Source organism: Helianthus annuus, chromosome 15 (assembly GCF_002127325.2).
Source record: "Helianthus annuus cultivar XRQ/B chromosome 15, HanXRQr2.0-SUNRISE, whole genome shotgun sequence".
Classification (NCBI taxonomy): Eukaryota; Viridiplantae; Streptophyta; class Magnoliopsida; order Asterales; family Asteraceae; genus Helianthus; species Helianthus annuus.
In genome coordinates, this window is record NC_035447.2 from 148,422,019 (window position 1) to 148,494,107 (window position 72,089).

The following is a 72,089-nucleotide window of genomic DNA, read 5'->3' on the forward strand; positions in this document are numbered from 1 at the left end:
TTTTCGTAGAATGTCGAGTGAAAACAGCGAAACATCATCCGTGCATTCATCAAACAGCCGAAGAGGAAGGAGACCCTCCGTTGAAGCTACGCTTGTGCATTATGTGATAGCATTAAGGGAGGCTCTCGACGAAATGACCTCAGTAGAGGAGGTCCTAATCGACCGTATTAATGATCTTACGGTGGGACTCGAAAGCAGCTTCCAAGAAATCAACCTCTTGCACCAGAGGTTAAATATTCTTGTGGCACCCCCGATGGAACCAGTCCTTCCACAACAGGATTGGAACTTGGCACTCGGTATTAACAACCCTACCGGGTGGGAAGATTTTCCGGCGGAACCTCCCGTGGACACCAACAAGAGATCCCGGTGGAAATCGAAACTCCTCAAACTAATGCCAATGAGCCCTCTTTTCTCCTTCCAAGGGAGGTGGAGGAGTGGCTCGCCGACATGTGAGGAAAGCCACACCCGGAAGAAGGAGTTTTAAAAGCCTTGTCTAACCAAGATTAGTAGCTTCTTGGAAATTTTGCTAATTAAAATAAAGTAAAAGGCTAGAACTCCATGGTTTAATATTTATGTGTTTTCATATTTAGTTTAATGTAAGAACTCTCTATGGTTGCAATAAAATGATGGTTTTTAAAGTTTGATGGTTCATAATAAAACACACTCATGGTGGTAAAGGATGACAAAGGGAACGAGAAAAATGGCCCCATGCACAAGAACAAGGCAACCCGACACAAATTTCTCCACTACAGAAGGCTCAACACGGGCCGTGTCCAACCAACACGGCCCCGTGCTGAACCCCCTGCAGAAAAATGCCCAGTTCAGGTAACTGGACACGGGCCGTGTTCACCAGACACGCCCCCGTGTCCAGGCTTCTGTCTCATTTCTTTAATTTTTGTTACTGGCACCTGAACACGGGGCCGTGTTCGGTCCCCACGGGGCCGTGTCCGGTCCCCACGGGGCCGTGTCCAGACTGCCAGTAACATAAATCTTTGCTTTTTAACACCACATTACACATCCAATCAATCAAAAAATTTATTTTTGGACACATTGAGGACAATGTGTAATTTAAGTGTGTGTGTGTGGGGGGGGGGGAAGCTAAAACCTTGAAATTTTGCAAGTCCTAACAACAAGCCTTACACAAAACTCTATTGGAACAGCTAAACACCCCAGATTTTTTTTGTCAAAAATTTTCATTTTTTTACTTGTCTAAAGTTTAAGTTAGGAATCCTAAGATTAATAAGGTTATATTTTTACAATTTTACAACCGAGAGCGTCGTGATAACAAGAACCAACATAAGAAAATTATGAAACGGCATGACAAGCTTAGTTAAAATTTGATTATATATGCTCGATCACATAAAAACCCATTCCCACAAAAGTGAGTTTTGAGCCTTTATTGAGCATACAAATTTACATCTTTAGACTAAATGCTCATTTTTCGTTTCTTGTGTGAATAGCCGCTTGGTTCTTACAAATCTAGAACTTGCCACGACGATTCATTCCCGGTCCTTACCAACTTAAACCCAAGTAAGTAAATGATGGAGGCATTAGGACTAACCATTTTTCTTTCTAAACCATTATTTTTCAATTTTTTCCACTTACCCAAAATCCCCCCTAGTTAACCCCTTTGAGCCTAAACCTTTCATTTCTTTACCCTAAAACCCTTTTTACCCACCAAAAACCCTTTTTATTTTCACCCTTTATTTTAGTAACAAGCTCGGTTTTTCGTGTGACTAAAAAAAATATGATGAAGTTAGAAATAAACAAAAAAAGCTATTAAAAACAAAAGCTTGTTTGGAGAAATACTACAAAATAAAAAGTCACTAAAAACAAAATGTTTTACGAAAACCGACGCTTTTTACGCTTTTCGCCCTTTTACTAACCACTAACCCAACCACCCACCTTTAGCCCAAGCCTAACCCATCACCCAAAAAGTCCTCTTGATATTTACAAAGGTATATAGTTAAAAAGGAGGAGGATTGATTGCTTGGCAAGCTTATGGTAGGAATAAGTTCTATACCGCTCTCGAGTGACTCACTAAAAATACACCTTCGGCCGAGTGTTGAGTGATTTCTCCCGTGAGGTATGTGAACTTGTATATATATGAAATTTTAAAAAGGCATGCTATGCCCAAATAAGTAATTTCTCTTATGAAACGTTCTAGATAAATCATAACGAATAGGAATGTAAATAGATAAAAATAAAACCCAAAAAAGATCTTGGATTCCCGACACTCTATGACAAGCCAAAAAACCTTCTCTTCTACCCATTCCATCTGGGAGTGTAAGCCACATATTTAAAGAGTTTTGCTTGAGGACAAGCAAAAGTTCAAGTGTGGGGGTATTTGATGTGTGTAAAATGCAACATATAAATTACATCAAATGAAGCATAAAACTAACCCTTTTTAAGTACTAATGTTGGAAAAAGAGTGTTTTTGTCTTCCTTTTGTATTTTCAGGATGAAATGAGCTCAAATTCACAAAAGAAGCAAAAATACAGCTAATTCTAACAAAAATACAAGAAAAGGAACAAAAGTGGATTGCCCGAACACTCAACGGCATCCTCCCAAGCAGAGAAGAGAAGTCAGAAGACTGAACACGCCCCGTGCTCAGCCAGCACGGGGCCGTGCCCAAGAAGCAGCATAAAAGACAAACCTATAGAAGCTTCTATTGCCCACCACGGGGCCGTGTCCAGTGAGCACGGGGGCGTGGCGAAAGTACAGCAGTCGCATTAATTGTAATTGCGAATTACAATTAATGAAGAGAGAGAGTGTCAGACGGGCACAGGGGCGTGTCCAGCGGACACGGGGCCGTGCCCAGCCTTCTGTTCAGCCTATAAATAGGAGTGCTTGGTTTCATTTCAACTCATCCCTTGGCACACCACCTCTCTCACACTTCATCCACCATCCACCACCATCACAACACCATCATCCACCACCATCATCCATTTTCCATCATAGAGTGTGTGAGTCGTCTCGGGATCCAAGATTGATCGTAAGAGTTCTTGACAATCAAGGCCATGTTTGCCTAAGTCTCTTACATCACTTGGTGAAGACAAGTGTTTAGTATAATACTTTTTATTTTTAATCTTTTGTACTTTTTATTTGGTTTTGTATTAATGACTTTAATAACTAGTTGCTTATGTTGAAGGTGATCTTTCCTTATCATTTGTCCGTAGTGTCTTGGCATTATTTTACTTTCTATATAAAATAAAAGATTTTCACCATTCATATCTCCACGGTCTATATGGAGGTATGTTGGCTACCTGGTCGGGGGTTAAGGGAATGGTTTGGTAAGGGTCTTGCCCTTGTTCAGCGTTTAGAGGTCCTGCAAGGGACCTGGGTCAAATTTAGTAGGATCTCCTTCAATGCCCATAGGTATTGGATGGCGGGGATCCAAACTCTTTGACCCCCTCATAAGTTAACTACTATTAATACTATAACCCGACTATTTAGGACTGTATCCCTGCTGACTCAGACTACTTAGCCGAGGGTAACGTCACCGCCAAAAGCGGGGCCTACCACAGTTTGTATTAATAACTTAATTCATTATCTTCCAATAATCCAACCCTTTAGGACTGTATCCTTGCTGACTCAAACTACTGGGTTGAGGGTAACGTCACCTTCAAAAGAGGGGCCTACTACAATAACTAAGATAATCTCTTAAACAAGTGTAAAAGTGCGAAAATAATCAAAGGTTATAGTAATACACGAGTCGGATCCAAGTGATTCATCTTGTCTATCTGTTTTTATTTTATTTTTATTTTTCAGCATTTAGTTAGTTTTTATTTTCTTAGTTTAAAAACCTTTTCTACCTTTTGATTTGATTAGACGTTGAGGATAAACCGGTACTAAAAGCTCTTGTGTCCTTGGACGACCTCGGTATCTTACCAACACTATACTACGTCCACGATGGGTGCACTTGCCCATATGTGTGTTTAGTGTTAGTAAATATCGTGTTTTATAAATTTAAAACTTGGCTAAAAGTGTAAAAAGGGCTTAAAATATACATCAAAAATATACTACACTTCACACGCATCACCATTCTAAATGATAAACAAATGACTCCTTCAAACTATAGAATTTGGAAGGCTAAAAAACTTTTAGAGAGTAAATATATACAAATATAACGGGACACAAGGTATTTATAGGGTGCGTTTCGATCGTTAAGTATTATGTAACATAACTAGCGGAATTTCTCGCGCTTCACTTCAATAACTCATTTGGTATCAATTCGGCTCGTTATACCCATCAACACATAAATACGTCTTTTAAATCGATTGAAAACAATAAAAAACGAATATCGGTAACAGTTCCAGTAATACCCTAATTAAATAAATGTAACCTTTAATTAAATCAAATGTTTATATAGTATTAATGATATACACGTGATTTTGTAAAAAGAATATAAATTGTCTTTAAGTAATAATATTGGCTATTGCTTTTGTTTAATTCCGAAGTTATAATCAAATATTTGAATTCCATGTGAAAAATAAAAAATCCATAATTTTTGGTTGAAAAGCTAAATGATTTAAAGTTTAAAGAAAATGGATTGGGTTGTTAATTCCGAAGTTATAATCAAATATTTGAATTCCATGTGAAAAATAAAAAATCCGTAATTTTTGGTTGAAAAGCTAAATGATTTAAAGTTTAAAGAAAACTAGTTTTTTTATATCGCGCGTTGCGACGAAACCGAGTAAATGATAATGTAAAACAAATGTGATTTGAAAATAAAGCATGTTGTTTAGAAAGTCAAACCATTAAAATGATTTAGTTTATCATCGTACCGTTTTATGATACTAAATAAATACTTTATTTTGAGTATAACCTCATTTTAACAAAACTTATAACATAATGTCAGGGAAAGAAATCAAGTACAATTACGTACTTAAGTCTTTTAAAAAAAGTTATAAATGTAACTTATTAAAAAAGTATCAAATTAATATATTAAAAAAAGGAAAAAACAATTATTAAAAAAGGTAAATGAAATATATGTTTAAAAAAAGAAAAATATGTTATGAAAAGTAAATATAATAATAACTATTATAATATATTAAATAATAAAATAATAAAAAACTATATATTATTATAAAAATAAACTTACTATTCATCATCACTCGAAATCAATATATATATAATGGGTTGGGTTCTTTGCAGAACTTGATTTTTATATAGAACTCTTAAGAACCATCTATAGCCATTGATCTATTAATCAATGGTTGAAATAAGTGATGGTATGTTTGTAATTAAAAGGACAATAAAAGAGTTATATTTAAATGGAGTAAGGGTATAAATGTAAACATACACTAATTTAAAATGAAAATAACCAGAATTTGTTCCACTTTTTTCTCCAACATCGATTATTTTTCATATATTACTCCATACCACCTTTTATTTAGGCTTTTTATTGCTTTGATTAAGAAAATATATTTACATATATGTATATGTATACATGGAGGTATATCGGTTATATATGTAAATATTGATATCCTTTACCAATTTCTTCAAAGTGAATATTAATTTACATGTATGTATATGTATAAGGGGCTGTTTGATAGCATCTTAATGATCATTCAGATGCTACATCTTAATGGTTTAAAACCTCTGAATGAATAAGAGGTAACCTCAAGTCTGAATGGTTAAAAGGTACCCTTTAAATGGTAAATCATCACATGTCACATTCTTCTACCTTCTCATTGGTAAAATTCTTAATGGTTCCATTAAAAGGTAGCCTCTTAATGACCATTCAGAGGCTACCAAACAGCCCCTAAGTATAATATTCACACATATATAAATATCTATGTTGATCATCAATTTATGTAAATGTTTAACATACATGTATGTAAGTATAATCGTTACATATATGTAAATACTCATATTCATAACCAATTTCTTCAAGGTGAATGTCAATTACACTTATATAAATGTTTCACATACACATACTGACATACGTATACTTCAAGGTGAATGTCAAATTGCATTTATGTAAATGTTTCAATACATATACGTATAAGTATAACATTTACACATATATTCAAACCAGTTATCAATTTCTTCAAGTCAACCCTTTAGTTACATTTATGTAAATCTTCAAAATCAAAATTTAAACTATTTATCCATTTGAAAGTAAATGAATAAAAACATATCAACTCTAAAAGAAATATTATGAGCATGAATTTTATAGTCTGGAAGTGTCGAAATAGCAACTATGATGATAAAGTACAAAGGAATTTTTAAAGATTGTGAATATGTTGATTTAAAAGAAGAAACGAAGTCTGATAATGAGCATGTGTAAAAGTTGGATAATTCATGTGATTATTATACATATTTCATTTTTTTAGATTTGAATGTGAGAAAATAGTGGCATTCATTCAAAAGAAATCTTTAGAAATTGAGATAAATCAGGATAAATTAAAAATGTGATAATTTTCTAGGTGTAAATTTAATGAAAAAGTAACATGAAATAAAATGAGGGGTGGAGATACAATAGGAAGTTTATTTGGTTAAGAAGGCTAGGAAGTGATCTTGACTATCCATTTAGTTAATCAAGGGCTAAGATTAAATGATGGAAATTGAAGGGAAGAAAAGAGGCGCGTGAGTTTGTTTAGGGACATTCTAGTCAATCCAAGGCAATAGTTTCTCTCTCCTCCAATTCCCCCCCATTTTTTAAACGTTAATAACTCTTTCATACGTCATTATTTTTTTATAAAAATTGCACCAAAAAACAAGCGTTTTTTATCTTTAAAACGAGTATACTATTGCTATATTTTTGAAATTTTTTTTGAAAACCCAGTTGCGTAAAACGCAATGGAAAAAACCCATTTGCGTAAAACGCAATGAAAAAAAAACCTAAAAATGACATTTTTCTAAAACGCAATGCACCAAAAACACAAGGAAATGTCTTATTTGTAAAACGCAATGGCCAGAAAACACAAAGAAATGTGTTATTTCTAAAACGCAATAGCCTAAAAACTCAAAAGAAAGTGTAGTTTCTAAAACGCAATGGACTGAAAACACATAAAAATGTGTTTTACCTAAAACGCAATGCACCAAAAACACAAACAAATGTCTTATTTTTAAAACGCAATGGCCAGAAAACACTTAAAATGTCTGTTTTTCTAAAACGCAATGGACTGAAAACAAATAAAAATGTGTTTTACCTAAAACGCAATGCACCAAAAAACACAAAGAAATGTCTTATTTATAAAACGCAATGACTAGAAAACAATTAAAAATGTCTCATTTCTAAAACGCAATGGCCTAAAAAACAAAAGAAAGTGTTCTCTCTAAAACGCAATGGACTGAAAACACCTAAAAAATGTGTTTTACCCAAAATGCAATGACTAAAAACACTTCAAAAATGTGTTTTACCTAAAACGTTTAGAATTCGATGGCACAGAGAAATTCGTTTGTTTCAATTGTTTTCTATATGATCAAATACAACCAAAAAAGAATAAATAAGCCTACCAAACAGCAAAACAAGGAAACAAAATATATGGTAGGACGATAGAATAGGAAAAGATAAACTAAAATAATATAAAATCCTATACTCCCCCTCAAGATGGAGCATGTAAATCTCTAATGCCCATCTTGCTGAGTAAGGAATGGAGCTGCTGAGTTCCAAGACCTTTAGTGAGCAAATCCGCAATCTGTAGTTTACTATCAATAGGCATGGGCACGATCTCTTTAGATTCCACACGTTCACGGACGAAAAAACAATCCATTTCAACATGCTTTGTCCGTTCATGAAAAACTGGGTTATTTGCAATATGACGAGCTGCTTGATTATCACAAAATAATGATGTAGGAGTCGTTATGTTAACTTGTAGATCCTTGAGTAACCATCTCACCCAAAGAATTTCACTAACTGTGGAAGCCATAGCTCTATATTCAGCTTCTGCTAAAGAACGAGACACAACAGACTGTTTTTTTGTTTTCCAAGAAATGGGACCACCACCCAAAAGAAGAAGATATCCGGATCTTGATCGTCTCGTGTACGGACACCCAAGTTAGTCAGAGTCGCAATAGGCGGTCAAAATTGAGGGTCCTTCCCGTGGAAGAAGAATGCCTTGTCCTGATGTCCCCTTTAAATATCTCAAAACCCGATTCGCAGCCTCTAGATGATTACGACGAGGATCCGCAACAAACTGGCTCGACACATTGACGGAGTACGTAATATCAGGCCTGGTGGCTTGTAGATACAGTAATCGGCCCACTAAGCGGCGATACTGAGTGGCATCTATTTTGGCCTCCTCTTCTCCTTTGTCGAGCTTTATTCTTTGCTCAAATGGAAAAGCACTAGGTCGACACCCCAACATTCCACTATCCCTTAGAATATCCAAAGTGTACTTCCGTTGACTTAGAACCAATCCATCTGAAGTTTTGGCAACTTCAATGCCAAGAAAATATTTTAAGGGTCCAAGATCCTTAATACTGAATTCTTCATCAAGCTGCTTCTTTGTTTGTTGAATTTGTTCCGAATTATTTCCGACGATAATAACATCGTCTACATAAATGAGAACAACAACATAAATATCCCCCTTTTGAAATGTGAATAACGAATGATCGGCCTTGGATTGACAAAAATTTAAATTGAGAAGAAATTTGGTGAACTTGTGGTACCAGTTTCTAGACGCTTGTTTAAGGCCAAAAGAGATTTTCGAAGTCGACATACTCTTGTGTCATTTTCCTTTGAGAAACCTTGTGGGATCTTCATGTAAACTTCCTCATCTAAATCACCATGTAAGAAAGCATTATTCACATCTAGTTGATGAATAATCCAATCTTTCTTTGTGGCAACGGCTAACAATGTTCGGACGGTCACAAGCTTAGCCACAGGAGCAAATGTCTCATGATAATCCACTCCTTCCATCTGAGTGAAGCCTTTAGCGACTAGCCCGACCTTGAATCTTTCAATCTCTCCGTTTGATTTATATTTTGTTTTATAAACCCATTTCGAGTCTATAGCTCTTTTTCCTTCTGGCAACTTTTCCAAGGTCCAGGTTCCGTTTTTTTCGAGGGCTTTAATTTCTTGCTGCATGGCTTCTCTCCATCGTTTATCCTGTGAAGCTTGTTTAAAACATCTCGGCTCATCATTGGAATTAATAATTGTTAAAAAAGCCTTGTGAGAATTAGAAAACTTATCATATGAGACAAAATGAGAAATTGGGTGTACCGTCGAAGCCGCTTAATCAGACGCGAGTTGTGAGTTGTCGACCGAAGGGGGAAGCTTCACTATGTAGTCGTTTAAACGCGCAGGTTGTGACCAATTTCTTTTGACTCGAGGCTCAGATGTATCTGAAGATCTTGATGGATCAACAATGTTAGGTTCATTTGTGGGACTAGTGGCAATAACCTGTGGGTCCGAATCTGATGGAGTAGTGGGCTCGAAGTTGTCTTCTTGGGCTTGTGAACTTTCTGTGACATTGTGCTCCTTTCCTTGATTGTCCTCAACAATTTGGGACTGAGTTGGCATATTATAATTTAGCCCACTTAGAAGCCTTATGGGCTCATCATTATCATTACTAGCTTCATTGCCATTTGTAATTTTGAAAGGAAAATAATTTTCACAGAATAACACATCTCTACTGATAACGATTTTCTTGCTCTCCATGTCGTAAACCTTGTACCCATTGGTTCCTCCAAGATAGCCCAAAAATACCCCAGGTCTCCCCCTCGCTTCGAATTTGTCTCCCTTGGTGTTATTATTTTTGTAGTAGGCCAAACAACCAAAAACTTTTAAATGATTATATTTGGGCCTTTGGTTCCACACCAACTCATAAGGGGTCTTGTTTTTAATAACCTTAGAAGGAAGACGGTTTATAATGTACATAGCGGTTAAAACACATTCCCCCCAAAACCTCTTTGGAACATTTGCCTCAAACCTTAATGTTCGCGCTGTTTCAAGGAGATGTCCATGTTTCCTTTCCACAACCCCATTTTGTTGGGGGGTATGTGGGCAGGTAGTCTCCAATAAAATCCCATTTTTGTTATAAAAATCTATCATGGAGTTAGATGTAAACTCTCCACCATTGTCACACCTAACTCTTTTAATTTGTTTTCCAAATTGGATCTCCACCATTTTATGGAAATTCATTAAACATTCACTGGCGTCACTTTTGTGTTTTATGAGAAAAACCCACACGGATCTACTGAAATCATCAACTATAGTAAGAAAAAAATTCGCCCGTGTGTACGATGGTGTCCAATAACCACCCCAAATATCACAATGAATAAGTTCAAAACAACCACTTCTTTTAATAAAACTGGTAGGAAACGGTGTTCGGGCGTGTTTTGCCTTAGCACAGGAATCACAAAAATCATTACTAAGTTAAACGGAGTTACTTTTGAGAAAATCGACATTTGAAAGCTTTCCTTCTGAAGCATGACCTAATCTTTTATGCCATGAATCCACTGTAGTCATCAAGGCTCTTCTATTTCCTTTGGCCATCTTCATGCGATACAACCCCCTCGGCATTCACCCGCTCCAATCAAGCTCCTCGTACGTAACCCCTGTATGACAAAAAAATCAGGAAAAAAGGTTACAGCACATTGTAGTTCTTTGCTTAATCGGCTAACTGAGAGAAGATTGCATTTAAAATTCGGAACATAAAGAACTCCTTTTATTTTAACTCCCCTCGCAAGTGTAGACTCGCCCTTTCCTTCAACAGGAATGGCGTCACCGTTCGGTATAACAACCAGAGCTTCGCATGAGGTTCTTTTAGTGTTTTCAATAAGTTCAGGTTCATGAGCTATGTACTCGGTGCATCCCGAATCCATAACCCATGTATCGTCCCCTTTACCTGCCATGTTTGCCTCTGGTTTTGTCTCCGCGCCGCTATTTGATCCTGAAAAGAACTTTACGAATGATTGATATTGTTCGTCACTTAAGCCGGGTATAGGACTATTTCCTGTTTCAACACATGCAGCTTTTGGTTTCGCTTTGTCTCCTTTCTTTCCGGGCCACCAATCCGGATATCCGACCAACTTAAAGCATCCTTCACGTTTGTGACCATCTTTTCCACAAAAAGTGCAATGGTCATTTTCTTTTCCTTCCCTTCCTTGCTTGGTTGTATATTTCTCCTTCGTCTGACTAATGTTGCCCTCTCGTTTTTGGAAAGCCTTAAATGCGGCTGATTCGGGGGCCACCCGGTTTTCATTCGAGATAGCTCTTTGTCTTTCGTCTTCAGCCACCATGTGATAAGCGACTCCTAAGGTAAGAGTGGGTTTTGTTGCCAAGATTTGAGTTTTAATCACAGTAAAATCACTATCTAGCACCATAAGAAATTCATAGAGTCGCTCCTTTTCAAGATGTTGAATAACTTTCTTACTCAGTTCACATGTACACTTGTTACAGGAACAACGAGGAAAAGATTGGGTGGCTTCATCCCATAGGGATCGAAGTCGGGTATAATATGTCGAAACCGTAGCGCCATCTTGTCTGGTGGCTGCTATTTTCTGCCTTAATTCGTAACCTCTTGGAGCGCTTTCCTTCCCGAACCTCTCATGTAAACCCGACCATATCTCCGATGATATGGTTGCATATTTTACGCTGTCGCGTATATTCTTTTCCATGGCTGTAGTAAGCCATCCTTTTATCATTGCATCGCACCGCATCCATGGCTTATATTCAGGGGACGTTTTTTCTGGCTTTAGGATTGTTCCATCGACAAAATCTATTTTGTTCTTGGCAAAGAGAAAATTTGTCATCTCTTGTGACCAATCGACATAGTTGCTATCCGTAAGGACATCGTTTACGTGAAGTTGTTTTGGGAAATCTGAAGGATGAAGATAGTATGGTGAATTGTGATTGATCACAACACCAGAGCTTCCTTCGGTATCCTTTGGGTCTTTATCTCCGGCCATCCTCTAAGAACGGCTTGAAAGAAAATTGTGTCGAGGGTTTCAGAACCGCTCTGATACCATTTAGAATTCGATGGCACAGAGAAATTCGTTTGTTTCAATTGATTTCTATATGATCAAATACCACCAAAAAAGAATAGATAAGACTACCAAACAGCAAAACAAGGAAACAAAATATATGGTAGGACGATAGAATAGGAAAAGATAAACTAAAATAATATAAAATCCTATAAAACGCAATGACTAAAAACACTTAAAAATGTGTTTTTTTCTAAAACGCAATAGCTAGAAAACACATAAAACTCTCTTATTTCTAAAACGCAATGGACACATAAAACTGTCTGTGAAATGTCTGTGAATTGTCTGTGAACTGTCTGAATTGTCTACGAATTACTGTCTTTGAAATGAGCCAATTTCTGGAAAATTAATTTTTCTGATGCATTTTTATTACAAAGAAAATTAATTCTTCTATATTACAAAGTAATCCAGACTATTTATAATATAAACCTTTTCATGAAACATTAAAATAATCCAGACTATTTTTTATCCTAAACCTTTTCATGAAGAATTAATTATGAGATATTGATTAAGATCATTTCAGAACCAAAAAAATTTATAGAACCTACAGAACTTTTTACAGCCACTCATTTTATGGGAAAAGATCAAATATGAAGTTTATTTTGAGTAGGAAGTGTAGGAAGTAATAGGATTAGGACATGTGGCAACATTTAAATTAAAGAAAAAGGGTATTTTAGTCGATCCAACCCTTTTTTCTTCCTTTTCAAAACCCAGTAACTTCAAAACCCACCATTTTCAAAAACCCCGCTACCAGGGGCGCTGCCCCCGGACCCCCGCCAAGATCGTAAAACGTAATGACTAAATAAAAAACCCAGATCGTAAAAATGAAATTAAAGAATTTCTTACATGGTTCGAAGTGATTTCTTCAACAATTGACGAATTTTGAATGATTGAAACACTTATTAGCGCTCGAATCGAACGGATCGAGTGATTATCTCCAAAATCACCCGAAAAAAACGAGATTTTTTATGAAATTATACTGGGTTTTCTTCAAAAAAAAAAAAACTGAAGAACACGTGGATCGGGTGTTTGAATCATTGATTGGTGATGAAAATTGCACTATAATGTTGTGATTATTGAGATAGAAAGTGAAGAAATGGTTGAAGATGGTGGATTTTGAAAATGGTGGGTTTTGAAGTTACTGGGTTTTGAAAATGAAGAAGAAAGGGTTGGATTGACTAAAATACCATTTTTCTTTATTTTAAATAATGCCACATGTCCTAATCCTATTGCTTCCTACACTTTCTAGCCAAAAGAAACTTCCTATTTGATCTTTTCCTATAAAATGAGTGGCTGTAAAAAGTTCTGTAAGTTCTGTAGATTTTTTTGGTTCTGAAATGATCTTAATCAATATCTCATAATTAATTCTTCATGAAAAGGTTTAGGATAAAAATAGTCTGGATTATTTTAATATTTTATAAAAAGGTTTATATTAAAAATAGTCTGGATTACTTTGCAATATAGAAGAGTCTTGTTAATCTAATGAAAAAGTGAACGGGTCTAGAAACTGTGACTAAGCATGATCTAATGAAAAAGTGAACAGGTTTTGAAATTGTGACTAAGCATGATTTTATGATTTAATTTGAACGAAAACGTATTTACTTGTTAAAAAACAAAACAGCAAAAGAAACAAAAACACAAAAAAGAATTAATAGATGTCCAAAATAAGAGATAAGCTATTAAATTTTGAGACCAGGTGATTAAATTTTGAGATAAGCTATTAATAAATAGAGTAAATTACGTTCTTGGCCCCTATGATCATGGTTGCAAAAGTCGCTAGGCGCTCCCTAGTCGGATTCGGGAGTACTCGGGAAGTACTCGGCTTAGTCGAAGATTACTCGGGGAGTAATTGGCCTGGGAGAAGAGTACTCGTGCCTCGGCAGCCTACCTTGTAGCGAGTACTCGGGAAATACTCGGAGCCTAGGCGGGACTTTTACAACCATGCCTATGATTATATCACTTTTACTATATTAGCCCAAAATAAGATTTTTTAACATATGTGCCCCCATGGTCTCCATAACTAACTATTTTGACGCTTGAGTCTAACCAAACTCCAAACTCTGGTTAATTATTAGTCACATGACTAGCACATGATAGGTATTATGGTTATTTCTCCTCTCTTTAAATCTGTTCTCTCTTCTTCTACATTAGAAAACCCTAAACCAAAAACACAGCAAAACTTTATCAACTCCTCACTTCCTTCACATCTCAAACACACCTACATATGAAACACTCTCCTGCTCACCCCCTTCCTTCTCGATGAAGGCCAGCAGCCGACCGACGAGACCACCGGCGGCAAGCCGGCGACGGATATCGGCGACCACACTCCTCCGACAACACCCACACCTCCCTCGTACTGTAACAACCCGACTTTTTGGATCGTTACCTAACGCTGTCTTTTCATTCATTACCGCTTGTACTCTCGAGATTTGATTAAAGCATGGGTTTAACCTATATTTTTAAACGCATATTACAACGCTTAATTAATCGCAGTTATCGCATTTTAAGCGTTACTTATAACGCTTACTACTTAAGCGCATTTTATCGCATTTTGCATCGCTTATCTAGACTAAACGCTAACGCGACGCAAACTTAACGCAAACTCGAAACGTGGATTTAATTACATCCTGTGTGTTATTTGTGTGCTTATTAGCTAAATGTTATGTGGTTATCAACGCAACGCTTAACAAACGAGCCAAAGTTGGAAAACTAACAAACGCAACCCGCCCGTCCGAATGGACATCCGCTCGGATGACCATCCGACCGGATGGCCATTCGACCGGACAAGCCATCCGAACACTGCCATCTCGCAACCTACTTAACCCTTCGCCCTCACCCTATAAATGTAGGAACTGTTCACGTAATTAAGTAAAATAAAACAAATTTTATTAATACGATTACAATACAGAAATTAGAAAGCTAAAAATACTAGTACAAATACAACTGAAATGAAACAAAATACAAGAAAAGGGTAGAAGAAGAATGGCTGAGTCACGTGTTCAACACGCTTCCCTTAAAACAAATTCCGAGTCTCCCAAGAGTACTCGTTTTGTTTCCCAGGGAACAACAGCCAAAGCAGCGTACTGCCGGAGTTCGCCTACAACCCGAAGGTTACCTTGAAACTGCAAGAGAAAGATGAGAAAATCTGTAGAGAGAAAGTGAGTTTGCTGTTGAGTTGCTGGTGTTCGTGGTGTGTTCTCCAGCAAAGTATGGAGCTGTATTTATACAGCTCCCGAGATGAAACAGCCAAAACCGAATTAAATGAGAGGTTTAAATTGCATTAAACGTCTTCAATGCAATTTAATACGTCATTTAATTCTCAGTCACAACCGTTTGACTTGGCAGTTTCGTTGCTGAAGTGTAACTGCATTTCTATTGAATGCTGGAAGCTTCTGCGCGCGCGCGCGCAATAGACACAGGTGCGTGCGCAGGACTGCACACTCATGCGCGGTGCATCCAACTGGCTCACTGCCATGCGCGCATGCGTCACCCTGACATAGGACCATGCGCGCGTGCGCCACGTCACCTGTGAGCCTCTACGAGCACGCCACACAGTCGCGCCGTATTGGCTCACTCTGGTGCGCCGCGCACGCACAACAGGACCCATGCACCATGCGCAACCGCGCGCCTTCGTGCCACCTTTACTCGCGCGCGGACTGCCATGTCACGTGCGTCGAACCCGCACGCTACTTGGTCCTTGCAGCCCCTGTGATCAACCACGCGCACGTGGTAAAAAATACAAAGGCAGCTCTCAAGCGGCTCGCGGCGATGCGAGCATGCAAAGTGCGCCATCAAAGCGCCACATTGCGCCTCATCGCCCACGCCACGCGCGCTAGCGTGTGCGAGTGCGAGTTAGGGTGCTCCGCACCCTTCGCGAGGACACTAGTGTGTGCTTCCATGAAACAATAAGGATGGAGAGTTCCACCTTAAATACCCATTTAAGTTCCATCTCTCCTCCGATGTGGGACAGGTGCTACTTTCCCTTTTGTTTCAGCATTCAATGTTTCAAACACCCAACTTTGAGCATCGATATCTCATTCATCTTAGCTCCGTTTTGGACGTGGTTTAGTTCGTTGCGAAGCTCTCGCAACATAGAACACAAACCCACAAATAAATATATAAAACCCGCTCATTTTATTATATTTATTTCTAGTCCAAAATAGGAAAAAATCATTTTCCTATATTTGTGAAAAATGCTATTTTCACCTATTTTTCCAACAATAAATACCACCGTACACCTTCATTCTCTAACTTTGACACTCTCATCCGCTCCCCAAGACTCTGCCTCGATTCAAGGCTATTTTGTAAGTTTTTTCCCTCAAATCTTATCTAATCTCAATCTCTAATCACTTCTACACCATCTTCTTCGTCAAAATCACGCACACACACTTAAACTTTTTCTCGAAAATCATCTGATTTGGATCTCTTGAAGGTGGTTTTCACTCGTTGCTTGTGCAAACTGTTGTGGAGCTCCATTTAATCAAGATTGGTTCCAGATCTAAAGGATTTTCACACTTTTCAACTTAATCATGAAAGATTTCAACATTTTTTTCACCTGTTTTCAACTCTTCTTCGAGTTTTACACATTTTCGATGGAATCTGGACCCAATTAGACTCCCGGCTTGTTCCTTAGTTGAGGGCCGGCTTGAAAACGGATTTCCACCAAATAGATGGACCGATTAACGGGTCAAACATGAACCTTCATCAAGAACAGCGCATCTGTCCGAATGGGCGCTTCACAATACCTCTAGAAATTGGAATTTCATTCCGGGGAGACTTTCTCAACCGGGTTCGTGGAAGCAAGTGGTAAGTGTTTCATTGGATTTGGGGATGGCTGCGTTATTCAGTTTTGGATCGATAGTTGGGTTCTAGATTGTCTTCTTGCGGTTCAGTTCCCTGCTTTATTTGAGTTGGAACAAACAAAATCTGCAACAGTTTCTAGTCGTATATCATGGGGTGGGAGCGGATGCACTGTGAACTTTTTGTGGAATAGGCAACCTCGTGGAGCAGTGGAAGCAATGGAGCTGGACTCTCTGCTCGCGGTTATCAGTTCAGCGTGTGGGCGACAAGGTAGAGACCGTTGGGTTTGGACCGTTGACCCAACCGGCTCATTCTTTGTTAATAGCCTGAAAAAGCTGATGCAGTCAAAGGCTTATCAGGCGCAGCCAGAAGTTTTTTTGTAGAATCCGTGGGTCCCTATTAAAGTTAATTTTTTGGCATGGCGGGTGTGGCGTGGCCGTCTCCCAACTTTGACAGCTTTAGCAAGTAGAAATGTGCCAGTGACGTCTACTTTATGTCTGCTCTGTCAGGAGGCGGAGGAGTCTGTCGGCCACTTGTTTGGGTCGTGTGGCTTTCTCTTGCCATATGGGAGGCGATATTAGGCTGGTGTAGGCTGCACTCTTTCTTTTTTTTTTTTGACAGCAAAGATGTGCTCAGATGCCATCAGTTTGAGAGAGGCTCTTGTGGTTGGAAAAAGGTCTTATACTTGGTTATGTTCGTGACGATTTGGTGTGTTAGGATCAGGTTGCACTCACGAACACAGAACTCACACACACACAATTTTCTGTTGAAGAACACAAAGATTTATAGTGGTTCGGTCGATTCTGACCTACATCCACTGTGGTAACTAGGAGTATTTGTTATTAAGCTTGGTACAAGAATTTACAGATACAATACAATCATATATATAAGATTGAATGATAGAGGAAAGAGAAAGACAAGATCCGTAAAATCTGGATCACATGAAGATTGGATAACCCTGTGGATATCATCCTCTTATCCTGCTTTCTGACCTCAGCTTGATCAAGTTGTCAAGTAGCTTAGCACTCAACAATGTCAAATTGTCAAGTTGGCTTCATACTCAACAATCTCCCACTTGAAGCCATGGAATAATCTTCACCTGTGCTTCAACTGTGCATCAGTATCTCTGTAAAAACTTTGATCTTCATCATTCCTAGTTACCCGACCTTCTCTTCAATTAACCTGAAGGCCAGTTGAAGCTATCCAAAGCTTCAACTTCTCTAAGGTGACAACCTTAGTCAACATATCAGATGGATTTTCACTTCCTTTGATCTTCTTCAACTTCAGAGTGCCTTCACTAACTTGCTCTCTGATGAAGTGATATCTCAGCTGTATGTGCTTTGTCTCCGAATGGAAGACAAGATTCTTTACAAGATGAATTGCACTTTGATTGTCACAAAACAGTGCACAATCAACTTGTTCCTTGCCGAGCTCTTTGAAAAAATTCTTCAACCATATAAGCTCTTTGCTTGCTTCAGCAACTGCCATATACTCAGCTTCTGTGGTTGAAAGGGTAACACTTTTCTACAGTCTGGACATCCAGCTTACTGCAGTGCCTCCCACTGTAAAGACATATCCAGTGGTGCTTTTGTACGATTCTTTACAACCACCAAGGTCAGCATCAGCAAAACCCTTCAGAATAACCTCTTTCCCCTTAAACTGTAATGCCACTTTTGAAGTCCCCTTCAAATATCTTAGCAGCCATTTAACTGCCTCCCAATGTTCTCTCCCTGGATTGGACATAAACCGACTAACAACTCCCACTGCATGAGCTATATCTGGTCTCGTGCATACCATTGCATACATAAGGCTACCAACTACCGATGCATACGGAACTTTAGCCATATCTGCTTTGTCTTCATCTGATCTAGGTGACTGATCTTTAGAAAGCTTAAAGTGACTTCCCAAAGGTGTGCTTCGAATCTTGGCATCTTTAAGGCTGAATCTTTCTAACACTTTCTCAATGTACTTTTTCTTGATAGAGTGTCAAAGAACCATTTTCTTTGTTTCTGAAAATACTCATCCCGAGTATTTGGTTTGCAGCTCCCAAGTCTTTCATCTCAGACTCTTCAGACATTTGCTTCTTCAGCTTCTTGATCTATGTCATGTCTGAACCTGCAATCAACATATCATCCACATATAATAGTAGAATGATATAAGAACCCTTAAACCTCTTGATGTAACAACAATGGTCATTGTCACATCTCTTGTATCCGACTCTTCCCATGAAGTTATCAAACTTCAAATACCATTGTATGGGTGCTTGTTTCAGACCATACAAACTCTTCTTCAACTTACACACCAAGTTTTCTTTGCCTTTAACCTGAAAACCTTCTGGTTGTGTCATGTAGATATCTTCTTCTAGGTCACCATGTAGAAAAGCTGTCTTGACATCTAGCTGCTCTAGATGCAAGCCTTCTGCTGCTACAATACTGAGAACAAGTGTGATAGTAGTCATCTTCACCACTGGAGAAAATATTTCATTGAAATCAATTCCCTCTTTCTGCTGAAATCCCTTGACCACCGATCTTGCTTTGTACCGTTTGGTACCATCATGTTCATCTTTGACCCTGAAAACCCACTTGTTATGAAGAGCCTTCTTCCCAGCTGGAAGCTTTGTTAAGAGCCAGGTCTTGTTCTTCTCAAGCGACTTCATTTCTTCTTTCATTGCTAACTCCCACTGCAATGAATCTTTCAACCCCATGGCTTCTGAGTAACACTAGGGTTCACCATTTTCTGTCAAAAGTATGTAATTGACGGATGGTGAATATCTGTCTGGTGGTCTAACGACTCTGGAGGATCTTCTTGGTTGAAACTGAGGAGTTTCTGGGGATTCTGGAATTTGAGGAGTGACCTCTTCTTCTTCTGCAGAATTATTACTAGAATCATCCCCTGAGCTCCCACTGTCGATTGACTCATTCCCATTTTCTGGAATGTCGACTGAAGCTTCTTTTCTTGTTTCACCACTTTCAAATTCAACATAGTCTTTCTGAACTTCTGGTCTTTTGGTGTTTCTGTCTTTGTACAATTCGTTTTCATTGAAGACGACATTCTTGCTTCTGATTACTTTTCTGCCTTCATTATCCCAAAGCCTGTAACCCATTCGTTCTGACCCATAACCAATGAATGTGCACTTCTTGGATTTTGAGTCTAACTTATCCCTGTCACCAGCTTCTAACAAATCGTAAGCACTACAACCAAAGACTCGTAAGTGTTCGAGACTTACCTCCTTTCCTTGCCACATTTCTTCAGGCAACTTGAAATCTAAGAGACCGGTTGGTGAACGGTTGATCAAGTAGGCTGCAGTGCTAACTGCATCGGCCCAGAATGTCTTGGGCATCCCGGCATTTAGCCTCATGCTTCTAGCCCTCTCATTTAGAGTTATATTCATTCTCTCAGCTACACCATTCTGCTGAGGAGTTCCGGGAACTGTCTTGATCATCTTTATCCCTTTCTTGGCACAATAGTCAGTGAACTGCTGACTAATGTATTCTCCACCATTATCAGACTTTAGGCACTTTACCTTCAAATTAGTTTCATTTTCAACATCAGATTTCCATATCTTAAAAGCATCAAATACAACAGATTTATGCTCAAGAAAATATACCCATACCTTTCGTGTTGAATCATCGATGAATGAAACATAATATCTTGAGCCTCCTAGAGATAAAACTGAGGTTGGTCCATATACATCCGAGTGAACAAGCTCTAACTTCTGAGCTTTCGGTGTCCTCCCTGTCTTTACAAAAGTAACCCTCTTTTGTTTTCCAAGAACACAAGGTTCACAGAATTCAGTTTCCACTTTCTTCAAGTCTGGAAACTTACCTTTCTGAGCCAACATCTTTAATCCCTTCTCGCTCATGTGCCCGAGTCGGTTGTGCCATAAATTTGATGGACTCGGACCGATGGTCATTGCATGAACACCTTCAGCAGAAACTTCTGCCATGTACAGAGTACCTTGCTTCTTTCCTTTGGCAATCACTAAATTGCCTTTGATCACTTTCCATTGTCCACCCCCAAAGTGAACATTAAACCCTTCATCATCTAGTTTACCAACTGAAATCAACTTTCTCCTCAAATTAGGAATAACCCTGACATTTTTCAATGTCCATATAGTTCCTAATGAGGTCTTCAAGTCTACATCTCCAATACCTGTGATATCAAGCATTTGATCATCTGCCAAACGAACTTTACCAAAGTTACCTGTTCGTAGATTCTTGACCATATCTGGGCATGAGATAGCATGGAAAGAAGCACCTGAATCCATAATCCAAGATTCAACTGAATCTTCAACAGAACATATGAGAACATCACCTTGTTCTTCCGAGGATACACTGTTTACTTCTTTCTTTGAAGCGGTTTTTGTACATTGGATACTATAGTGACCTTTTTCTTTGCAATTCCAACATTCAACGTCATTTCTGTTCTTTGACTGTCCCCTTCTTCTGGACTTGGACCTGCCTCGATTATGTCCTCTTTCGTTTCTTCTTCCTCTACTTTCTGTATGCAATAAAGAACTAGAATTAGAAGTCTCACCACTGCTTCTCCGTCTGATATCTTCGTTTACTATCAAGTCAAGAATACTATCGAAAGTGAGTTTGGTAGTGCCGGATGCACTACTAACAGCTGTGACTGTGCCTGACCAACTGTCGGGTAACGATGATAAAAGGAGTAGTGCTTGAACTTCATCTTCAAACTTTATTTCAACTGAGGCTAAACGAGAGATAATCGAGTTAAACTCATTTATGTGAGTGGTAACCGACATGCCTTCCTTCATCTTACTGTTAACCAATTATCGTGTGACAACCCGTGTTTTCAATACTTCTCTAGTTCCTTCGATGCTTGACGTGCGAGCACAAAATGAACTTGCTTAAATAATTACCTGACTTTAATTGTGTGTGGTATATATTAATAATCGGATGCATGGTCATATTTATTGGTTATGAAAGTTAGGAACCGTAATTGTTGGATGTGTTGTATTTATGTGTAAATGAACCGCACCTCAAACTCGAGCCACCTACTTGGGCCCCTTCTCACATACCCTCTCACATTAATTCGACCCAAGAATTTTAAGCCCAACCAGTCCAAGCCTTCTCCCAATTACTTGCTTACGTGAATAATGTATAAGAACACATGTAGCTTTGCAAACCCTAAACAACCATCACTCCATCCATACATTACGACGGCAGACCCCCTTTTTATCGAAGCCTTCTCCTTCTCTTGTATCCAGGTAACCATGATTGCACTTGTATAGTTAACTGTTCGATGACCATATGTTTCTTGTGTACGTAACTTGGTATAATGTTATGAACGAATTAGTTATGTTGATTAATTGGACAGGTTGCCTGAATAATGAGCACCATGATGTTTTAATGCTTAGATTATTACAAGCCAGTGAATGCTAAGTGTTATCGAGTGACATGTTAGGGTTGATATTGATGGTTGATTACTTAAATACTGTTGACGAATAAGTCGATGTGCTGAAACAGTTAGACGATTAGGCTTGCAGACTGCTCCTCGACGAAAACGGTGGGATTTCTCCGTGATGCTCCTCGACGAAAACAGTGGGGTTTTCGTTGGAGGGCTTTTCGCCGAAGGATAGTCGGTTCGGAAGTACGAGGATGAACCAATCTGTGTTGCGTGTATAGTGTCTGTCCACAGTAAATACTTGCAGTCAAACACATGAGTTGAACTTTTATAAAAAGTTGAGCCCATGTGCATTCAATTTTATAAAAAGTTGAACCCAGTTGCATGTGAATGTTGGTTGACCGCAAAGAATCAAGTCCACTAATTCATAGGTCCAATAGAAATGTAATGCTCTAGCAGGTTGTCGGCCAATGTTGTTGTTTTGTTACTAATATGAAGGATCCATGGCTGGCATGTTAATATGGTGTGCACGTTAATTAGCTGGGCTGCACAAACAATTAGAGAAAATAATAAGTTGATTATTTTGGGCTTTGCTTTGGGCTCTCGGGACTAATAGATGACCGAGTGGACTGGACCGTGATTGAATTAACTTGAACTTCGATTACACACATATGCTACTGATGCATTATGAATGGACTTATCATGTTGAGAATATATTCTAACTTTGGCATGTCATGAATGCTTGAATTGGGCCGCATATGATCTAGGTTGTCTTTGAAGTCGTAATACTAATAACTTAGTTTTGTTTGGTTTGGTTTGGGATCTAGTGTTGTGGGGCCGGGTATAAGGTGTGGATAACTGGGCTATGGTGGAACATAGTTTTACTCAACCATACGATGTTGTTTTGTGTTGGGTTTAATTGAAATTGGGCATCTGGTATGGGCTGCCAAGGGATGGCAAGCCTTAAACAGTGTTAATACAAAATTTGAGGTAACTAAATAAATGTTGGGTGATTTAAACTATTGTTGCTATGTGCTATGATCGCATCTATGCGTGAACTTCCTGAATGTCAACTGATGGTGTGTACGTGCAAACTATAGGCCTTGATTGATTATTTGTGGGCACGTAATCTAGCTACCGAGCAAACCGAGGTGAGTTCACACTCTTTACCAAGGCATGGGATTCCCGGGGATTGGGAATGGGTTGAATGATGGAATTGAACAATTTCTCGTACTTACACGGTTACTAGACTATCTACCATGGTCCTCGGGTTATGCAGGACAATTACGTAAAACCTACGTAAACAAGAACATGCTACTGTCTTCCAGAGTCAGGAAGGACACTTACGTAAAACCTACGTAAACTCACACATGCTACTGTCTTCCGGAGTCAGGAAGGACACTTACGTAAAACCTACGTAAACCCCACGCGTACCACTGTCCTCGGGTAAAGAAGGACACTTACGTAAAACCTACGTAAAGCTTGTACGTACTACTGTTCTCGGGTTAAGAAGAACACTTATGGTTACGAATAGTCTAGTGTATATGCAAACATGGGAAGCCACCACTAACAGAACATACAAACATGGGAAGCCCCCACTAAATATCTTAAAAAGGTTTGGGAAACAGGGTAAACGGATTAATCATGTTTTTAACTATGGGAAACCCCCACCATCTACGGATACGTTTTGGGAAATAAGATAAACTGGTTAAACATATTTTTCTACATGGGAAACCCCCACGGCAAGTGAGCCAGTGTCACACCCCGATTTCCACGTGTCTCACCGGTGGGCCCGGTGGGGGATTACCGTGACGATGTTGGCAACAATATAGTCAAACCACACAATTATATAATGCACAGCGGAAGCATAAGATAAACATATAAACTTCAACCTCTGATTGTAATATCAAAATGTATTACAGGGGTTGGATATATCCACAGTGGATCGTAAATAAATATAAAGTATTGTTCCATCAGATACTGCAATCAAGCTTGCGAGACTTATCCCGATGCTAGGGAGCTAATACCAGCCAATTTACGTTTAGGTACCTTCACTTAATCTTTTTGGGGAAAATACGTCAGTTTACACTGGTAAATACATTCAACTGACACATTTGAAAATGTTTTTTAAAAATTGATTTGAATGCACAAGGCACAAACTCTTTTTATAACTTGGGAAAATTCATAATGATCTTGTGAACGTTTTACATGTTCTTTTATGCGTTCAGTAGCCCGGGTCGTGCCGGGTTAAAGATTTATAGACACACCACGTTTGCGTAAAACCGTAGTATAAAAACCAACGGCTACGTCTTTTAATTTTAATGTCGACACTTTATACCGGGTGTACGCCTACACCGGGATGTCGATGGTCGTGGCCATTTCGTAAAATGATGCCGAGGATATCCGGGACAACGGTCATTAAACCCCCCAAAGGCTTATAAGCAACAAAACTGTTTAAATGAGCCGATCATATTTAAATCAATTAACCACCTAAGCGATGGAATTATACAATGCTCAATCAAGCGGTATTAATATACCGTAACCCAAGCCCATATAGGGGAAATAAGTTAAAGTATTTACCTTTGCAAGTATAAATCCTTAATTTAGATCAAGTCACCGATAGCTTTTACTGGGGCTCCTAATCTGGAACGAAGGTTTTAATTAACCTCTTAGAATCCTAACGGGTCGTTATATTGGCCGTAGCCTAGACCGGTTGGTTCCGATTTATATAGATATGGTTAATTCGCACGAAAAGGCGAAAACCGAGAATGGAGTATGATTTGGACCCGACAAGTTCAGTGACTTGTTTTATATGGGTTTATAGTCCATACTCTGGATTTTGGGGTTCAAATAATATAATTTGACCCATATCGGCTATTGCACGAAAACTAGTTCCATGAGCCGTACCGTGTGCGCAAATAGGCGAAACGGTTAACCATAAGTGTCCTACGCTTATTTCCTAAGTCAATATGCCTTAAAAGTATTTTGGTATCAGTAGGATACCTTCCGTAATGCCCGTAACGAGTTTAAGTTAATATTATGCCCCGTAGGGGCTTTTCGGTCATTTTAAAGACTTTAAAAGGGCTTTTCGAGTTCTACAGGAAATCTGAGTTTCCCGAACAGCTTATAAAGCTTAAAATACTTTATTTATTATTTAAAACCAGTGGCAATTGGAATCGGGTCAAAAGACCTTGTAGAACTCCCGTTTTGGCCAAAAAGGGCATATTCGGTATTTACCGAACCATAGCCATAACCGCAGGTTATGAGCAAGGTAAAAATTATTAAAAATCTCTAAAATTCCCAAAATATTATTTTACCACAGTGGGTAAAAGTTTTGGTGACGAAAACTTGGGTTAGATGGGCGTTATGCTAATTGCGCCGTTAATTACAAGTGCGCATTTTAGCATAACTCTCATTCTAGACCTCGGATTGACGTGAAACTTAAGGGCATGCTTATAATTTAATAAGCAAGGTTTTGGTCCGTTCACGTGTCCGAAATACTCGTTTTAATTTTAAAAGGCCGTTACGGTCAACTTTTAGGCGAATGACGGAAATACGTAAAAGACTCGGATAACTCATGAACCGACCACAGAGGCGTATACCAACATGTGACCTGGTCCTAAGAGAGTCCTAAGGTATATTTATACCTCACTAAAACGGGTCAGAACTGAAGTCAAAGCAAAAGTCAAACTTTTGCGACTTTCGGCTCCGAACCGGTTCTATATAGTAAATGATCGATTCAAACGAGCGCAAACATGTTTATATACTTATCATCATGTTTTATGATTATCAAAACAGGTTCCATAACATATATATTACAGATTATGCATAAATCGCTAAAATAGCTTTCTGTTGACTTTTTAACCGCACGTTTGACTCGATATTTGACATAGTTAGAGTGGTGATCAGGGGGAACCATTTTAGAGGTTTAATACCCACATAAATACCAACTCATAACCATTTTTGATTCGTCATAAGACTGAACCATTACTGATTTATTGTAAAGTCAAACCGTAGTTACGACGGTTTGGTTTTTTTAGCTAAAAACTAAGCATAAGCTGAACAATGGATGATCAAGGTAACTTACAGAAGTTAGAACTTGAATATGGAGCAGAGAAGAATGCTTGGAGCTTCTTAGAATGATCAGTAGTTGTGTTTTGAGTTGTGTGAATGTTGTAACTACAACATTGCTATTTATAGTGCATTTTAGGCTCCAAGATCATTCCACATTGCCCTACAACTGGTCATGGATGATGGGCAGGTGTCCCTAAGGGTTATGGGTCGTGTAGGGGGCGCCCATGCTCCATTAATTGGTGTTTGATCGTTCAAAAGCTCCAAAAGGCAAGAAACTACAAAGTTTCTGCATCTGGGCACTTTACGCGGCCCGCATGGGAGTTCCCAGGCATTTTAATGCGGGTCGCCTAAAGATCAAATATCAGTTGCGTATTTGAGGTGGCTCGCGGCCCGCCTCAACTTAACTATAACCTTCATGCGGGTCGCGAGAGGTTAAGAATTCAGAATTTTAAATCTTTTTGCAATGATTGCAGAATCCGGCCATTAATAACGAAATCTTTCGTAATGATTTACCTGACCTTTCGGTTTTGAAGGGGTGACTTTGCGGTTTGGCCCTCGGTTATTTACCGATAGGGCCTCGTGTTATTTACCACGCTATTAAGTCCCCGGTTTATTTATTAATTATATTGGAAAGCCTTAACTTTCACTGTTGACGCTTTTAACCCTTCTTCTACGAATTCGATCGTAACTTTCTCGTTTCATATCGAAACTTCGCGAAATTCATATATATATTATTCTAGTGAGGGTATAATACCGTTACAAAGTCTTTGGAACGTTAAAGGGTCACTCAGAGGTATTATTAAACATGTTGACACAGTTAACCCCTGTAGTTTGTAATCTCTCACTTTCTTCCGCGTTTTGTTTTTGTACGATCTATAATTTATTCGTTTGAAGGTTTAAGCATTAATTAGGGATACTATACAGTATATTTACCCTTGTTGACATTTATAACCCTCGAATTTATATACTCTCAAGGTTTGTCAAAATTAGTCCTTTATTTATTATGGATGCCACGTGTAATCAAATGGCACGTGTTAACACATCATTGGACACAAAATTTCGAGGTGTTACATCCTCACCCCCTTAAAATAAATCTCGACCCGAGATTTACTCAAATAAATAGGGGTATTTTTCTTTCATTGTAGCTTCGACTTCCCACGTATATTCAGGACCTCTACGAGCATCCCATTTGACTTTTACAATCGGTACGTGCTTTCTGCGAAGCTTCTTCACCTGTCGATCTTCAATCGACAAGGGTTTTTCTATAAACTTTAAGCTCTCATCTATATGCACATCTGTGTGTGGAATCACCAACGACTCATCGGCGAAGCACTTTTTGAGATTGCAGATGTGGAACACATTGTGAATTTCATTGAGTTCTTCAGGCAAGTTTAGTTTATAGGCAACTGATCCGACTCGCTCAATGACCTCAAAAGGTCCTATGTATCTCGGACTCAGCTTGCCCTTCTTGCCGAAACGCATCACCCCCTTCCAGGGTGACACCTTAAGTAATACTTTTTCACCCACTTCGAAGTGGAAATCCTTACGCTTTGGATCAGCGTAGCTCTTCTGCCTATCGCGGGCAGCCTTGAGACGTTTTACGGATCTGGACGATCTTGTCCGTCGTCTGGAAAACAATCTCTGGTCCCGATAATTGGACCTCTCCTACTTCCGCCCAACAAACAGGCGATCTACATTTCCTACCATATAATGCCTCAAAAGGCGCAGCCTTTATGCTGGTGTGGTAGCTATTATTGTAGGAGAATTCGATCAGGGGTAGGTTTTTATCCCAGTTACCACCTAAATCGATCGCACATGCACGAAGCATGTCTTCTAGCGTTTGGATAGTACGCTCACTTTGACCGTCCGTCTGTGGATGGCAAGCCGTACTAAAATTTAAACGCGTGCCCAAAGATTGCTGGAAACTTTTCCAGAAGTGAGATGTGTATCTAGTATCCCTGTCGGAGATAATAGACACAGGTATGCCGTGTAAGGCTACAATCTTATCAACATAAAGTTGGGCTAACATATCGGAGCTATATGTCTCCTTAATGGGTAGAAAATGAGCTGATTTAGTCAGCCTATCAACTATGACCCATATTGTATCGTTTCCTTTCCTGGTTTTGGGTAACTTGGTTATGAAGTCCATAGTTACGCATTCCCACTTCCACTCGGGAAGTTCAGGCTGTTGTAGCAAGCCAGACGGCTTTTGGTGCTCGGCTTTGACTTGAGCACAAGTCAAGCACTTTGCTACATGGGCGGCTATAGACTTTTTCAAGCCTATCCACCAATAATTTGCCTTTAAGTCTTGGTACATTTTATCAGCACCAGGATGGACTGAGTATTTGGAACTATGGGCTTCCTGGAGAACAACATCTCGTAGTCCTCCATATATCGGAACCCATATACGTCCGTTCAGTCTAAGAATTCCATCCTTGCTAAGAGTCAACTGCTCCTCAGTTACTCCCAGCTTTTCATTAGGGTAATTAGCTTCCAACACAGCCTCACGCTGCGCAGCTAATATCCTTTCTATCAAATTATTCTTAACCTCAATGCTCTTGGCATTGATTCGAATGGGTTTTACCCTTTCTTTCCTGCTCAAGGCATCGGCGACTACATTCGCCTTGCCGGGATGGTACCTGATTTCACAGTCATAATCATTCAGGGTTTCCATCCAACGGCGCTGTCTCATGTTCAATTCCTTCTGGTTGAACAGGTGCTGGAGGCTTTTGTGATCTGAATAAATCACAAATTTAATACCATAAAGGTAGTGCCTCCACAACTTTAGTGCAAATACAACGGCACCCAACTCCAAGTCGTGGGTGGTGTAATTCTTTTCATGCACCTTTAATTGCCTTGAAGCATAGGCAATCACCTTGCCCTTCTGCATAAGCACACACCCCATGCCCGTGTGTGATGCATCGCAGTAAACTACGAATTCATCTGTACCCCCAGGTAAGGTCAACACAGGTGCGTTGCTTAGCTTCTGCTTCAGTATTTCAAAGGACTCTTGCTGCTTCGGGCCCCAAATGTACTTTTCTTTCTTCTTGGTCAAGGAAGTCAAGGGCGCAGCAATCCTTGAAAAATTTTCAATAAATCTCCGGTAGTATCCTGCTAATCCCAGGAAACTACGAATCTCGGTAGGCGTCTTTGGCTCTTGCCAGTTCATGACTGCCTCTACCTTAGCGGGATCCACTTGGATACCACGCTCACTCACAACGTGTCCTAAAAACTGGACCTCTCGTAGCCAGAATTCACATTTCGAGAATTTGGCGTAGAGTTTCTCACGCTGTAGTAATTCGAGAATGCAACGGAGGTGCTTCTCGTGGTCAGCTTGATTCTTGGAATAGATAAGGATATCGTCGATGAAGACTATGACGAATTTGTCCAAGTATGGCTTGCAAACGCGATTCATGAGATCCATGAACGCAGCCGGTGCATTTGTGAGCCCGAAAGGCATCACTAGGAACTCGTAATGACCATAGCGAGTCCTAAATGCAGTCTTGTGTACATCTTCATCTCTGACCCTTAGTTGATGATAACCCGACCTTAAGTCGATCTTGGAGAAGTAGCTTGCTCCTTGCAGCTGATCGAATAGATCATCGATCCTTGGTAAAGGATATCTATTCTTTATGGTAACTTTATTCAGTTCTCTATAGTCGATGCACAACCGCATCGATCCGTCCTTCTTCTTTACAAATAGGACAGGAGCTCCCCAGGGAGATGAACTGGGTCTGATAAAACCCTTCGCCAGCAGTTCATCCAACTGGGTCCTCAGTTCTTTCATTTCCGTTGGAGCCAGTCTGTAAGGTGCTCTTGCTATCGGAGCTGCTCCAGGAATGATGTCAATTCTGAACTCCACTTGTCTATCTGGTGGCAAACCAGGTAGTTCTTCAGGAAAAACCTCGGGGTATTCAGAAATGACAGGAAGATCCTCGATCTTCGGCTTTGGTTCTTCTAATATCACCTGAGCCATGTAAATTACACAGCCTCTGTTCAAACACCTTGAAGCTTTCAGCATAGATACGTCTTCGGGCAATCCGTAATGCGTATCCCCTCGAATGGTAAGAGATTCACCACTCGAAGTCTTTAAAACTATTTGCCTTTTGCCGCAAATGATTTGGGCCTGATTACGGGATAACCAGTCCATGCCTAGCACAATGTCAAAACCCGCTAATTTGAAAGGAAGTAGAGATAAAGGAAAAGAATGGTTCCTAATGGATATTTCACATCCTTCTAGAACAGTAGAGACGGTTTCTATCGTGCCGTCTGCTAACTCTACTTCGTATTTCACGTCAAGGGTTTTGATTGGCATATTTAGTAGTTGGCAAAATTTCTGGTCTACAAAGGATTTATCAGCGCCAGAATCGAACAGTACTCTTGCAAATATATTATTTACGAGAAAAGTACCTGTAAGCACATTGTCGTCCTTGACCGCTTCCTTTGCATCCAAGCGAAAAATTCTCGCATTTGATTTATTAGTCTCCTCCGCCTTCTTGGCATACTTCGGGCAATTACTCTTTATGTGCCCCTTCTCATTACAATTATAGCAGGTTGCATCCTTTATCTTTTTGCACTCCACTGTCTTATGATCCTTGGACTTGCATAGCCCACAGGGTGGAGTTCTTTGTTGCGACTGTGAACCAGACGCAAACCTACACTTCCGGGAGTGAGGTTTCTTGCAGACCTTGCAGTGAGGTCTTCCATCAGCTTGCCCCTCCTTCTTTGCTTCCGACCCTCTCTTTCCTTCACCGTTTCCACGGTGCTTTTTCCCAGACTTTCGTGAGGTATCATCCTCACGTTTCCGCTTTTCAGCCTCCTTGCTCCTTTGTGCCCTCAGTCGGACAGCATCAAGTGTAAGAGACAAGGAGAGGTCAGTAACTGACCTGAAGGTCGTCGGCCTAGAGGCCTTTACGCTAGCCTTGATCGCCGGCTCTAAGCCCCCAATGAAACGGGCAATCCTTCTAGGTTCTGGTGTCACAAGATATGGCACCAGGCGTGACATAGTGTTAAAACTTGTCAGATATGCTTGACAATCCAGGTTTGTCATCACTAGTGAGACAAAATCTGCCTCAATCTTCTCAACCTCGTGCTGAGGGCAGTAGTTTTCTTTTATGAGGGTAATAAACTCCCCCCATGACATTTTGTATAAGGCAGACTTACCTGAAGCCTGCACCAGAGCTCTCCACCACGCCAGGGCCTCGCCCTTGAATGACTGGGACACAAACTTAACCATGTCCCTCTCAGCGCACCCGCTAATGTCCACAATCGTGTCCATCTCGTCTAGCCAGGTGATACAGTCAACCGCACCTTTTTCCCCTGTAAATTCACGGGGTTTACATGATACAAAGTATTTGTAGGTGCAACCCTTAGCACTGGACGCATCAGTATATTCTCTATCGCGATGAACGCTGTGCTCAGTAGACGAGTGCTTGTCGTCATCTTTCTTGGGTTCAGAGGGTGGTTTGGAGTGTGTCTTTGGTTTAGAGGGTGGTTTTGACACAGTTCTGCCTTGAGACTCAGTATTTTGACGATCAATAGCTGCCTGGACAGCATTGTTGATCAGAGCCTTTAGCTGTGCGCCTGTCAAATGTACTGACGCATTGTCATAGTCATCTTCGTTCGTGTGGCTGTTCTCTCCATTGGGATCCGCCATTGTAACTTGAATCTGTTACAGAAGATAACAAAATTTTAATTTAGGAGATTATTATATGATTGTCTTTTATGACAATTTGTCAACCATGGTACAGAGACCATATTTGGTTAACTTTTTATTTCATTAAATATTAGGATTTGAATATATCCTATTTCAACTATATAAATAGTATTGGCGGCATAAAGCCTAATCATGATGATGTTTTATAATATTAGCCGAGATTTCATAGAATCATAGGCATAGAGATTTGAACCGTAGTTCTTTTATCTCTTTCTGACAGAGAGTCATAGACTACCACTGCCTTTTGTCTTTATAAGACAATTATTATGGCCCATAGGCACTACACCTCTAATGGATGTCTTAATAATATTGGCCCGTAGGCACTACATCACTAATGGATGTTTTAATAATTCTGGCCCGTAGGCGCTGCATCACTAATGGATGTTTTAATAATACTGGCCCGTAGGCACTACATCACTAATGGATGTTTTAATAATTCTGGCCCGTAGGCGCTGCATCACTAATGGATGTTTTAATAATACTGGCCCGTAGGCATTGCATCACTAATGGATGTCTTTATAATACTGACCCGTAGGCATTGCATCACTAATGGATGTCTTTATTAATACTGATCACCTTCATTGGTGATTTAACCCACGATTTATATATCATTTAGTTGGGTTTTGAAATCCTTAAAGGATTATTGTATAAGAATGACGTGCGTGATTATAACGAATCACATCTGCCATGAATGTTAACATGCGTACAGAGGTTAACAGGGAATCAGAATCTTTTCAGTTAGGTCGTACCATCTTGACTAGATCTTAAAAGACCCCAAGCTAGGTTTCACCTTTTAAGATTCTTTATTTAGGCAGATCAATATAAAAGGAATGGTTTTGATTTATTCTTATATATATTAAAACAAAACTCATAACATACATTCCAAAATCTCAAATATAGTTACATATTGCCCTAAACGGGTCTTTCAAATAGTACATACCTCAGAGAGGTTTTAAAATAAGTGACAAGTCCACGCAGAGACTAATATAAGATAGGTGTCCATGCAAGGACTAAAGATAAGTCCACGTAGGGACTGAAATACGTTAAGTTGTCCACACAGGGACTTATTTCAAAGTAGAAATTACATTAGTACAACTATTAAGGGCTAATGGTCACGTTTCTTCTTTTTGCCCTTTAGTAGGTTTGCCAAGCCCTTGAGAAATCCTCGGTGGCTTTTCTTTTCTTCCTCGAACTCTCTCTCCACTCGATCTAGTCGATGGAGTATTTCTTCCTGTTCAGGAGGAGAAAAACGTGGTTGCGGCGCTTGTTGCGGAACTGGAGGTCTGGGAGGTATTGGATACCCATGAGCTGAGTAGTCCGGTGGTCCCATGTTTCCATGTGCTCCGTCAGGGTAGCGCGCATTATATCTAGCCGACACCACATATGGGTCGCGATCATAGCCGTAGTTGTATTGTGCTTGTGATGGTTCAAACGGGTTGTAAGCCGTTGGACCTGTGTAAGCTGGTATGGGTTGGTCATACCCAAATGGTGGCGAATTTCGTGCAGTAGGTGCGGAGTTCGCTTCTTGTATAGGACTTGAAGGTCCTTCTTCTTGTAGTGGCGGATAGTGGCTACTACTAGAATGTCGAGGAGTGCTGAAGTGGATACCCCCTCCTCCTCGTGTAGACATACGAGCATTTGTCCTCCTACGCCTCGGCGGATCAGGTATAACTGGTTGTGCCGGTGGCGGAGGTGGTGGCGTAACTGCCTCAAAGCGTGAATCCTCAGAGGGATCCTGTGGATGTCTCGGTTGCGATGTCTGTCGAGATGGCGTGTTGTACCACTCATGTCGGTCAAACAAAGCCATAAAGCTGTCTGGGCCTTGATATTGCGGACCATGATATGAAGATCCATCAGATACTTCTATCGGATGCGTGGGCGTACCACGAGCTGGTTCAGTTGGATCCTCATCTTCCTCCATGGGATCTTCAGAAAAATGGTCTTGTGGCCCTAGTGGAACAAAACCTGAAGGTTCCTGTATGTAGTTAGCCGGATTAAACTGAGCTACGTAGTATGGAGTAGGGTCGTCGTAATTTCGGTGCGATACCGAACGTTGTAGAGGTATGAAGGAAGGTTGTGGATTGTTGGGATTATTTTCTGAATCTGGCCCAAAGGAGTGCCGGTAGGATGGCGTCGAGCTGTGCGAAGTGGAATGCCTCGCGGGTTCGTAAAGATCTCTTCGTCGTTGTGGCTCTTCGCTCCTTGTCATCGAAGGATGTCTTGTACCAGATGGTCCAGCTTCTTGATCGTGATGTGTCACGATTTCTCCTCGGCCTCTACGTCCCCTTCCTCTTCCTCGGAATATAACAGGTGGCATTTTCCTGCTCCAAAACTCATCAAAAATCAAATCGAAAATAAAGACAAAAAGGAGTAATAATCCGAATTTGTCCTAAGTTATTGTCTAGACTCAAGTATGTGCAATTGTGTCACTGAGATTAAACACAATAGGGTAGTGTTTAATTCACTCAATGTAAGGCTCTGATACCAACCTGTCACACCCCGATTTCCACGTGTCTCACCGGTGGGCCCGGTGGGGGATTACCGTGACGATGTTGGCAACAATATAGTCAAACCACACAATTATATAATGCACAGCGGAAGCATAAGATAAACATATAAACTTCAACCTCTGATTGTAATATCAAAATGTATTACAGGGGTTGGATATATCCACAGTGGATCGTAAATAAATATAAAGTATTGTTCCATCAGATACTGCAATCAAGCTTGCGAGACTTATCCCGATGCTAGGGAGCTAATACCAGCCAATTTACGTTTAGGTACCTGCACTTAATCTTTTTGGGGAAAATACGTTAGTTTACACTGGTAAATACATTCAACTGACACATTTGAAAATGTTTATTAAAAATTGATTTGAATGCACAAGGCACAAACTCTTTTTATAACTTGGGAAAATTCATAATGATCTTGTGAACGTTTTACATGTTCTTTTATGCGTTCAGTAGCCCGGGTCGTGCCGGGTTAAAGATTTATAGACACACCACGTTTGCGTAAAACCGTAGTATAAAAACCAACGGCTACGTCTTTTAATTTTAATGTCGACACTTTATACCGGGTGTACGCCTACACCGGGATGTCGATGGTCGTGGCCATTTCGTAAAATGATGCCGAGGATATCCGGGACAACGGTCATTAAACCCCTCCAAAGGCTTATAAGCAACAAAACTGTTTAAATGAGCCGATCATATTTAAATCAATTAACCACCTAAGCGATGGAATTATACAATGCTCAATCAAGCGGTATTAATATACCGTAACCCAAGCCCATATAGGGGAAATAAGTTAAAGTATTTACCTTTGCAAGTATAAATCCTTAATTTAGATCAAGTCACCGATAGCTTTTACTGGGGCTCCTAATCTGGAACGAAGGTTTTAATTAACCTCTTAGAATCCTAACGGGTCGTTATATTAGCCGTAGCCTAGACCGGTTGGTTCCGATTTATATAGATATGGTTAATTCGCACGAAAAGGCGAAAACCGAGAATGGAGTATGATTTGGACCCGACAAGTTCAGTGACTTGTTTTATATGGGTTTATAGTCCATACTCTGGATTTTGGGGTTCAAATAATATAATTTGACCCATATCGGCTATTGCACGAAAACTAGTTCCATGAGCCGTACCGTGTGCGCAAATAGGCGAAACGGTTAACCATAAGTGTCCTACGCTTATTTCCTAAGTCAATATGCCTTAAAAGTATTTTGGTATCAGTAGGATACCTTCCGTAATGCCCGTAACGAGTTTAAGTTAATATTATGCCCCGTAGGGGCTTTTCGGTCATTTTAAAGACTTTAAAAGGGCTTTTCGAGTTCTACAGGAAATCTGAGTTTCCCGAACAGCTTATAAAGCTTAAAATACTTTATTTATTATTTAAAACCAGTGGCAATTGGAATCGGGTCAAAAGACCTTGTAGAACTCCCGTTTTGGCCAAAAAGGGCATATTCGGTATTTACCGAACCATAGCCATAACCGCAGGTTATGAGCAAGGTAAAAATTATTAAAAATCTCTAAAATTCCCAAAATATTATTTTACCACAGTGGGTAAAAGTTTTGGTGACGAAAACTTGGGTTAGATGGGCGTTATGCTAATTGCGCCGTTAATTACAAGTGCGCATTTTAGCATAACTCTCATTCTAGACCTCGGATTGACGTGAAACTTTAAGGACATGCTTATAATTTAATAAGCAAGGTTTTGGTCCGTTCACGTGTCCGAAATACTCGTTTTAATTTTAAAAGGCCGTTACGGTCAACTTTTAGGCGAATGACGGAAATACGTAAAAGACTCGGATAACTCATGAACCGACCACAGAGGCGTATACCAACATGTGACCTGGTCCTAAGAGAGTCCTAAGGTATATTTATACCTCACTAAAACGGGTCAGAACTGAAGTCAAAGCAAAAGTCAAACTTTTGCGACTTTCGGCTCCGAACCGGTTCTATATAGTAAATGATCGATTCAAACGAGCGCAAACATGTTTATATACTTATCATCATGTTTTATGATTATCAAAACAGGTTCCATAACATATATATTACAGATTATGCATAAATCGCTAAAATAGCTTTCTGTTGACTTTTTAACCGCACGTTTGACTCGATATTTGACATAGTTAGAGTGGTGATCAGGGGGAACCATTTTAGAGGTTTAATACCCACATAAATACCAACTCATAACCATTTTTGATTCGTCATAAGACTGAACCATTACTGATTTATTGTAAAGTCAAACCGTAGTTACGACGGTTTGGTTTTTTTAGCTAAAAACTAAGCATAAGCTGAACAATGGATGATCAAGGTAACTTACAGAAGTTAGAACTTGAATATGGAGCAGAGAAGAATGCTTGGAGCTTCTTAGAATGATCAGTAGTTGTGTTTTGAGTTGTGTGAATGTTGTAACTACAACATTGCTATTTATAGTGCATTTTAGGCTCCAAGATCATTCCACATTGCCCTACAACTGGTCATGGATGATGGGCAGGTGTCCCTAAGGGTTATGGGTCGTGTAGGGGGCGCCCATGCTCCATTAATTGGTGTTTGATCGTTCAAAAGCTCCAAAAGGCAAGAAACTACAAAGTTTCTGCATCTGGGCACTTTACGCGGCCCGCATGGGAGTTCCCAGGCATTTTAATGCGGGTCGCCTAAAGATCAAATATCAGTTGCGTATTTGAGGTGGCTCGCGGCCCGCCTCAACTTAACTATAACCTTCATGCGGGTCGCGAGAGGTTAAGAATTCAGAATTTTAAATCTTTTTGCAATGATTGCAGAATCCGGCCATTAATAACGAAATCTTTCGTAATGATTTACCTGACCTTTCGGTTTTGAAGGGGTGACTTTGCGGTTTGGCCCTCGGTTATTTACCGATAGGGCCTCGTGTTATTTACCCGCGCTATTAAGTCCCCGGTTTATTTATTAATTATATTGGAAAGCCTTAACTTTCACTGTTGACGCTTTTAACCCTTCTTCTACGAATTCGATCGTAACTTTCTCGTTTCATATCGAAACTTCGCGAAATTCATATATATATTATTCTAGTGAGGGTATAATACCGTTACAAAGTCTTTGGAACGTTAAAGGGTCACTCAGAGGTATTATTAAACATGTTGACACAGTTAACCCCTGTAGTTTGTAATCTCTCACTTTCTTCCGCGTTTTGTTTTTGTACGATCTATAATTTATTCGTTTGAAGGTTTAAGCATTAATTAGGGATACTATACAGTATATTTACCCTTGTTGACATTTATAACCCTCGAATTTATATACTCTCAAGGTTTGTCAAAATTAGTCCTTTATTTATTATGGATGCCACGTGTAATCAAATGGCACGTGTTAACACATCATTGGACACAAAATTTCGAGGTGTTACAGCCAGCTAAAGACAAACTACGTTTTCGTAAAACACTTAAAACGTACACCCAACTGTGAACTCGCTCAACATTGTTGTTGACTCATTGTTACATGCCTTGCAGGCCTTTAGGTGCATGTCAAAGGAACTTGCTGTCTGGGAAGCTGGAGTGGTCATGGGTCGGGTCACAAGGAAACGCAGCACAAGACTAAGAGCTTACATGTGATTTTATAAACACTTATTGGGTTGAATATGCTTCCGCTGTAAACTGGGAAATATTGTACACTGTTGTTAATAAATGAAAGTTTATTTAAGTATACTCATGATGTTCAATGTGATTGGTGGCTAAGATCCTGGTCAGTCACGCCTCTAAACGGAGGTACTCCGCATGTGGTTTTGGGGGTGTGACAGATTGGTATCAGAGCCATTGGTTATAGTGAACTTGGTTTTATTCAAAAAGGGGAAAAACGTTTTTGGTAAAACCATACTATAACCGAACAATTCAAAAGACGTGAATACGACCATGACACTCAGCTCCAGACTGCAAGGTTCGTCTCTCTTATACTAATTGTACTACATAACTAGTGAGCACCTACATACGATATTGCATGTGATTGCACGTTTAGCACAACGATATGAATTCATGTACACTTGTGCGTGTTATGTGACTGATAGGGTGGTAAATCCCTAAACCTGCATGATTTATGCTTCGTGATACCCTTTGTTTGCTAATCGAGTTTGAGGAACCATTTGACATGAGTTAAGAGGAGCTGAGATGAGCATGCAAATAACAATATTATTGTGGGTGCACACATAATAATAATGTGGGGTGCATGCGAGTCCCAGTGATGCTTAACAAGTGAAAAAGGGGTTCCGTCTCGCTATTTGATGATTGTGAAACAAACGAACCTATAGGGGCTATAGCAGTAATTGTCCCCTACTCAAACTCAAACGTGAACTTCTCATTTATCATTGGATTCTTTTGAAACTCGATACTGTCGAGTGTTACCTGAACACCCATCTGAACACCTAGCGAACCGTGTAGAATGATTAGGTGCTTATACGAACGTCCCTAAGTTGAATGTCCCAGCGTCGAATGTTTGATCGATACCTTTCTTACTCCTCCTCGTTTGCTGAAACTCATGCATTGACGTCTCCGATCCCGAAGTGTGATCACTTCAGCAACACTCCCGTAACAGACCGGGAATTACTCGAGCCACTTGCTACGACGACGGACAGGAGGATGAGCGTAGCACATTACCGACCTCAGTACTTTGACGACCCTGATTACCAGCAACGAGCACCAGTGAATTTGCTTCAATCGAATCCTTAACCCTCGTTAGAGACTCATGGGAGTCAACACCGACGAACCAATCGAGGCATAAGTGGTAATCATTGACCTTAGTGTGGTATTCGTAACTGCAAGCACAGTGAGTAACGCTTTAGAACGCGGCTCAGGACGCGAATCGTAGGGCATGTTTCGAGCAACGACATTGGGGGTCAGTAGTCACAACGACAACAAGGTGCTCGTAACCCTAGCTTTCATTAAGGAAATAAAGGTGCTTACATCATGGATTGGCCGTAGCTAAAGTTAAGAGGTCAATGACCAAGGGAACAACGACGATACTTGGAATTCTCGTGACGAAAACCAACAACACCAGAAATGCTGTTCTTGGAAAGGCATTTAGAGTGGCATGGGCGACGTCAGGACTTTATCACTGTGATAGCTAGTATGAGTAGCAGCCCATTCCGTCTCCGTTCCGTTGATCTGGATGCTTCTAGGAGTTTGAACCTATTGTGGAATCGGCTGATGGCAAGCTAACTGAAATCTTATATGATCATTTGGATGCAGGCACGACCTGGTGGGACAAGTGTTCGACAACGACCTCCTTCTATTATTCTTGGTAGGTGTACCCTGTGAGGGGACAATTCTACGTAACCCTCTCCTTCATGAAGGATTGTTATCTGTTTAAACGCGCCAGAGTGGCACAACGGTTAGCTTCATTTCAACAAGAAAGGCAAGGAGTGTCTACGGAAGGACTACCCCGCAATGTTAACACTCGATACGGATGTCAAGGCTAAGGAAAGGAGGATCGAGGATCCACCAATTATTCGTGATTTCTCCCTAAGTGTCACCAGAAAACCTGACAGGTTGATCTACACATCGTCAGGTGGGATATCAGATCCGTATCATGTCAGAAGTAGCCCTTGTTACTAGTACATCTGATTATCATACACCAGGAGGGTTGCAGGAACTGACTGATCAACTTCAGGAATTATTGGACTTGAGTTTCATCGGATCTAGTTTTCGCTTTAAGGAGCCCTCGCCATACCCGTGAAGAGAAGCCTTTCCATATGTGTACTGATTATCGAGAACTCAACAAGGTGACAGTCAAGAACAGTTTGTCAAGAATAGTTAACTAACACACCAGCAGCTTCAGGGAATCACATGAATCGACCGCATTTGTGGACAACATTCTGAATCCTGACCAGGAGAAAGGAACGCCATGGGTGGCATTGGTGTCTTACTTTAGGGCTTCTGAGGGAGGAGCCACTCTACTTAAGGTCTTGTTAAATGTAATCTCTGGATTAGAGAAGTACCTTTTGGTTATATAATCAGCAAAGTGGAAATGCACGTGGATCTTAGTTTTCGAATCCCGACACTGCAATGCTCTGAGCATCGTTTTACCCGAGGGTACGGGTGATATGGTGGTATGCCATGATGGTCCGAATCAGAGTCCCAGTTACACATCAACGCAACACGAGAGAATGACGACTTATGTGATGGAGCTACAAAGAGTAACTGCACGACACACAACTGGCGGTGAAAACCGTGGCCTTGAGATTTTAGATGGAGGCATTACTTGGACGGTACCAGATGCATTACTTGAACGTACACGAGCCCTGCAGCTCACTATCGACTCTAACTTACCGGTATCAGACTCGCTCTGTTCAGACTGAAGAACTGAAGGAAGGGGAATTTTTCAAGTTGAACCCATGCGGGGCATGGAGAAGGAACCATTGACCAGTCGGACGATACACGCTACTTCTTGAAACGAATGTGGGTCCCATTACACGACAACTGTAGGGAACTCGCGTTGAGCAAGCGCACCAGCTTCGACATTCTAGCCGCCTGGGTTTTTGATGGAAGGCATAAGGATTTATAAACCTTGTGCTGGTAATCGGACATGAAGTCTCATCTAGTTAAGTATGAGGATGATAGATCCACTTGTGGAAAGTCAAGTTGTAGCGTCAGCAACCAGCAGCACTCGCAAAAAAAAAAAATAAACAGACTGCCATGGATTTGGTCGATAGTCTACTTATAACTCGAAATGGAAACGACATCACCTGGATACTCAATGATTGTCTTGCACAGTCAGCATACTACCTACCCATCAAAGAAACAGATAAGTTCTACACTTGCAGTCATCTATCAAGGAAGCGGTCGCTAGGCACGGGGTGCCAACCTTCATTACCTCTAATCGCAACCCACGATTTGCATCTAATTTGTGGCAAGCGGTCCAAAAATCCTTTGGCACACGTTTAGTCATGAGCACAGGATATCATCCATGGACAGATGGATAGACTGAACGCACCATCCAAACACTTGAAGACATGCTTCGAAACATGTGAAATGGACCTTGGCAACGGTCGGGGAAGGCACCTCCCTTTAGGGGAGCCTTCGAATAAAAACAGTCACTGCACCAGCATTCAGGCTGCTCCGTTCGAGGCATTGTACGGACGGAGGTACCAATCATCTCTTTGTTGGGCAGAAGTCGGAAACGGCCAACTCACCGGCCCAGAACTCGTCATACACCCAGCAGAGGAGATTGCTCAGATACGTAAACGAATGACGACAGTTCGTGACCGCCAGAAAAGCTACGCAGTTAAGCGCAAAGAAACCACTTGAGTTCCAAGTTAGGGATCGAGTACTACTTAAAGTCTCACCTTGGGAAGGTGTACTTCGTTTTGGTATACGAGATGAAACTCAAACCACGTTATGTTGGACCTTTCGAAATCACGGAGAGTTTTGGCAAGGTGGTCTATAGATCGAATCTATCCGAAGAACTCAGTGGAGTTCACAACATATTCCGTTGGTCGAATCGGAAGACGTGTCTGTCAGGTGAAACCCTCACAGTTCCTTTCAAGGAGCTCAACATCGATGGTCAGTTATGATTTACCGAAGAATCAGTGAATCTTGAGCCGGGAGGTCAAGATTCTCAAACTCACCAGGATACATATTGTTTGAGTTCGTTGGAACTCCCGACGTGGCCCAAAGGTTACCTGGGAACGAGAAAACCAAATGAAACACACAAATGCCTATTGTTTGAGAACAATGCAACTACTACAAAGGCTGAAGTGTCACACCCCCAAAATACCACCTAGGGAATGTCCCTGTTAGGCGTGCGACATACCAATAACGAGCCACTAATTACATTGAACGCGTACAAGTCCTTAATTGTTAATAAAATACCATCAACAAGTTTAAGTGAAAACCAAAGTATTCAGCGGAAGCAAAATTAAACAGTTTTAAAACCAATGTATAGTATCAAAAATAAATCTTTCCAGACGACCCATGACCACTCCAGCTACTCCAAACAGCAAGTTCCAATACAAAACAGCTAACGACCTACAAGCATGCAAACAAGTGTGTCAGACAACGCTGGTGAGTTCAAAGTTTTGTTACCGAGTTTGATTACCAGATACATGTGTAAAACAATTTAACAATTTGATTTGATGTTGTTATTACTCGATTACCGTATGTGGCGACTAGATGTGAATGCCCAACCCCAATGCCTCCATTTAGGCATTGGTCATGAGGTCAAGGTATCAAACAACCTTGAATAGATGTAAGGGGTCTTATACGTACACGATGTGAATGCCCAACCCCAATGCCTCTAACTAGGCATTGGTCATGAGGTCCAGGTAATTAGTTCACGCCCGTCCTTTCGGCCCAGTGTGAGGGTGCCAATCCTAATAGCGCTATCAACTAAATACCTCGTTGCTTCTTCAGCAACACGGTAGATGTATGGGGTCTTACATGATTTATACTGTGTTCAATAACCAACATCCCAAATAAACAGTTTACCCAGTATTCCCTTTAGAAACGTTTACCAGATGTCCCAAACCACCGGGACGCATGCTTAGAAAAGTGCAGTGAACTCACCTTTGGTTTGCTCGGTAGAATTTGCTACTTGTTATTCAGTAAATCAACACGTCCTAAAAGGTTACCAGTTATAGTCAGTTTACATGCACTTAGCGTACAACAAATTAACGTATTCGAGGTTTACATCAAGCATATTCTTAGCTCATAAAACACACACGTGTAACTCAGTCATGACAATTTATTCATCTATGTGGGGTATCGCCCAACTTGCTTAACATATAACTACTCAATATGTCGAATGCATACATACGTAACCTGTTTGTACACCCCTCGAACCCAATGTTACGCACATAAATAATCCAAAGATAAGACATGTAAGAACACAATTGCTAACAAATCTAAAACATGTATTGCCCAGCCAATTCACACCATATGCGGCCACTACTTTGGCAGTTTGCTCGGTTAGATCAAATGTCCGTTTACAGTCGGTCAATTGAATCCTTATATAATTACCAGTGATAATTAGTTGTTACGTTTACGTAATTCACAATCTCCCGTGCACATAGAACAAATAGTCACAAATATGTTTCATGGTATCACATAAGCTGTAACAAATATTCACTTCAACGCCTAACCATATTGTACATTCAAGTCATATATCCGTTCAGTTTAATCTAATCACTCGACTCATGGCAACATTATCAACATATAATCTCAACCACAGTGGTCACCTCTAACCCGATGCGGGCCCTGGCCCAACCTGGATTTCATAACAGTTGTGCGGCCCAGCCTAGTGAACTGCTCAATCGTTTAACAATCAAACCTCCCCTCCCTTGGCTGAGGCCTAATTGTCACAAGGAGTGTGGGCCGATCAGTAGGGCCTGCCCGGTTCCCAAACAGAATTCGGTTCCATATGTGTTAATTGTTACAACACCCCCATACAATTATCTATCCCACTTGAAACTCAATTCAGCAACCCAACCACTGATATATAGAAATTATTTATAATCCATATAATGGATTGCATGTGCATACTCCAAATAAGTCATTCTGACAAACCACATGTAGGCAGCCCCAAGGCATTCAGAAAGCATCAGGCCTATGCTAGGTGACTTATGTCATTTATTAAACATATACCCTAGTCTATGTTTCCCTCTCATGTAACCCACACAATCAACAAAACTATTACAATCAACTATGTTAATCTCATGACAGTACTCTAGACATACATGACACGAGCCTACCAATCCTTCACTAATTCGGTTATCATAGGGTTGTATGCTTACTCATATTGCAAACAAGAGTTATATCAACACGAACAAATTCAGTTGCACGCTTAATACATATTCGGATCAGGTTGTCATCAAGTCTTAATATCAGTAGTCACTATTAGCATTTAACAGATCATCAACATCCTATCCTAGCAAACGATTTACGCGAAACATAACAGCATGAAAATTAACCAGTGATATATACTAACCGGAGATCTCACTAGCCAAGATGTAACTCGAACAGGGATGGGTTTGGTATTGCCGCACACAAGTTATGAGAAAGGTAGGGTTTATTTGTTTAGGGTTAAATGATATCCGTCCCTAATGCATGCAGTTGTAACAACATGATTTGGTTGGGCCATTCAAGTGCCGAATTGGGCTTAAATCTAATAGATTAGTCTTATTAATAATTGGTTATTTTGCTCATGCTAACCGGATCACCAAGCCCTTCTTTGCAGCCCACGTATTCGAAATACTTGGGCTGTCGAACGACCAACAAACGAACAAGAAAGTTTGGCCCGACCATATGCGCGACCCAAGGTTCATGTCCAGTCGCATGCGTATGCACATTTACTTAAACGTATACGGTGTTTAACGACCAATTACGATTACGAGTATTTACCGATTTCTATCGTCGAAAGGAATACGTAAGGATAACAAGAAACAGGATTACCCGACAAAGAGATACTGACCTTGAAAGTTCGGGTTATCACATGAAGCTACTGCGGAATTTCGGGACGAAATTCCAAACCAATGGGGGGATGATGTGACACCCCAGGAAAAACAGGAAAACAACGCAACACAACTAGCTTCCTCAGTAATCACGTGCTAAATTTCGGGACGAAATTTCTTTCAAGTTGGGAATAATGTGACAACCCGTGTTTTCAATACTTCTCTAGTTCCTTCGATGCTTGACGTGCGAGCACAAAATGAACTTGCTTAAATAATTACCTGACTTTAATTGTGTGCGGTATATATTAATAATCGGATGCATGGTCATATTTATTGGTTATGAAAGTTAGGAACCGTAATTGATAGATGTGTTGTATTTATGTGTAAATGAACCGCACCTCAAACTCGAGCCACCTACTTGGGCCCCTTCTCACATACCCCCTCACATTAATTCGACCCATGAATTTTAAGCCCAACCAGTCCAAGCCTTTTCCCAATTACTTGCTTACGTGAATAATGTATAAGAACACATGTAGCTTTGCAAACGCTAAACAACCATCACTCCATCCATACATTACGACGGCAGACCCCCTTTTTATCGAAGCCTTCTCCTTCTCTTGTATCCGGGTAACCTTGATTGCACTTGTATAGTTAACTGTTCGATGACCATATGTTTGTTGTGTACGTAACTTGGTATAATGTTATGAACGAATTAGTTATGTTGATTAATTGGACATGTTGCCTGAATAATGAGCACCATGATGTTTTAATGCTTAGATTATTACAAGCCAGTGAATGCTAAGTGTTATCGAGTGACATGTTAGGGTTGATATTGATGGTTGATTACTTAAATACTGTTGACGAATAAGTCGATGTGCTGAAACAGTTAGACGATTAGGGTTGCAGACTGCTCCTCGACGAAAACGGTGGGATTTCTCCGTGATGCTCCTCGACGAAAACAGTGGGGTTTTCGTCGGAGGGCTTTTCGCCAAAGGATAGTCGGTTCGGAAGTACGAGGATGAACCAATCTGTGTTGCGTGTATAGTGTCTGTCCACATTAAATACTTGCAGTCAAACACATGAGTTGAACTTTTATAAAAAGTTGAGCCCATGTGCATAAAATTTTATAAAAAGTTGAACCCAGTTGCATGTGAATGTAGGTTGACCGCAAAGAATCAAGTCCACTAATTCATAGGTCCAATAGAAATGTAATGCTCTAGCAGGTTGTCGGCCAATGTTGTTGTTTTGTTACTAATATGAAGGATCCATGGCTGGCATGTTAATATGGTGTGCACGTTAATTAGCTGGGCTGCACAAACAATTAGAGAAAATAATAAGTTGATTATTTTGGGCTTTGCTTTGGGCTCTCGGGACTAATAGATGACCGAGTGGAATGGACCGTGATTGAATTAACTTGAACTTCGATTACACACATATGCTACTGATGCATTATGAATGGACTTATCATGTTGAGAATATATTCTAACTTTGGCATGTCATGAATGCTTGAATTGGGCCGCATATGATCTAGGTTGTCTTTGAAGTCGTAATACTAATAACTTAGTTTTGTTTGGTTTGGTTTGGGATCTAGTGTTGTGGGGCCGGGTATAAGGTGTGGATAACTGGGCTATGGTGGAACATAGTTTTACTCAACCATACGATGTTGTTTTGTGTTGGGTTTAATTGAAATTGGGCATCCGGTATGGGCTGCCAAGGGATGGCAAGCCTTAAACAGTGTTAATACAAAATTTGAGGTAACTAAATAAATGTTGGGTGATTTAAACTATTGTTGCTATGTGCTATGATCGCATCTATGCGTGAACTTCCTGAATGTCAACTGATGGTGTGTACGTGCAAACTATAGGCCTTGATTGATTATTTGTGGGCACGTAATCTAGCTACCGAGCAAACCGAGGTGAGTTCACACTCTTTACCAAGGCATGGGATTCCCGGGGATTGGGAATGGGTTGAATGATGGAATTGAACAATTTCTCGTACTTACACGGTTACTAGACTATCTACCATGGTCCTCGGGTTATGCAGGACACTTACGTAAAACCTACGTAAACAAGAACATGCTACTGTCTTCCAGAGTCAGGAAGGACACTTACGTAAAACCTACGTAAACTCACACATGCTACTGTCTTCCGGAGTCAGGAAGGACACTTACGTAAAACCTACGTAAACCCCACGCGTACCACTGTCCTCGGGTAAAGAAGGACACTTACGTAAAACCTACGTAAAGCTTGTACGTACTACTGTTCTCGGGTTAAGAAGAACACTTATGGTTACGAATAGTCTAGTGTATATGCAAACATGGGAAGCCCCCACTAATAGAACATACAAACATGGGAAGCCCCCACTAATAGAACATACAAACATGGGAAGCCCCCACTAATAGAACATACAAACATGGGAAGCCCCCACTAATAGAACATACAAACAAGGGAAGCCCCGACTAAATATCTTAAAAAGGTTTGGGAAACAGGGTAAACGGATTAATCATGTTTTTAACTATGGGAAACCCCCACCATCTACGGATACGTTTTGGGAAATAAGATAAACTGGTTAAACATATTTTCTACATGGGAAACCCCCACGGCAAGTGAGCCAGCTAAAGACAAACTACGTTTTCGTAAAACACTTAAAACGTACACCCAACTGTGAACTCACTCAACATTGTTGTTGACTCATTGTTACATGCCTTGCAGGCCTTTAGGTGCATGTCAAAGGAACTTGCTGTCTGGGAAGCTGGAGTGGTCATGGGTCGGGTCACAAGGAAACGCAGCACAAGACTAAGAGCTTACATGTGATTTTATAAACACTTATTGGGTTGAATATGCTTCCGCTGTAAACTGGGAAATATTGTACACTGTTGTTAATAAATGAAAGTTTATTTAAATATACTCATGATGTTCAATGTGATTGGTGGCTAAGATCCTGGTCAGTCACGCCTCCAAACGGTGGTACTCCGCATGTGGATTTTGGGGGTGTGATGAGGAATACTTTGTTTGAAGCGGATGACTTTTCATACATGTTGGACAAAGCTTTCAATACACCATATGTGGTTGTTTCATTGACAATGTTGTAAGCAACACTCTTTGCCAAAGAAAGCCAAACCACACCCAAAGCTTGTCTATCCAACAACATCCAATCTTCATCATACATGTCATCTGGTTGTTCAACTGACATAGGCAAATGCAAACTTTTCTGATACAATAAATCTTCAATTTGCATTTTCCAAAATCCATAATCACTACCATCGAACTTATCAATCTTGATTTTACTATCTTCTGCCATTAAAAAAAATTACCAAATTACTACTAACCAAACGGGTTTGTACTGCTAAGTGATAATTTATACGAGCGAAAGCAATAATCAGAAACAAATAACTTATCTGTTTCAAGCTTTAATGGCAAGGATAAGTATTGATGAATAATGAGATCTTGTTCAAAGTTGAGGGACCTTTCTTGATAAAATTGAAAAATTCAATTTTCTTCACCAGAAATAAAAGTTAAGGGGCCTTTTTGATCAAAATTGAAACTTCAATTTCTCCACCACCAGAAATAAAAGATGAGGGGCCTTTCTGATCAAAATCGAAACTTTCAATTCTCCACCAGAATAAAAGCACAAAAGCACGTATGCGTGCTTCTTCTTCCCCAATTCCACCAAAAAAACTCTGGTCTCCCCTTCTTCTTCTTCTTCTTCTTCTTCTTCTTCTTCTTCCTGTCTGTGTTTCAAACAAGAGCAAGACTGGGTTCAATCGGAACCCTAGACAGCGGCGACGGCGCTGGAAAGATGGAGGCTGGCAGAACTGCCGGCGGTTTTGACGGCTGTGGTGACGGCGGTTTTCTGATCAGAAACCCGGCGGCTTCGGAATCACTGCTATGATTCACCTGAGTGGCGACGGTTGCTGGTTCAGAACCCTGAACAGTGACTGCGGACCTGAACAGAGGAAACTGGCGTGAAAGGACCGGCTGAAACTGATGCAAATCGGAACCCTAGTTCAAATTTCTGCACCTTCAGGTATCTCCTTCTTCTACACCTTCGTTTCTGTTCGCTTCTGTTCGAATCTGATTGATTTCTGTTCGGTTTCTGATCGTCTTCTGATCGATTTCTGATCGTTTCCGATCGGTTTAACAACAAGAGCCTGAGCTCTGATACCAGTTGTTTGGATCAGGTTGCACTCACGAACACAGAACTCACACAGACACAAAATTTTCTGTTGAAGAACACAAAGATTTATAGTGGTTCGGTCGATTCTGACCTACATCCACTGTGGTAACTAGGAGTATTTGTTATTAAGCTTGGTACAAGAATTTACAAATACAATACAATCATATATAAGATTGAATGATAGAGGAAAGAGAAAGACAAGATCCGTAAAATCTGGATCACAGGAAGATTGGATAACCCTGTGGATATCATCCTCTTATCCTGCTTTCTGACCTCAGCTTGATCAAGTTGTCAAGTGGCTTAGCACTCAACAATGTCAAATTGTCAAGTTGGCTTCATACTCAACATGGTTTATATAGCGGAGCAGGAATGATCTCATCTTCAACCATAAGTATCCAAATATTGGTAGTGTGGTGGGGGAGATAAAATCAATTGGGTTCATATGGGTCATGAACAGGTCAAAAGCTAGAGGTGTGTCTTGGGAGCAATGGAAGAACTTTGAAGTAGGAAGTTTGTATTAGTTTCTGTTATTTCGTTGGGCTCTTTAGCCTCTGTTAGTTTTCTGGCCTTTTGGTGAATGATATATGTACTTGGTGTGGCTAAATTTTGGTTAGCCAATTTATAATATTGTGGTTTTTGTTGGCCGTTCAAAAAAAATTCTAACACTCTTTTGATACTTATTGTTTCTTTGAATAAAATCTGTCGAGAATTCTTCACTTAGTGGCCGATACTTGAGTTTGAGTTTTCGAACTGGCTTAATAGTTTAGGGTTTTAACCTAACATACATGAATTGGTAAAATCTATAAATTAGCTCCTCTTTTGGAACTGTTTCTGTCTGATTTGATATTCATTGTGAAATCTGTGAAGAATTGTTGATTTAAAATTAATGTACTATAAATTAAATGCCAAACACTATCACATGTGACAACCGTTATGCCAAACACTAAACACACGTCATGTTCAAGCTCGGATCGTTTTGATGCTTGATCAAATTGGAACCAAGGCGATCTTGATATCTGAAATGGTGAGGTTGTCACACCCTATCCGTGGTACCAATGTCACCGTTGCATACTCTTCACCTTCAGTGTTTGTGTCCTCCAGCAATTCTGTTAGCCCGAACCTTGCTGCACTCGACATCATCATTTTGTCCATACCACTGTGTGGAATCTGCGCAAAACCACCAGCGTATTCAGGATCACACGGCGTGGTCACTTCACCTTCTTTAAGCGTGTCATTCACAAACACGTCAAACTTCACATATTTCTCACCATCGAATTTTATCCCGTTTATCAACAAAACCTCGTTGGCTTTCGCCTTTTCTGCATCAGTCCTGTTCACAGCAGGCCTCTTCACACGAGTCTTCAGTATTGCGTCTAGAGTCACCGGAAACTTCAGTTGGTTCACTGTTTTCACATCCCCGGGTGAGGTTAATGCTACTTGTGACTCTTTGTTTCGCTTTGCGGGTCGACTCTTGCGCCAGGGGAACACAGACTCCGACTCTTCGTAGTATTTGTACTTGAGCTTGTCCATCTTGATGCAGTCTTTGTTATACACACGCACAAGGTCCTCATTCTCGTCATAGAACACATACGACGCGTTTAACCAATCCGGATCAGTTGGTTCCGTGTGTCCTTGAATGCCCAAACTCTTCCATAGTGTCCACATTCGATCCACATTCGAATGGTGCGCGTAGAACAAAGGGTCATACCCAGCAGAGTATAAATTACCCAAGTCCTCAAAGTTAGCCTGAGTCGAGTCACCCACCCATCTGTGTATCGCGATGTGACAACCAGCTTCGACGGATCCGACCGACTTGTCACCATTGGCAACCGGGGCATCCCCAGCTACGTATTCGCCCCCAAAGAAGCTTTTTGTATCTGCACCATTTCTAACCAAATCGCGGTACACTGTACTCAGATTGCAGGCTATCTGTATCTCACTTGTGGTGTCGCGTTCACCGCCACCGAAGTCCAGATCCACTAGCTGTGGTGGGAGGTGACGGGCGTCCCGATAAATGTCAAACAGCGGGTTTGGCGTACGCGTATCGTTTAAAAAGATCTCTGGAATCGTCATTCCGGCTGGATTGTCCCAGTTCCAGTAAGGTAAGGCGAAAGTGGGATCGTTAATCAACTTACCGAGTATTCTCTCATAGAAGTAAAGGTACCAGCGGTGGTAAGGAAAGAAGAGCCACGAGTTGTGAATCTGAATATCGATGTCTGGAAACCCGCTATCGACTTGAGTGTAACCTCCGTTGCAGTATGCACAATGAATTTTCGCTTGTTGGATGAAGCTGTGCGGGTGGTCTTCAGGGAGATCCTTCATGGCTTGGATGGCTCGTTTATACTTCTCCACCTGCTCTTTCGACCCGTTATGCGCCGGCCATCTCACTTTAACCGTCTTTTCGGTAGGAAACACGAATGGTTTAATCGTTTTTTTGATGTTAGGAGGGCAGCATTTTCGTGTCCTTACAACTTTCTCTAGATTCTTGATGCCATAATCCGCTTCCTTGCAGCTCGACGTGATATCAGGAGTTGTTATGGGATCAGCTAGTGCCGCGGGTAAGGAAGGGAAGTTAGAGGCGGTGTAGAGTCCGCCGAGCCCGACGAGCAGGCTTCGCCGGTCGATATCGGGCAGTATGAGTTTGAGGTGGTTATGATCATCATTTGGTGCAACGTTGCATGTGACCCTGAACCCGTGGGTTTGGTTCTTATGGGTCTTAATCAAGGCTCGTTGGGAGATGAATGTGGTTTTGGTTAAGGTAGTTGGTGAAACTGGTATTGAACAAGACATGGCTAGTTATTAATGAAAGAGGGTTGTTTCTCAAATGTGTGTTTTGAGCTTCAATTTATAACTTCACGTTGAACAAGTTAGAAGACAATTCAGTAGCTACCACTATATTTGTCAAAGTGGATGTATCAAACTGATTTATTATTTTTTCTTATATTTCTAATTATTATTATAGTTTATATTATTTCAATCACACCAACTACACTAACAAGTTGACACAGTAGTTAAATGAATATAACCATAATTGTTCATAATGAAAGTGACATATTATGTTATCAGTTTGTCATGCTTTCAACTTTTTTTCTTAGCCGCCTTTCAAAAAAAAAAAAAAAAAAAAAAAAAAAAAACCTTTTTTGCTTAGCCGCCTAAGTATTCAACGTTGAATTTTCAAATAAACTGAAATTAAATTCCGGGCCTAAACATTGTACGTTTTGTTTTTAAATAAACTGAAATTAACGTTGAATTTTCAAATAAACTGAAATTAAATTCTTGTCTATTCTCACTTCGTTATTTATATTTTTGGCCAGCCACCAAACCACACCCACGTTGAGTTTTTAAACATAGGAATTCAGAAAAGTAATAAAATCTAGAAAATACTTTTATTATAGGTGAACTTCATGTATAAGGTTATCACATTCTCCAAATCAGAGAGCCCCGTATTGTCCCACTTTGGCAAGACGATGTTGTCTTAACCGGGTCCACGCTGGCTTCAAAGTTTGGCTTTTCTGGGCGTTCCCTTGGGAAATCATACCACCGGTTGCCACTTGATAGTCGTTGTGCCACCACAAAAGCAAAATTCTCTAGCGTAACACATCATGGGATGAAAACCCAGTTGGGCTCGGGAATCGAACAGACAGCCTCACACAAGGCCTAGTTCAAATTCTTCATTGTTTGTATCCACCCTGTATTGCGTAGTTCGAATATTGGACATCTTTAAAAGTAATTTGAAGTAAATCAATTTTGGTTAATACCTTAGGGGGTTGGGTGGGGGTGCTTCACTTTCCATCACTCATCACATCCAATCATGTTCTGTCATGTCATCGAACTTGATTTGATCACTAGTGATGAATTTTAGTAAGGGTGTCCATCACTTTCCATCACTCACCACAATGGTCCCATCAACGGTAACTTTCAAAGATTTTCGGGCATGGTCACTACCACGCGTTGTCACCACCACGCATGGAAACATTTACTGGCGACGATGTTCCACTCGTGGTCACCCAACCACCACGTTCCATCACGTAGCGCCCCCACCCCTTAGTAAGCACATCAAAGGAAGTTATATATTAATAGCGTATACATTTTGTGTCAATTTTGGTTAATACCTTAGTAATCACATTAAAGGAAGTTATATATTAAATTATTAATAGCGTAAACATTTTGTGTATTTAAAGTAGATAGCGTATACATTTTGTGTATTTAAGTAGATACTAGAAAATAAAATGGAATCACGAAAATAAAGTGGATATCATATAAATAAAGTGTAAATGGAAAATAGATATGTAAAATATATATAAAAGAGAAAAGTGTCCAGATAGCATCTGTGGTTTGGTGAAATTTCATCTATAGTCTCTAACTTTCTAAATTACTGTTATCATCTTCACTTTTTGCACACTCGTTTTTTAGATAGTCTCTAGTGTGGATGGGGTCAGGGGCTGTTTGCCAACTTCTGAATGAGTAAGTACTAAACTAGTAAGAGGTCTAAACCATTAAGTGCTGACCCAGTAAGATGTCTAAACCATTAAGAGCTAGTATAATGCTTAACCGTTCAGAGGCAATTTTTTTACCAATTTAGATAAGAGGTCTTAACCACTAAGACTCTGTATAATGCTTAACCATTCAGAGGCAAATGTTGGCAAATGTTTGAATCATTCAGACATCTACTTGCGAAACAAATAGTCTTTAACTATTAAGTGTTGAATCAGTAGAAAGTAGAAGGTCTGAACCATTAAGAGCTAAACAAACAGCCCTTTAGTTTTCCTAGTTAAGTGATTGTGAAAGTATAGAAATACCGTAACTATTAAAAATAAATAAAACATTAAAAGAAATTTAAAATTAAAGAGTTAAATGCCTGCCCTATGGTTTGCAAAAATTTATACTTGGTCCTAGTGGTTTACTAATTACACATGTGGTCCCAAAAGTTGTCAAAAATGAACTCGGTTGCTCCCCTGACCTAACCTCTGTTAAGTTTTCCAGTTAAGTCCATGTTAAATGCCCAAAATACCCTTACTTATTAACAAAACCCACCAAATTAAATAAGTTTTTACAGGTCTCTCTTCTCAAACAAGCAGCACAACCACAACAAGTGAACACTCACCACCACCACCATCTCATCTCCACCCCCGAACACCCACCACCACCATCTCACTTCCGCCACTTCTCACCTCCACCCCTAAACACCAAAATACCCAACAACACCGAAACCCACCAACACCGCATCTGCGGGCTCCGACGAGAAACACCATCGGAAAAACGGTTCCTTCTGTATATCCGCTAAACTTCATGTTGAGCGTTTGGGCTTCTAATGAATAACTGGTGATTAAAGGTGCTAGCTTTAGAAAAGTCAACAGAAGGCAGATGGGTTCACTTTTGTATCGAAGCATACATGGTTGTCTAGTGCTAAAGAAGCATTTACCGTAACCATTAAGAAAGTCGACCCGGACCTTCAACAAAATGAACATAAATAAAAATTAGTTATAAACAACATATTGTATTACAAAGCTGGATCTGCGGGCTCCGACGAGAAACACCCACCAACACCTCTGTAATCGATGCTAGAATTCAATTTGACAACATGTCTGCCTCGAATGGATTTGAGAAAATCAGATGGGGTTTTGGTTGTTGATGAACCTTTCTCTGCAGCTACTACTGTCCCGCTCATTCTTAATCAGATTCGGTACAGTTTGAATTTCCAGTCGAAGAGAGAAAAACAATGACGAACGACTAGAACTGATTTAGGGTTTTCATGTGGGATAAATTTTGAGGTTTTGTGACGACTGACCTACATCGTGTCTCCTGTATATGCCGATGTAATGGTGAATGGGGATATGAGAAAAAATGGGGTAGTGGGTGAAGAAGAAACAGGGGTAGTTTTCGGTGAAGAAGAAACAAAGATTTAGAGAGAGAGAGGTTGAAGAAGATCGGTAGTGGGTCATCTTCTTTATATATCTTTTTTACTTCTTTTAATTGTTCAAGGGTAATATAGTCATTTCACACATAGTTAACTGAGAAATTTAACCGAGGTTAGGTTAGGGGACCGACCGAGTTCATTTTTGACAACTTTTGAGAACACACGTGTAATTACTAAACCACTAGGACCAAGTATGAAATTTTTACAAACCACAAGACCAACCAAGCATTTAACTCAAAATTAAATAATAAAACAAATTCAAATAGACCCCAACCAAACCAAACGACCCATCTTCTTCAAGCTAACATCTCTATTCTCCACCCACCACCATGTCTTCTTCATTTTCCCCATAGTCTTTTTTTCTCAAGCCACCACCATGCCCAACATTATATATTTAAAGTGTCATACAAAATTTTTTAAATTTCTCACTTTTTTTCTTTCAGTAGACTTACATTTTATAATACAAAGGCAGTTTAAAAGCATCTGACTTTACATGATCCTAAGACCATGAGTATGGTGGGGCTTGGGTTGGGGGCATGAGTTGACACGTGGAAAACAAACCCAAACCCACGCCCGTGGGGTATCGTGGGGCTTGAGTTGGGAGCTTGGGTTGGGGGCATGAGTTGACACATGGAGGCATGTGAAATGGCTACTCTGGGTTGGCCATTGAGAGCCCGCCATGTCACCTTGCTAGCCCGCCTCACGCCCGGCTTAAAACTCTCGCCCCAAGGGGCCACGCCCAAACCCACGCCCCAACCCAAGCCCCCGGGGTGGTGGCTTGGGCGTTATCAGCTAACACACGCCCCAACCCAAGCCCCATACCCCATAGTCTAAGCAAAATTATTCAACGTCATTCATATGTGCAACATTCGATAGATCAATCTCAACTTCGACACCAAATTCACCCGCCTCAAATGGGTAAATAACTTAGACCTAGAAAGATCGATGGATTTCAAATCAGAAATGAGTAGTCAGAAAATCGCGAGCATACCTGCGTGTGGAGCCATCGGAAAATCGACGGATTTAAAGACTGACACCAAAACGTTTTCTTGGATGGAAGGTGGGTCTTGAACGGAAGGTGGGTATGGTGGTCACTGTTGAATGTGACTATTGACGTTGAGTTTGTCGGAGGGGGAGAAGCAGCAGAGGTTGGAGGGGGAGAGGTATTGGAGGAGGATGTGGTAGCAGATGACGTTAGCGATGGTGGAGGTGGGTGGGGAAGGAGGTCGGAGGTTGCAGGTGGTATGAAGAAGAGGTGTGGGTGGGGCATAAGGCTTTATTTAATTAAATTGTTTTATTTATTAGTTTTTTTAATATTGAGGCAATTCTTGTAATTTTACACCAACTTAACTGAGAAAACTAACATTCATCTACGTTAGGGACTATCAGAGAAACGAGTGTGCAAAATATAGAAACTATAGCTGTAATTTTTTTTAGAAAATTAGGGACTATAGGTGAAATTTGACCAACCCACAAGAATTATCCGGTCATTTTTCTCTATATAAAAGGAGAAAAGTAAATAATTAGAATTAAATTTTGTGTGAAAATTGTACAAAAGGTTGGTCAAGTTTGGCCAAGAAATTTTATATATACATATATAGGGGAAGTATAAAATGAAAATTTTGATGAGATAAGAAAATCAAAGAAAACTCATCTTCACCATCCATTCATTTAATCTATGGTGGAGATTAAATCAAGTACAAGAAAGTGTTTTTTTTTAAATTTTGTAACACTCTGACAAAAAAGTGCAACACTTGCACTTTCCTTGTTTGACACAAAAGTATAACTGTCTTTAATTGTTACACAAAAACTTCAAAAAACTTGTAATATATTGTTACGTGCAGTGCAAAATAAAAAACTTCATAAATTACGAAAAAAAACTGAAAATTGTAACAAGTGAAGTTAAAAAAAAATCGTTATTAAGACCCATAAAAATGTAACATGTGAAGTTCAAAAGAATGTAATGCTGAAAATTGTAACACATTTTAAGTTGAACCTATAAAAGAACAAATGACTGTAAAGGCAAAATATATACTAGTCTGATCAGGAATAAATCAAGTAATGAAGATCTATCCTCCTCAAGATAATGAAAGCTCTGTTGGTAAAGAAAGAAAGTTTGTTAAAGTTCAAAGCTCTACTAAATATTAAAGCACTGATAAGAAGGCCAAACATCTATTTAACATGAACAGATTTTTAATGATCATAATCAGAGGTTTCCCAGAACATATGTTAGTATCATAACAAAGTCTTTGAACAGTTTTTATGAGTCTTAGAACAAATGTTAAGAATAATAAGATGTTTGTAGCATCTGAGAAACTTTTATGTTTGTACCATAGCCGTAGATATCTTCCCCAGTCTCCTCATGTTTACCCTTAGGTTTGGGAAGTATATAATCTAGGATATGAGATGTAACACTTGTGAATTTTCGTTCAATTGTGAGACGACACATGTCCCGAATTTCCAACTAAGGAAAGAGAATTTATCGTTCAACTATGTAACGATACATGTCCAATCCTCTAACTAATCCCGACTATGTGCAGGGAGGAACCTCCGGTTAATCCCGACTATGTGGAAGGAGGAAGGACTTACGTTCTATGTTCATTGAAACGTGTTCCGTACCTCCGACTGATCCTAATTCTGGGAAGGAGAGAAACTATTATTGTGCTTTAACTAAAACGCGTCCCGAATTTCCGATTAATCCCAACTATGAGGAAGGAGAAGGACTAAAACTGCCATATGGCAAAGGAATCAAAGTCCAAGTACTAAAAATGTAAAAATCTCAAAATACATTTCCTGGCAACTCCATAGGGACCGTAAGCCATTGAAGCATACGGACCGTAAACTGAGTAAAATTCTGGTGCGCTGAGGTCCTTACGGACCGTAAGCGATAAACCCTTACGGTCCGTAAGGGACCATGCTGGTAGACTTATGCTTGCTCTCCAAGGCTTTCTACATAAGTGTGACACCTAGCTCGAAATTGCCACTCTCTTTCTAGTTCTTACACATCATTAGACATGTGTTATCATCCTAGAACATGTGGCAACACATGGCTTGATCCTATGATCATTTAGCAACTATAAATAGCTCCATAATCTCATACTTTCAACTTGCTCATTCACATCTTTTCTCTCTAATCTTCTTGGAGTTGTTTCCTGTTCTAAAGGAAGCCTCCTACTGTCACACCCCGATCACGTAAATCAACAAGTCGTGGCGGAAATGTCGGGGAGTGTCGTAACAGAACCATTGTTTCACAACCATGGATTAAATAATTTCGTATTATTAAATTATTGATCTCATTGTTTTATTACAAATCAGATAAATACAAATATTATCTTTCTAGTTTTAAAGTCGCTAAGGCACGAGTCCATCCTATGTATAGCATGCATCAACAATCATCACATAACAGCACCTGAAACATGTGTAAAAATAGGTACGCTAGTATAAAAATGCCTGTGAGATACATAGGTTTTATTATAATAGGATTCATGACTTATAAGTTTAAAGAAAAATATTTAATCAAAAATAGTCATGAACCTTAAAATATTTTTTTTTATAAATCACTAGGTTAGGTACCCGTGTAAAACACGGGTTAAGAAATGCAATTTTGATCGGTAATAATAAATTATAAAAAAATAACAAAGAATGAACCAACATTTTCATTCAACAATCAAAAACCAAAAAATATAAATTACAAATAAAAGAAATAAAAAGTAATCACAAGTCTCTGAAAATTTCTTTGTAAACAACATTTGTCATTTGATTTGTAACATTCCCTTCTTTGTCTAAAATTGGTAGTTTTGCTACGGCTCTACTCTTTACTCTCGAAAGTGCAACATCCAATTGTCCATGGGTGAATACAGGTTGCTTTAAGTACAAACCAACTCGAGATAGTGATTGTCCTTAATTAAAAATAGGGTGTTGTATATATCAAAGTTTAAGATTTGAAAACTCACTTTACATCTCTTAGCTTTAAAGTCATTCTTTTGCCAAGCTCTAATTTTGTAGTAGTAGACTCCATGGGGTAACATATGACAACATATCCAATCACATCTTAAAAAGAAAAAAAAAACACTAAACAGTTAGTTCAAAATTATGACTAAGATAAAAAATTGTATAAAGTATAAAAAGTTGTATAGAGTATAAAAAGTAGAACAAAATCAAAGTTATACAACACAAACCTAAAATTGAACCCAAAGCAATTGAATTGCCATTGGAACCAGATTTGTCTAGAGTAGACTTATAATCCGTAAAAACGAAGCCATGTTCAGACCCTGACCAGCTATTGCATTTTGTGACCAAAGTGTTGAAGAAAAAAGCAACCTTATGTTCTTTTTCAGCAAACTTGAAGTTAAGCTTGTTTTCGGCAAGTGATGGCCTATGGATAAAGAGGCAATCATCTTGAATCAGATGTTTCTCGAACCTTTCAAACAACTTTTGTAGACAACTTGCAGCAACTTTGGTCCCCTGTATCATATATTTTTAACATTAGAAATGATCATCATAAAACTGTATCTTAATAAATTGCGCAAACAAAATATATATGTTCATCCATCAGAATCATTTCAATAGACCAGCTTTCGTTTTTGTTATCCTTCATGGATCTCCTCCAAAGCTTGACAATCTTGACCTTTATGGTGACGTTTTTTGAATCAACGTTTAGTTGATTCAGGAAAGTGACATTCATGTTTGGCATTATTATTTTATGATGTATTAAAAACAAATATTAATAACGTAAATTGCTAAAAACGACTAAGATATATAAGATAACAGGATAATAGAATACTAACTTCGATATGAAGAAAGAAAGAAGCAGATCTTGAAATGAATGCTGAATTAGTAATGTTGTTATAGGGTTTTATATAGGATTTCTAACCCCTATTTTTTGTTAATTTGTTTAACTAAATATAAAAAAATCAAATGAAGATTATCTTTTAGAAAATAAAAAATTTAAAAACCTTAAAATTCGAATATGTTAAAAATCGTTGACTAAAATTTAAAAAAAATGAAGTTCAAACTTTAAACTGCCTAGAATTCAGATAAAATAAAAATAAAAGTTTAGACCAATGTATCTAATACAATAGAAGAAAATATATAACTATGATAGTTTTTTATGTTATTTGAAATCAAGATACATCAAGATATATAGTAGTATATACAACAAAATAAAAATTACATGATATAGTAATGATCACAGGGCTCTGATGACATAGCAAGTGAAGATAGATTTGTGTAAAGCTATAATTAACTAATAATATTTGTACCTATAATTTGGACTTGAATCTGTTTGATGCTTGCTAGAGGATGGTTCTTCAACGTGTCCTCAACCAAAACGAACGCACACACATTACCGAACCGTATCCGGATCTAACCAAATTAAAAAATGTTAGCTTTTCAAGGTTGATTATACAGTAACCGAAATTGAGCAGACCTACCTAAGTTAATTGATTGGCTTTTTCCGGTGTAATTGTAGTACATAATCACATCATTCAAATGTCAAGACAAATATTGCTATTATTGTTATTAGGTTAATCAAAAGAAATTGCATTTACTTGCAATCTACAATGCGGCCGTTTCAGAGCAAGAATAAAAAGAGGATAGAATGTTAACTGATGTGTTAAATACTAAAATAATCTTTTAAACAAAATGATAAAAAGAGGATAGAATGTATGAAGGTGCAATCCGCAATCAAATCCAAGCTGTAATATGAAAAAACAAAAAATGCAACCTATCATTTGACCCTATCATATGCAATATGACCGGTTGCACAAAAAAAAAAAAAAAAAAAAAAGATTACATCCGTTAACATGTTATAAGATGCTAGTTGTTTTGTATTGTTTTGAAAAAGTATTTTTTTAGAACTGATTTTTCTTAATAATACTATAATACTATTAGTATTGTTTTGAAAAATTAAACCCTGCATGGGTGTCTCGAAAAACTTCCTAACACACTAACCTTCTTTTTTCTGTAATCTTCAGGCATGATAGTAGTTTTAATCTGAGAAAAAACCAAGTATATATATGTGTGTGTGTGTGCGCGCGCACGCAAATTGTTGAGGACAGTAAAGATTCAAGAAAATTGATTTGGGGCAGATTAAATAAATACACCCGAAATTTATTGCTAGCTTTTTCCCTTTTGATCAACCAAACAGACTTGCCAAAATAGATTCCTTTTCATCTATTGCAATCTGATCGATGAATAGAAAACAATGAGGTAAAGGGATTCGCCAATTATGTCACTTTTCATGATTAACATGTCTAAAAGGTAACTAATTACCTTTAAAGCTTTCTTTGCATTGACATCCATTGTTCAGTAAGGCTTCTCTGAGGAATCCTTAGCAAGTATGACAGTTCCTCTAGAGAATTCTAGGAGAAAACAAAACAAATTTCAACACAAGATATATCAAAAGAGTATACCTGAACTTCTATCAAGCACTTGAGAAATTCTCCATACCACCGCAAATGATCCACCACCACCACTACCTCCTCTGTGATTGATCTCAAAACAAACACCCATCGATGATGATTATATGGTCGTGAAGAAGATGGGAATTGACGTGAACAGAGAATAGAGGAATCGAGTATGAAGAGATGAAAAGAATGAAGAAAAATCTGTCTGAAGAGAAAGAATATTACTTTAATCAACAGGAGTTCGACAGGATTATACCCAGAAGCTAACTCAATGTTGTTTCATCAATCAATAGGAGATCGGCATTTGAAAAGGAGTTTGTGAGAATATTGTGGCGGCTTCAATCTTATGGGTTCTTCAATTTGTGGCGGCCTTCAATCTTATGGATTCTTCAGTACTGTTACGTCTCCATATGTGATGGGATTGTGTTTAGGGTTTTCAGTTTGATGAAAGAGAAAAGAGGGAGAAAGAGAAAGTAATATGGGTCGTAGTGATATGGGTCTGGTCCAAGTAAAAAATAGATCCAATCAATTGAGCGGGAAACACACCAAAAGAATGGCCTGAGAGTTTGACACCTGTCCCACAATAAGTTTTATTTATTATATATAGAAGATACTAAAATTTATAAGAAATCAGATAATATAACAGAATAATACATCTAAATATTAATAAAAGACTCCATTTAATGACACATGTCAATCTCTCCTACAATCTCATTTTTTTATATTTTATTTAATAGATTAAAAAAATTTAATCAAACTCACCTCCTTCAATTTTAAATTAATTATCTTTATCTTTTATCCTTTTATATTATTATCGAAATTATAATTCATGATATTGAATAATTTTCATTTGTTTTTTTATTACTATTATCTAAGTGTTGTATTTCTTTTAGAGATAAATTTATTATATACTATTTTTTCTACTTTTAGCGTAATAGTACACGGTTAAAATCTTATGGAGTTAATTGCCAAAATCGTCCCTGAGATTTGGGCACGTTTTTCATTTTCGTCCAAAATGACACTTTTGTACCAAATAGCCCCCAATGTTTGTAACTTTTTGCCATTTTCATCCAAACCACTAACTTAGTTTATTTTTTCTGTTAAGTTGATGATATTTGGATGAAACTGTCAAATATAAAACCACAGGTATGATTTTGGTAATTTACTCAAACCCATTTTAATTTCTTTTATTTAATTATTTTTGTTACATATATAATAAAAAAGAATATACATGGAGTTTTTAGAAAAAAAAATTAATAGTTTTGTCACATAATTTTTATAAATTTTCATCCAAATCACTAACTCAGTTTATTTTTTTCTGTTAAGGTGAAGGATGTTTTAAATTTTATAAATTAAGACAGAAATTAATTTACAACTTCTTTATATAAATCAGTTTGATAAAGAGAAAACGTCATTGGTGTGCAACACATAACAATCGATTACAACTTTTAGTATTTATCAGTTGTAGAGATAGAAAAAAATTGTAAAACATTACATATTTTTTAAATGTGTTGAGCATCTAAGAAATATGTTGGTAGAAATAAAATATTTATTTAATTAAGATTATGAGGGTAACTAACTAATTCTTATTCTGAGTGGCTTGAGTAAGAAACTTTTGGTTCATGGCATTATAACTAGAATTTGGTGGGTAATTTTAAGGTTTGGTAACGATACGTTGTTTGATATGGGGGGGGGGGGGCACTGGCTTCTGTTTTTCCTTAGGAGCGAATTTAAAAGAGTAGAAGATAAATTACAAACTTGGTACATATGATGAGATTTTTTATTTGACCTTTTTCAATAAGGTCACCAGCATTTTAGTTTTATAAAATTTAAAGGTTTAAGTAGATTTTATTTTTATAAAACTGATCTGTATAAAAAATTAGAAATTAATTTCTGTCTTAGTTTATAAACATCCTTCGCCTTAATAGAAAAATTAACTTAGTTAGTGGTTGGATGAAAATTTATAAAAATTATGTGACAAAGCTATTATTTTTTTCATATAAAAATTGCATGTATATTCTTTTTTTATTATATATGTAATAAAATTAATTAAATAAAAGAAATTTAAAAGAGTTTGAGTAAATTGCCAAAATCATCCATGTGGTTTTATATTTGCAAGTTTCATCCAAATATCCTCAACTTAACAGAAAAAATAAACTAAGTTAGTAGTTTGTATGAAAATGACAAAAAGTTACAAACATTGGGGGCAATTTGGTACAAAAGTGTCATTTTGGACTAAAATGGTAAACCTGCCCAAACCTCAGGAACGATTTTGGCAATTAACTCAATCTTATGGGTTTTCATATTTGTTTACATCTTATCAATATGTACAAAATTAATAATATTAATTACATCGTAACAAAATATACGTACGAGTTTTCTTTACTTTTTAAAGAACAAATCTTACTTCTAATACACGATTTTAAAGAATATCACGTGTCAACATCATATCATCTCTAAAAAATCGTTTCTAATCAAATTGATTTTTTAAATCATGTTAATATCATATAATGACAATATTGCTTCTTTTAAAAGCCTTACCTTAATATTCGCCCCTACTTTAAATATATTTTTAATTTATGATGATTTTGTGTTAAAACATACTAAAAACAGTTAAAATCTTTTAGATTTATAAGAGTAAGAATAATTATACTTTTGAATTAAATTACCGAAAAAAATGCAAAATCTACGAATTTTGAAATGTTTGAAACAAACTTCGAGTTACTATGGAGAATAATCAAATGTAAACTCAAGTATGAGTTTAAATATTTTTAATATTTAACCATATTACGTGATTTAACAGTTTAATCTTTTTATTATAAACTTTTTACCTTTATCAATATAGCTTAACAATTTATTACTATAGCCTAATAATTTTTTAAATGTTTTCAGTGTTTAACTACATGATGTAAAAATAATTACAAAGCTTCTAAAAAATTGATGATTGAGTACTTTAGAAGCGGTAATGATTACTATGAGCAAAAGATTGCAAGTTTGAGAGATGATTATCATGTACATCTACTTGTCTTATTTACTGTGCAAACAAATAGTTTTTATTATTCAAATCGTGTAATACACGGGACTATAAACTAGTAGGAAAATAAATAACTAAGTAAATAAGTTTGTATAAAATATATTGTTTATAAAACAATATTTTGATAAAAAGGTTTGTAGTACATATATAAAAATATACTTTAATTTTAAGAAAGTCGAATAAGTAATATATTAAAATATATTTCAGTTCCAAAATCGTTAAATAAATAGTATATTAAATATACTTTAGTCGTCAAAATAATAATTTTCAGTAGTATATCAAAAGTATACTTTGTTTTTATTAATAACATATTAAACTATGCTTTTGTCTTATATATAACATATTAAACTACGTTTTGGATTTATAGATAACATATTAAACTATGTTTTGGTTTTATAAATAACATATCAAACTATGTTTTATTAATTAACAAAATATATGTTAGTTTTGTACAATATCACACATGAGAGTATATCAAACTATACTTTTGGAAGTATAACAAAATATACAATAAAAATGTGATTTAAGAATTCAACCAAACTTGGTGCATCAAAATACACCTAGGAGACTATAGAAATACCACGAAGGCAATCCCTATTTGGATAAAATATCGGTTTCTGACATTCCATGACAACAGGAATGGGGTGTCAAATCCTATAGCGCTATATCATACTACCAGTCGGTCTGGTGAACATAAAATAAGTACAATTTAACAATTAATTTTATAATCTTTGAAAAATCAGTGTTTAAACCATAAATAATCGTTCGGTTTGTCAAAAAGATAAGTACTAATATGTATAATCAATTATACTTTGAAATCATGAACATAACAAATAGGTACACATGCTTTACCCCAAAACATTGAAAACAGTAAAAGAGGGGCTATGTACTCACTTGAGGATGCCTAGAAGTCTTGAACAACTACCAAGCAATGCTAGAGGGATCACGGAAATCAAACGGCACCTAATATAGGTAACTAAGTTAATAAACGGACCTAAATCGGAAGATCAGATAGTATGAGGTTTCGTAAACCAAATGAGTATTGGAACTCATATGATATGGTCTAACAAAGCCTACATACTAAAATGAAACCTAACCTAAGTGCTTACGACCCATTACGACCCGTTTAGGTAGCTTATGCTACTTTAACGCGTCGTTCGCGTAAAACGCGTTCGGAACGCCTAACTAGTCCTATGACAAGTATTATTTGCCTAAACATGTTTAATTATGTTGCATAATCAGTTAAGTGACAAAAGTTTGGGTTTCATATGCTTAAAATCCAATTATGCATGAAAGGGGCATTTTGGTCATTTACCTAAGGCATATAAACTACCTATCATACAACTACTTAAACTATGTGACCATAAGGTATAACCTCGGAAGGTTATTCCCTATGCAACTATGGTTACTAAACATGCTTGGTCGGATCCTAATGATCGACCAAACGGGTCGAGTTCGAAAGTCTAAGCGGTTGTTTTGACCGTTTGACTTACGACTCTATATAAGCACTAATCTAAAAGTGACGAGCTAAACATGTTTAAAACATGTTTAACAAGGTTTGAAAACAAGTTAGATATCAAAACAAACGGTTTTGATACCCAAGAATAGTTTGGTTACAAAATACGCATGAACACGCATTTTGGCCGAAACTACGACTCGTCACTACACCTAATCAACGTGGTAATCAGTAGGTATAGTCACTAGGGACTATAACCATTGTGATTAAGCTCATGTTGCGGAAGTTTAATCGAACTTCGTGTTGACCAAAGACTGGTCAAAGCAGAAAGTCAAACACTGTTTGACTTTCACGCTCGAAAAGCGATAAAAGAACGAAAGAATACTTACAAAGGGTCCAAGCAAGGTAATCATGATTCAAATTGCTCAGGTATGAGGTGCTAAGCTCCAACTTAGAGCAAAAAGAATCAGATTTGTCAAAGGAATGGAGGTGTGGGTATTTATAGATTTTGGTCCACCGTTAAGATCGTTGCTCGTAAACCGAGCTTGAATCTCAACCCTCCACTTGGGCACATGGTATTTCTAAACAATGGGCACCTCAAAACCATCAAATATAGCCCAAGGTATGCCAAAACAATGTTCAAAACCATCAAAAACCAGCTGGATAGCCAGATTCAATGTTTCTGATCTGGGCAGCTCTCGCCGGCCGCGTAAGAATAAGCCTGGGCTTACGCCCCAGGCCTAAGCAAACTTTGGCAGAAATGTCAAAACAGGCCCCTGCCCTTGAAAAACATGCATTTTTGGCACATTTAAGCCTCGTTAACCTCATTTCAAGGCTCTAAAATGAACTTAAAGTATAGGGAACTTAAAATATGCTCAAAAGTATCTCGGATGTCGGTTCGTTTGGCCGTACGGTTGCGTTGTTCGGTTAATTACGACGAAACACGAACAGACGTGAAAAACGATCCAAATTACGCGATGAATGGAATTTTATCATGCCAATCACTAAAATAAAATATTTTAATGATTACATAAATTTTTGGATGTCCGGATATATTCAGAACGTAAGATATGCGCGAAAATGCAAACTTGTGCACTTTTTTATGCTTTTAGTCCCTATTGATCAAGAAAGTTTATTTTTGCGCACAAAACACCTCAAAGCCTATTTCTAAGCTATGTAAAGAATATTTAGGGCATATTTAACTTATGATCAAGTTTCAGAATGTTCGTTATAGTACAAATTGGCATACTTTCGTAGTTTGTCGAAATTAGTCCATGTAAGCGAATAAACTTGATTTCGCCACACCAAACCCTCCAAAACTTATTTCTAAGTTATGTAAAGGTTATTTAAGGTATGTTAAGCCTATTTCACTATTCTGGAGCGTTCGTTGCATTAAACTGGTTATATTTACGCATCAGTGCGCGTATAACCTTCTAGAAAGCGATTTAAAGCTTGAATACTGATATGTGCAAACGATGCACATATTTTTACAAATCCTAAGTATGAAACACAATATTTCATAAATTTGGTATTTGTTTGATGGTCGCAGAGGCACAGGTGTCACAGTCTCCCCTACTTTAGGAAATTTCGTCCCGAAATTTATTCCTAGGAGTCTGTCTGTGACGCTGTGTTAAATAATTGTCTTGCATGGAATCTAGGGTTTTTATCTATTTGCGTAGAATAAGCCATCAAAGATATGCAAGGCATAATCCTGTTATTTCTCTCAACGGACATTCTTCAGAAACGAAAATGAATGTAATGAGTCATTTTTCTCAATGGGTATTCTTCAGAAACGAAAATGAACGAAAAATCAAGAATATTCATTTCCCTTGATGGATATTCTTCAGAAACGAAAATGAACGGAATGAGTCATTTTCCTCAATGGGTATTCTTCAGAAATGGAAATGAAGGAAAAATCAAGGATATTCATTTCCCTCGATGGATATTCTTCAGAAACAAAAATGAACGGAATGAGTCATTTTCCTCAATGGGTATTCTTCAGAAATGGAAATGAAGGAAAAATCAAGGATATTCATTTCCCTCGATGGATATTCTTCAGAAACGAAAATGAACGGAATGAGTCATTTTCCTCAATGGGTATTCTTCAGAAATGGAAATGAAGGAAAAATCAAGGATATTCATTTCCCTCGATGGATATTCTTTAGAAACAAAAATGAACGGAATGAGTCATTTTCCTCAATGGGTATTCTTCAGAAAAGGAAATGAAGGAAAAATCAAGGATATTCATTTCCCTCGATGGATATTCTTCAGAAACGAAAATGAACGGAATGAGTCATTTTCCTCAATGGGTATTCTTCAGAAATGGAAATGAATAGGGTTAACTCTAGACACATGACAAAATTTGTTGTGGTTTCTGTGCACTAAATTCTATAATTATGTACGCGTCCATAATTACGTAATTCCTTGCACAGTCCGCACAGTGCATTTCATAATGTGTAGGGGAAGTAAATCAAGCCTGTGATGAGTGTGACTAGACTACCATAGGGTCCTTTTAATTAGATCGACAAATGATCTCTTTAATTAGACCACCAAGGAGTCTTTTCAGCTATATCATCACATGATATTCCTAACCAGATTTTTGGATCAATCAGTTTAACTAGACCACTCAAGGGGGTCTAATTATGGAATAGTACTTTATAATCCAATAGTCTTAACTATTACGTAGAATCCCATTAAGGATTTAAGGTAGTACCTTTGGATATCCTACTATGAATCCCTTATACGAAGATATGGAAGATTCTACGAGGATTTGGATAAAAAAAATTTGGATCACACAAAAACATAAAAGGGAACACATAAGCACATAATCACATAATTGTTTAACTTGACCTTTAATTTGTTATCTTTGTACACGGATATTTAAAGCACACCAGGAATCCAATCCATGGATTTCATTTGGCACTTTAATCATTTTCAAGAATCTATCTATGAAGATAGGAAAATCTTAATAGGAATTCGGCTTTGTCCTTATTGAATCGTAATGTACATATTGAATCATACAAAGAATTCAATTAAGGGCTCCGATGAACGATACCCATCCACGAGGATCTAATTATGAGGATAGAAAGATCCTATATATGGATTTTGGAATTTGTGTAACGAGAGGTGTTTCGACACCTTGCACTAGGCGTGCTTAAGTCGATACACAAGGTAGAAAGTTCATGAGGTTGAGGTGCTAGATATGCCAAGGCGACATATGAATCAGAATTTGAAGGTTGAGCAGCAACAGGATTTGTAACAACTTTGCTTTAGATTGCAAAGCGGCACATGTTAACCAAATGTCCCCATCGTCCACTGTGGGTACACTTGAAACAGGGTATTTGATTCGGATGATGACGGTGGCGTTGATTGCACCAAGGAGCAGTTCCCTTATACGGCTTCATCCCTGAGGCGAGTCATGGTGATAGCTAAATCAACGGTCCTCTGGAGTACGAAGCCTATTCGTTGGGTAATTGCAGCACCTGGTTCGGACATTTGAGTGTTGTTGCGATGAAGAGGCATCTTGAAGATAATGGAAGGCATAGGAGGAAACAAGCGAAAGATAGTCAAAAGAGAATGACAACGCATGAAGATTGTGACCATTTGTTTGTTACTAAAGGCAAACAAATGAGACGATGACTAATCAAAGTAAATGGGTCAATATAATGTATCGCGAAGATATGCTCGCCTATAAGTGGACACTCACCCCAAGAGTTCCCAGGTAAGAGTGACTGGTCCGATACTGCGGATTTGTACGAACACTCTAGCCTTAGACAGAAGACCCAGGGTACAGGCACCCACCCTTCCAGTTTGCACGTTCACATTATTTAGCCCAAACTTTGACGAGATTTTGAAAACTTAGAGGGTTCAAAACCTAGTAATCAATCATCCTAGAACAGATGATTGGTTTTCAAGGCGGAATCGAAATTTATGTTCTTATTGTGGTTGTCACTTAAGGATAAGTGATGGTATTGTTTTAAAAACTAAACACAAGATAACTTGTGTTAGGTTCTTAGGAAGGTTATAGACTAGGTCAAAGCATTACTAATAACCTAATTCCCTATAACCATTGGCTCTGATACCAACTTTTCTGTCACACCCCGACCACGTAAATCAACAAGTCGTGGCGGAAACGTCGGGGAGTGTCGTAACAGAATCATTGTTTCACAACCATGGATTAAATAATTTCGTTTTATTGAATTATTGAACTCATTGTTTTATTACAAATCGGATAAATACAAATATTATCTTTCTAGTTTTAAAGTCGCTAAGGCACGAGTCCATCCTATGTATAGCATGCATCAACAATCTTCACATAACAGCACCTGAAACATGTGTAAAAATAGGTACGTCAGCATAAAAATGCATGTGAGATACATAGGTTTTATTATAATAGGATTCATGACTTATAAGTTTAAAGAAAAATATTTAATAAAAAATAGTCATGAACCTTAAAATATTTTCTTTTATAAATCATACTAAAATTTATAAGAAATCAGATAATATAACAGAATAATACATAGGTAAATAAATAACTAAGTAAAATGAGTTTGTATAAAATATATTGTTTGTAAAACAATATTTTGATAAAAAGGTTTGTAGTACATATATAAAAATATACTTTGGTTTTAAGAAAGTCGAATAAGTAATATATTAAAATATAATTAAGTTCTAAAATCGTTAAATAAATAGTATATTAAATATACTTTAGTCGTCAAAATAATAATTTTCAGTAGTATATCAAAAGTATACTTTGGTTTTTTTAATAACATATCAAAATATGCTTTGGTCTTATATATAACATATTAAATTATGTTTTGGTTTTATAAATAACATATTAAACTATGTTTTGGTTTTATAAATAACATATCAAACTATGTTTTATTAATTAACAAAATATATGTTAATTTTGTACAATATCACACATGAGAGTATATCAAAATATACTTTTGTAAGTATAATAAAATATACAAAAAAAATGTGATTTAAGAATTCAACCAACCCAAATGCATCAAAATACACCTAGGAGACTATAGAAATACCACGAAGGCAATCCCTATTTGGATAAAATATTGGTTTCTGACATTCCATGACAACGGGAATGGTGTGTCAAATCCTATAGCGCTATATCATACTACCAATCGGTCTGGTGAACATAAAATAAGTACAATTCAACAATTAATTTTATAATTTTTGAAAAATCAGTGTTTAAACCATAAATAATCATTCAGTTTGTCAAAAGATAAGTACTAATATGTATAATCAATTATACTTTGAAATCATGAACATAACAAATAGGTACACATGCTTTACCCCAAAACATTGAAAACAGTAAAAGAGGGGACTATGTACTTACTTAAGGATGCTTAGAAGTCTTGAATAACTACCAATCAACGCTAGAGGGATCACGGAAATCAAACGGCACCTAATATAGGTAACTAAGTTAATAAACGGACCTAAATCGGAAGATCGGATAGTATGAGGTTTCGTAAACTAAATGAGTATTGGAACTCATATGATATGGTCTAACAAAGCCTACATACTAAAATGAAACCTAACCTAAGTGCTTACGACCCATTACGACCCGTTTAGGTAGCTTACGCTACTTTAATGCGTCGTTCGCGTAAAACGCGTTCGGAACGCCTAACTAGTCCTATGACACGTATTATATGCCTAAACATGTTTAATTATGTTGCATAATCAGTTAAGTGACAAAAGTTTGGGTTTCATATGCTTAAAATCCAATTACGTATGAAAAGGGCATTTTGGTCATTTACCTAAGGCATATAAACTACCTATCATACAACTACTTAAACTACGTGACCATAAGGTATAACCTCGGAAGGTTATTCCCTATGCAACTATGGTCACTAAACATGCTTGCTCGGATCCTAATGATCGACCAAACGGGTCGAGTTCGAAAGTCTAAGCGGTTGTTTAGACCGCTTGACTTACGACTCTATATAAGCACTAATCTAAAAGTGACGAGCTAAACATGTTTAAAACATGTTTAACAAGGTTTGAAAACAAGTTAGATATCAAAACAAACGGTTTTGATACCCAAGAATAGTTTGGTTACAAAATACACAAGAACACGCATTTTGGCCGAAACTACGACTCGTCACTACACCTAATCAACGTGGTAATCAGCAGGTATAGTCACTAGGGACTATAACCATCCTGATTACGCTCATGTTGCGAAGTTCAAACAAACTTCGTGTTGACCAAAGACTGGTCAAAGAAGAAAGTCAAACACTGTTTGACTTTCACGCTCGAAAAGCGATAAAAGA

At 38.5% G+C, this 72,089-nt stretch overlaps 1 protein-coding gene and 2 long non-coding RNA genes across 3 annotated transcripts; 1 reads left to right on the forward strand and 2 right to left on the reverse strand.

The window, feature by feature from the left end:
* Nucleotides 1-47,164: 47,164 nt before the first annotated feature.
* LOC110912647 lies at nt 47,165-49,663 on the forward strand. The gene is made up of 2 exons (XR_002578083.2): nt 47,165-48,835; nt 48,957-49,663. It is a non-coding gene; the product is annotated as an uncharacterized LOC110912647 (long non-coding RNA).
* Nucleotides 49,664-49,840: 177 nt separating this feature from the next.
* On the reverse strand, nt 49,841-51,837 carry LOC110912646 (polyphenol oxidase I, chloroplastic). The gene has a single exon (XM_022157414.2). It carries the CDS (start codon nt 51,773-51,775, stop codon nt 49,973-49,975), a length of 1,803 nt encoding a protein of 600 aa, XP_022013106.1. The 5' UTR covers nt 51,776-51,837; the 3' UTR covers nt 49,841-49,972.
* Nucleotides 51,838-58,504: 6,667 nt separating this feature from the next.
* Nucleotides 58,505-61,781, reverse strand: LOC118487143. The gene is made up of 3 exons (XR_004880441.1): nt 61,176-61,781; nt 60,164-60,266; nt 58,505-59,366 (listed from the first exon to the last, which is right to left on the reverse strand). It is a non-coding gene; the product is annotated as an uncharacterized LOC118487143 (long non-coding RNA).
* Between the last annotated feature and the right edge of the window lie 10,308 nt (nt 61,782-72,089).

Excerpts from the sequence above, each read along its gene's own strand:
- LOC110912646 (XM_022157414.2), bottom strand. The coding sequence starts at position 51,775 with ATGTCTTGTTCAATACCAGTTTCACCAACTACCTTAACCAAAACCACA.